Source organism: Rosa rugosa, chromosome 6 (genome assembly GCF_958449725.1).
Source record: "Rosa rugosa chromosome 6, drRosRugo1.1, whole genome shotgun sequence".
Lineage (NCBI taxonomy): Eukaryota > Viridiplantae > Streptophyta > Magnoliopsida > Rosales > Rosaceae > Rosa > Rosa rugosa.
Genome location: NC_084825.1, coordinates 25,459,172 through 25,529,564, shown reverse-complemented (window position 1 = coordinate 25,529,564; position 70,393 = coordinate 25,459,172). Strand labels below are relative to the sequence as shown.

Genomic DNA, 70,393 nt, shown 5'->3' with positions numbered 1-70,393 from the left:
TCGTCCGGTAAGCATATTTTCAGAACCTCCTTGGTTGCGACATCTAGATTAATTCGAATTGGAAATCCTACTTTGATAGAATGATAGTTTATTCTGGATTGTGGGAGGTTTGTGGGTTTCGGCGTTTAGAAGTTTTGGAGAACAGGAAGTCGTGGGGTTCAGTACAATTGATATCGAAAATTGATATTGAAGAAGGGTAAGGGCTGTATTGAGGTTGAGCACATAATTGATGACTTTGCTTCTAAAAATGCAAGAAAAAATCATTTTAGATAAGATTTAATTGATATAACGGAATGTAATCTTTATTTTTTGGGATATTGGTTTTATGTCTCTCCCTCTTGTATCATATTTTTTTTTATCAATATGAAACATTTATTATTATTTTTTTATATAAAGGGCCCAATTTTATTCTTCGCCCCGGGCCTTGAATTTCTCAGGGCCGGGCCTGCCTCCACGGTGTTAGTTAGGCTAGCTGACGAACAGGCCACGACTCACTGACAATTAGGGCTGTCAATGGGTCGTGTCGGGCTGGGTTCGTGTCGAGTCAAGGTATTTATCGTGTTGCAAGATACAAACCCAAACCCAACCCATTTAATAATCGTGTCAAAAATTTAAACTCAAACCCAACCTATTTATCCCGCTTAACCCATTTAACAAATATGTCGTGTCGTGTTAGACAAAATAACCCATTTCAGGGTTAACAATGCGATCCATTTAACTAAAAAATGCATAAATTGATTAAATCCACTAAAAACTCCACAAGACGAAGAATATAAATAATTATATATATTCATAAATAATTAAATCCAATAATTTTCAAGCAAAATATTTCAAATTGTCTAATCCTATGATCAAATACTCCCAACATCCAAAATTTCAAGAAGAAGTATAACATAATCGGGTTATACGGGTTCACTTCGTATTGGCGGGTTGACCCGTGGCCGATCCATTTATTAAATGGGTCATGGCGGGTTGACCCACGGCCAACCCGCTTTTTAATCGTGCGGGTTTAACCCGCTTTATTTCTTGCGAGTTTCGGGTCGTGTCGGAATTGACAACCCTACTGACAATACCAAACACCCTTGCAGTACTTTTTTCACTTTAACAGTTTTAAATATATGATTTACCAAAGACTACACTGAGGTTTTTGACAGCGGATTATTTCTACAACTAAGTTATTTTAAAGTTGAGTATTCCTACCGCAATACCAAACTAAGCCTATATTTAAGGAAATTCCAAATCAGATTGTTTTGAATTTACTTTTGTATTAAATGATGGATCATCTATAGAAATGATTATTTTTAGGGTTAAATACTGCTTACTCCCTATACTTATAGGGTTTCATCGTTTCAGTCCCTGACATTCGAATTTCATCTAAAAAGTCCCTGAACTCCCAATTGGTCCTTGCCGTCAACCATCCGTCAAAAACTCCATTATCTTCCTCTAAAAAGTCTATTATACCCTCATTTACTTAAAATATATATATATATATATATTTCTCTTCTTCTTTTTTTTTTTTTTTACCTCTTCTTCTTCCGGCTCTCTCGCCTCCTTCTGTTCATTTCCTCATCAAGATGGTTCCAATCCACAGTCCTTCAAGAGGTGAAATGAAAAAAATAAACAAAAAAGAGAGAGAAAAAATAAATTAAAAAAACAAAGTAAGTGAGGGCATAATAGACATTTTCGGCAACTTTAACAGAAAATTTTGACTGCAGGGACCAATTGGGAGGAAATTGAGAGTTCAGGGGCTTTTTAGGTGAAATTCGAAGGTCAAGGAGTGAAACGATGAAATCATATAAGTAAAGGGAGTAAACAGTATTTAATCCTTATTTTTACTTAATTGTTTTAGGTAAATCATAAAGGGTCCTTGACCCAAAGCACCAAAATGAGCCAAAATTAACTCACTTACCCCAGCAACAGATTTTTATTTCTACTAACCCAATTTGAACCGAAATGACTATTTTGCCCTTAATTTAATTATTGAATCACACTTTATGCCAATCATCTCTCTCAGCAGTCCGCACGACTCTCTCTCTCTCTCTCTCTCTCTCTCTACACCCCCTTTCTCTCTCTCTTGGCTGGGCTTGTGGGACTTCGTCCACATCAAGTTCGATCGGAGCATTTAGGGCTGATCTTCTCGCCTAATTGATTGTCAACTTCAACTCCCAGCAGCGGAGTAGCTACGTCAACGAGCTTAGGATTCTGGTCAACCGATCCGATCTGGGACGCGCCGTGGAAGATGCTGGCGAGGAGCAGACATCGGCGTGAAAGATGCCGGTGATGCTCAAATCCAAGAAGAGGGCCGTGGAAGATGCCGGCGAGGAGCAAACGTCAGTGTGGAAGATGCGGTGATTCTCAAACTCAAGAAGAGCTCCGTGGAAGATACCGGCGTGGAGGAGTCGAGAGCTTTTCTGAAGGATTTGTAGATTTGGTTTCGATTGGGTGCTTTTGCATAGGGATATGTGGATGATGCCCAGCCAGGTGTTTAGCTCTCCGATCTCCACCTCCGCAGAGAACTGAGAATAAAGAGAGACAGAGTTGGGCAACATAAGGAGTAAACATGGGTTTGGTTGGGCAGTAGAAACGCGATGACGGTGGGTTTGCTCTGATTTGGTGCCCAGAGCATTTTCTGGGTGCCCAAATCAATTTTTTTTTTTTGAAGTAATGGGACAGAAGGAAAGAAAAAAAGTTTTGAATGTCTATTGGGGGGCAATAGACGTCTATTGAAGGCAATAGATGTTTCTAAATTGGGGGGCAATAGACGTCTATTGGGAAGCAATACATAGCTGATAGTCGTGTATTGGGGGGTAATATATGGCTGATAGTCGTCTATTGGGGGGTAATACATGGCTGATAGTCGTCTATTGGGGGGCAATAGATGTTTCTATATTGGCGGGCAATAGACGTCTATTGGGGGGCAATACGTGGTTGATAGTCGTCTATTGGGGGGCAATACATGGCTGATATTCGTCTATTAGGGCGCAATAGATGTCTATTAGGGGCAAAAAAACCTTTCCGGTGAGATTTTCAGCAAATTTCGGTGGGCAGCAGCCGGTGACCGGAATCCAGCGAAAATTGGCCGGCGAAAGTCTCCGATGTTTTGGTATTAAAAAAAATTAAAAAACAAAAAAAAAATCTTAATAGGGTATTAGGGAAAACCTCCTTAGAATGTTTTGGGTAAGAGGGAATTTACAAAAAGGACTAAATACTGTTTAGTCCTTGAGCTTTTGACCATAAAACACTTCAGTTCCTGACATTCTAATTTCACACGTTTAGTCCCTGTACTTTAAAATTTCAGACCAATAGGTCCTTACCGTCTAAAAGTCGCAGCGAAATGTCTATTATGCCCTCAGTTTTTTTTTTAAAATAAATTTATTCATTTCTCTTATTTATTTATTATTTTTTCTTTATTTTATTTATTCTTTTTTTTTTTTAAAACAGAAAGAAAAAAAGGGGAAAAAAACAGAAAAAAATAAACAAAAAGAAAGAAAGGAAAAAAAAAATCCTTTTCCAAAAATAAAATAAAATAATTAATTAATTAAAAAAAAAGAACTGAGGGCATAATAGATATTTCGCCGCGACTTTTAGATGGCAAGGACCTATTGGTCTGAAATTTTGAAGTACAGGGACTAAACGTGTGAAATTAGAAGGTCAGGGACTGAAGTGTTTTATAGTCAAAAGCTCAAGGACTAAACAGTATTTAGTCCTTAAAAAAACTTAATGGGGTAAGTGGGAAAAAAACTCTAATAATGGGGTAAATGGACAAAAACCCAAATTATAAAGCTATATAAGGAAATTCTAAAGAAAAAAAAAACAATTTAATTGAATGTTATACTTGAAGAGGTAGGAAGAGTTTTTTTTTTTCCTTCATTTTTCTCTCTTTGTCCTGATTTATCTTTTCACATGACTTGACAAAATATATTAATAATTGAAAAAAGTTGAAGGTATTTGGATGTCTAACTAGAACCACCATTTTCCATTCTATGCTGGATTTCTTATCATGATAGTTAAGTTGGACCTTTATCTTTATTCACTTTATTTAGAACCATGACACCTAAATTTTTCTCATATAAGTTATTCTTATTATGTCCGTGAACTGTTGTCCTTTGATTTACTTAAATTAATTGATATTATGAATGTCACACATTCAAATATCAATGGAATTCTTTTTTTTTTTTTTTTTTGAAAGGAAGACGACAAGCTATATTAAATGATAACTGAAGGTTACATGGAGCGATGCAAAAGCATCGAACGAAAATAAGAAAGCATAACAAGATGCACAGACGCATCTATAATGAAGCAGAAATAAAACAGGATAATAAGATGCACAAACGCATCTAAAATGAAAGGTAACTAGGATGTGACTTGATGTCGAACGACATCGCTGCACTGCATATGTCACGAAAGCAGTGTAAATGTAGTAACCGTAACCGTAACCGGTGAAATAATCACCTAGGAGAGGTGATTCGCTCACCAGGAGTTTGAAAGTAATCGAGGGTGTCAGAAACTCGAAAATTAGCAAACGAACTCCTAAGAACCAGAACCAATACCATATCAAAATGAGCAATTGTCTCGGATTCAAGATCCGAATTTGGGTGCGACCCGGGTCCCAAATACGGATCCAAATCCGACCCGAATCCAAAGTCAAGTCTGCATAAACAAACATGACCAAGATCCAGGCCCAATTGCATAACCAAGATCCAGCCCATATGAAAACACTCTGGGCACCCGAGCGGCTGGGCACCCTTCTTGAATAAGTGGACTGAATAAAAAATTGATGTTTCTACTCAGAAAATGAGTTATTCTTATAGTATTATAGGGGCGTAATTAAGAATTAATACGAGGAGCTTCCTACAATGGCATGGCCAAGATCCGCATATAGATAAGGTCTAGTGGTTGGCATTGGTCGTCAGGAAGATTCTGGTGAACCGAAGGGTAGGCTTCTTTGCGTTTTACCTAGCTTACTCATTTGGATCTTCTTGGAAAACCTATTCAGATGGTTTATTCTATGTTGGTGGGATTTTCCCAAGGGTTAAGCTGGGGCAATTTGTTTGCTGATCCGGAATTGTTAGTTTCAGTTCTAGTTATATATTTTGAACTGCTTTTACTTTCTTGATTTGTGCAAGTTTAGGTTTTTTGGCTTAACTGTTATAGTTAGTCTAACCCTGCCTCATCGATTCCACCAAAGAAGAAGTACTTGTGTGTTTTACGATGCATGGCCTTTTTAGTATAACAAAGCAAAAAATAATAGACTATGAGTTCAAAGTTTTCTAATTGTAGGTTCCATGACATGTAGTTTTTTTTTTTGACAGAGTAATAGAGATTTTATTTAATCCCAAAGCCAGAACGGCACATACAAATAAACTTTATATGCTTGTACCCTAAATCAGTGGTCAAGCAGGTAAGGGAATACAGGTACCATCCACTAGTACAATGATGCTCCTTTGAATTTTACGAGCCTACACAACTACAAATCTCAGCGTACACTAAGAAAACTATTTCGAATCTCCCTTCGTCAATGCACTCAATTGTGGTACGTATACTCCAGGAGATTCATTAACTTGGTGTGAGAAGAAATCATAGCAATATAGACTAAAGCCCACGAATAAAGCAAGCCTAAACTGGGCCAAAACCCACTACTTTCCCCGAACAAACTAGGGAGTTATTGGAATTTAAAAAAAAAACCTTAAAAAAAACCCTAAAGCCCAAAAGAAAACCCTAACCCAAGGTCCACCCATGGCCCAGCCCATTCCAATCATCCCTTCCCTGTGCAGCACCGCTGTACACACCAAAACTCGCCGCCAACTTCATGCCGCCGCAAACAAGCCAGAGCCACGACGCCTGAAGGAACTATCACCAGAAAGCACAGATGAAGCCTGAGCAAGCCAACCAAACTTGGATAGCTGTCTCAAGCAGCTACCAGCTCCCCCCGAAGTAGCCATCCCCGCCGCCGAAACCCACCTCACGCTGTGAATTGCCTCCCTCGAGATGATGTCCATGGCCTCTATGGCGTAGAGAAGAAAGATCCCGAACTACGCCGCCACCACAGTCAAACCTCAGGCCAGAAATCCCTAAGCCAATAGGGTACTAGCCCAAAACCATTCCCGTCTGGCAAACGATACAACAACAGCGAGACAGAACCGCCAACGACATCGTCGACCGCCGCTGGACGAGAGGAAAAGATCACGGGAGTCCGCCTTGCCTCCTTATGACATGTACTTTATGAACTGATTGCATTAGAAAATATGTGAAATAACTCTTGTCATGTATCTTTCCGTTGTGTTCCAAAAAAAGTAGGACTTTATGTGTAATTTAATTATTTATTTTTTTTATACGACTTTATGTGTAATTTATTGCTACTAGAAAGTAAAATTCTCCCATAGATAAACGCATGAGAGGCGCGGTCATCACTGCAGGTATTACCACCGTAGCAGTACCAGCTATAGGCCCATCCAATCCAGAACATCCATAACCAACAATGTTAAGCCAAGCATCAACATGCCTTGATAGCGATTGAACAAAAACCGCATCATATACATATTGCAGTCAAAACCACCGTAGCAAAATGGCTATCAGCATAATGTAAAGATCAGAATAAACCAGGCCGCCAAGAAACCCAAGGAATCTAGTCAACCTCAACCTTAACAACATGACTAGATTTGGGTAACCCAAACCTAAACTATCACTAAGACGCACAACCGTGCTGATAATGGATCCCCAGACGGAGAGCAGTATCGAGAACTAAGGTCTCAGCACAACAGCTGAAGAGAAGAAGACATGGCCACTTCGAAAGCCAAAGGCCAGAGAAGAAGTCATAGCTGATAACATTCATGGTTTATTGAAATCGAAACACAAAGAAACAAGAAGAAGAAAAACGAAGAAGAAAGCGGAGATGAATTTAAGACTACATTGTTTTTGAGTTAATTCTAAACAGAAAGAAAACAACCCATTTATAGGCAACAATAACAAATTACAATACTACCCCTTTCATTCCTAACACCCCCCCTCAACCATATGCTTGGGTACCAAGCATGGTTGGAACCCATGAAATATCAGAACTTCTTCTTCAATGCTTGCATAACCTGATGTTAATATACTGTGTCAATTCTGCTTTGTTACTGGCCCACATTGGTGACGACCCATCCAAGAGCAAAGCTAGCAAAGTAACTGTCCTGCAAACCTCCTGTTTGGACCACAGGCTTGAGTGAATCATACAGTCCAAAGTACAAAACACAGTAAACAATGATACCAACACATGATATATTGAATCCACGGTATAGACTACCAATACCATCAGATTTCAATGTATTCTTGTAGACATCAATCAGACTATTGAATTGTCTTTCTCCTCCCTTCTTTGCAACCTTAGAATCATTAGCCAATCAGGTATGAGCATAGTCCAAAGAGTATACAAAGAAAAGAGAAGAAGCACCGTCCAATCCTTGTTCACAGGATTGCAAATGCATAAGCAGCTCTATTGAGTGAGACAAAAGAAGGATTTTCCCCAGGAAGTTGACAGAAAAGACTAGAGATGTTCAGAGGTAATCCACTCATTCCACTGTTTGCCAATGCTTCTGAACCTGCATAATGTTTTGGCAGGGAGGAATGGAAGAGCATACTCCATTGTAACATTATTGATGTCGATATTCTCATCGGCCTTTTTCTCTCCAGACAATTCAAAGCAATCTTCTCCACAAACATGACCAATTCTTTTACACGGATCTGTGAAACTCATTGGTAGCCACACGTCTTCCATTCCACAGTGATCCACCACAATCCAATATATCTTTATCAGAATCAGAACTGGAATAATCCACAAGCTTCTTCAACTAGTTTCTTCTCTCAAGAGACAGATCTTCATCAGAATCAGCACTTAGATAGTCGTCTTTACCCACAATGACATAGTTCTCGGAATCACTACCCAGCAGATGTGCCATCACTCAGAAGGACATAGCTACTATCAGAATCTGAATCCCCATCGACCACGATTAAGCTCTTCAGAAGTCTCCACTAATCTCGGTAACGGAGAGCGGCAGCCAGAGATTGAAGGCGAGAGAATCAGAAGTGAAGAAAGAGAGAGCAGTTAAGAGTAAAGCAGCAGTTGCAACTCCTGAGGCCAAGTTACCAGCAAACCACTTCAAATAACCAAGTTATATAATATGAAGCAGAGACACATTTGTTACCTCTTGCAAGCCATAGACAAACAAAGCAGATATTCAAGTTATTCACTGCAGCTATTGTCTTCCAAAATGAAAACTAAGAGTAGAACAACCACATTACTAAAAGCAGTGAACATTGTAATCCTCATCTTCAAAACCTGGTGCATAACAAACCCACAATTTTTCAACATGGCTATATTCACATGATATAATTTGGCCTCCAACTCTTTTGCATTACCCCAACATATACTGCATGCATAAGTTTCTAAGCTGCTGCCTAATGTGTTTCCATCCACTACCCAATTTGGATTATGACTCACTGCAAGAATTTCTTTTAGGAGAACAAGACATCATCAAAGTTTTGTTATACGGAGGACAGGACACCTCCAAAGTTATGTTATACCCCAAAGATTATGTTATACGGAGGATAGGACACCTCCAAAAGTTATGTTATACAAAATCCATCTCCAAAATTTTGTTATACGGAGGACAACACACCTCCAAGGTTTTTGTTTTGTTTCATAGCTCGTAAGTCAACACACTTAGCTGTAGGAAAAACACTAAACAACAGCATATCAGCCTTATGACACCAAAATATTCATCACTTAGCAGTATAATGTGGCAAGAATCACTATGCCAAAAAATGCTTCAGACGACAGACCATATCTGTCGTCTGATGAAGTAAAAATCTGTTGTCTAAGTGGCTGCCGTCTCTAAGCCATTCAGACGACAGATATTCTCCGTCGTTTATAAGCTACTCAGACGACAGATTCAGTTTAAGTTCTGTCGTCTGAAGTACATAATATTGAAGAATCGGAGTCTATCTGTCGTCTGAAACACCATACCACTACATATTAATGTTGTTGGAAATTCACTTCATCAACGGATTCAAAAAATAACTGTCGATGTAGTTAATGTAAGATGACGGAGTTTTTGTTGTTTCTGTCGTTTGATTGAACCAATATTAAGCTTAGTTGTTGTTTCTGTCGTCTGATTTGAAGAACGATGACAGTTATATGTTGACTGATTTCCTATGCAACAACATAATTCTGTTGTTTGAAGTTGGTAGAAACAACATATCAACCACCTACTTCTGTTGTCTGAGAGCTCTTTGAACTCTACTTTTCTGTTGTTTGAACGTGGTAGAAACAATATATCAACACCTACTTCTGTTGACTGAGAGCTATTTGAACTCTACTTTTCTGTTGTTTGAACGTGGTAGAAACAACATATCAATCACCTAATTCTATTGTCTGAGAACTCTTTGAACTCTACTTTTCTGTTGTTTGAACTTGGTAGAAACAACATATGATCATTTGTTTCTGTTGTTTCTATTTTCTTGATACAACATAAATTGTGCTGTATTTTCTTGATACAACATAAACCTGCATATATCTGTTGCCTTTCAACCATTTTAACATCAGTCATTTACAATCATCAAAATTAACCACAAAATTGGACTAAAATCAGCATTGAAAATGATGGCTAATTTTCATTAATTGCATCAACATCATCCAAAATACAATCCATAGTTCCAACTCTAAACCTAGCCAACAGTTACATTATGATCAAGAGAACCAAAAAACCATCTTATCTCGATCATTTACCTAGTGCACAAAGTCAAAAACCTATAAGGTAAAGAAAGAGTAGCTAGACAGAGCAACTGCATGCATAATTTAAGTTCATCAACACTTTCCATCAGTTATATATAAATGCACAAAAGCAGTTCCAAGTGCTACTCATCTACCTTAAACAGAACCAAAGTTAGAACTGCATAACATGATTTGCCCATTCAGCTCAAACCACATCAATATCCTTCTGTGTGTAAGCCAATCATCCGCTTCCAATGCTAGCCTAATGAGCCTAACTCCAAGCTTTCACTACACAGCACCAACAAAAAAAAAAAATATGATCAGCACATTGTAGCATACAACAAGTTCAGATTGCACAAATAGAACATAACAAAAAATGATGGATGTAACAGAATAGCTTAAGGGAAAGATATATTTCTATTTGGCTATCCGTATGAAAGGGAGAGCGAACTAGAAATTTTAGACATAGACCTTTGACCATGATTAAAAGACTCCAGTCTAGTGCATAGTAACGTAAAAGTAGATATATGCATATATTAAACAAGCATCAAAGGCACCTTAAAATAAGACCCACATGAAGCAAGAACTCCTTCCCCTATATCCTGCGAAATCATGTAATATATATACATATATTACTAGTGAAGTCTCAAAAATACAAACCAAACTTCAGTTGTAGAGTTAAACCTAAAAATGCTTACCAAACACCAAGTCTTGCACTTCCGAATTGCAGGTAATACAATTTGACTATTACTGAAGACTGATCATCTCTTTTTTTTTTTTTTTTTTCAAAACAATTTGTCTGACCATTCAATTAAAGTATTGGCTACAAAAGTTGATCTGAATATTCCAAAATATAATTTCTTACAATTGAAGACCTACATTACAGAGAAGAATACTTAACTTTGATTACAAGGAAAGCCAGAACCCACTAATGTTTCAAGGCTGCAGCTATTTTCTTCTGAACCATTTCCACTCCAAGACGAGGAGATAATCTAGGTAGAGTTTCCTGGACCAGACATTGACATTTGCATTAGATGAAACTACAAATGTGACCCAAGAAAACAATAAAATCTTAATTCTAGCCTATACTAAAAGAATGTTTTATAACATGCTAATAAAATTGCAGGGTCAGCAATGAGTGCAAGTACTATACTATCTATAATCTACAAAGAACTCCAGTCTTAATAAAGAGAACAAAAAGGATCAGAAAACTTGAAATGCTTCAAGTTGGCTGTTGATCTGAGTATGGAACTATAATTCCACCATCTAATGCAAAATGTTTTCTTGATACTTGGCAATGCAACGAAGCATTTTTTATTTTTTTTCTAAACAGACTAGCAACTAAATCCATATCCTTGCAATCATGCACAGGAAAAAAGAAAAGAAAAAAAAAGTAAACTCAATCAGAGATGTATGACTTGGAAAATTAATCATGGATATTATAAAACTAACAAATGACTGAAACATTAGATATATATGCAAAGAGGTTCTGCATCCATCAGCAAGCACTCAGGAGTAAGAATCATAAATCTACAGAAGATAGGTCACATCAGCAGGAAAAAAGCAAAACAAAAATTAATGAAGAACCATGGAATTCGAAAAGGATTCCATTAGAATTAATAAGAAAAGGTAATACATAGTCTGGGGCCTCCAACCATAACCAAGTTGGAAACGTGAAGGCATAAACGCATTGATTCAAACGTCAGCCAAATATCAGAGGATAATGGAACATTTATATTAGTCAGGTAATATTCCAATCAATCTCAACAATGGATAACTGGTTTCAGTATCTAATTAATCTTCTTTGATTGAATGCAATGATAACCAAACCAGTTAATTAGATCCATGTACCAGAACAAAAAGAAAGAATCGTAGGAAGCGTTTACATTTACCCACTACTCAGCCAAACATCAACAGACTCTCTAAAGCCCTTGCATCAATTATTAGAACTAGCTCAGTGTTCACAATCTTTTATTATGACACACTGTTGGACATTGTTTACCTAGTAACTTTACACTAAAATTTAATGGGATCTAGTGTTTACTGTGATTTCTAAAAATGCGCAAGTCCTAGGATACATAAGACCTATTTTATTTTGATTCATCACATCATAACCCATTGTTGAAATGAAAAAAAAAAACAGACCCAATTGCAATGAATTTTGTTGTCAAAACAGCTTGCTGTTATCATATTGCATCCAAACAAAAAAAATCCGAGCAAAGAGTCTTTGAAACTTTGGCTCTGCTGCTCTTCAAATCAAAATGAGCTCGGTGGTTTCTCTCAAAAAAGTGTCAAAGAAGAAAACCAAATGAGCTACAAGAGTGCAGTTCATAAAAAAATAAATAAAAGAAAAAGGGATGTGTGGCCTATCGTTCTCCATCAGTGAAGATGACAGAGCCACCTCTTGGAAAGTCACTTAATGGAGCATAATCACATGATCAAGTTTTCTCCAACACACCAAAGCACAAAGCAACATATATAAAAACAAAAATTAAAGTTCTGGTGGTGTTGCAGACCAAAGGGGCTAGTTTAATTAAGCTATGAATAAGACGAAAAGCTTGATTAACAAAGTGCTCCAGATGATTGCAGAAGATGACAAAGTGCAAAGCAAAAGCAAAAGAAGAAAAAATGAATGGTGGCGTTAGCAGACAATGGAATCATGCATGAGCCAAATATAATGCATTCTTGTCAAAATCTGCTGGACTCTTGTCATGAGGCAGTGGATTAATTAACAAGGATGAATGCAAAGGCTTATCAAAGGAAGAATAAAAGTCAAAGAAAGGGAAGAAGCAAAAGTCAATAAGACAAAGCTCACCAAGACTACCTCAATCAAATTCTGCAGAGATTGTCTTTGGCCTTTCATCGAACAGTTGGTGGGCATCACGTTGCTATTCTACAAATAAAAGAATGAGGGACAGCGACTCAAAACAGGTTCCCAATTCGTCGGCAACCAAGACAGCAACTGCACTCTGCCTTGTTCAGATTTGCCTCGACTAGAATCCAATACCATGAAGCAATTTCAAAATCCCAAAGTCTCTGACAAGCAAGACAAAATTTCACAATTTGATTTCTTTTGTTCACAAATCCAACGAAGGAGTAACGAAAGATAATCAAAATCCTCACCCGGCTTCGCATAGTGAAGTCAGTTGCAAGGTTCAGACAATGACATGTTCTCTTGCCATGAACAAAGGTGCAGAACCATCTCCCAGCACTATGAGCCTAGAATCCAAGAAATTAAGAAAGACGTAATAATCCATTCATGAAAATCAACTGCAAGCAATAAAGTCCAGCTAACAAAGTTAATAGAATGAAAAATTAATGTGGGGACAAGCACAACCTCAAATTGCAATTGAGAAGCAAGGAGTCTAAGCAATTGTGCCACCAGCTACGACTAAACATACTGAATAAACAAAATGAGATTCATATAAACCAAACTCGCAGGTATAATCCCAGACAATCAAACTGAATAAACAAGCTCACAGACTCACATGTATAATCCAAACAATCAAACAATCAGCAATTGTTTAAATAAACGTCAAACAACCATCATCACTCCATTAACAAAGCATCAATTCCAAACAATAAGCAATTGCAACAAGCCAGCAACCATCCAATCAATAAACCCAAACATGGATTTCATATACTCAAACATAGATTTCATATACCCAATGTCCCAATCAATAAGAAATGAAAATTTCAGAAAACCCAACAGAAAAAACGAGGAACTGAATCTCAGGCATCAGATATAGAGTCATGGAGGCTGAAGATTGAGAGGGAGGAGCACTATTAGAGAGGAGTCAGAGCCTTAGATTCTGAATAACCATAAACCATCCCAAATCGAAATGAACCATAAACCATCCCCAAATCCATAAACCAGAATAAAACCCAATTCTATTTCAATCACCCCATCTCTAAATCGTTATCCCAAATCTAATTTCAAAGGAAACTCCCAATTCGATATCCCAAAGAAACCCTAAAACCCCAAATCGATATCCCCAGGAAGCCCTAAAACCCAACACAAATCAAGGTCGAAACCCTAAGACGAAGAATAAGACTTACCGTGAAATCGTTTGTGCAATCAAAGAACTCCACCAACAGTGTCTTCTTGACCTAGATCGGGGAGAGGTTGATGATACTCTTCTGTGTAGAAAACCTAGATCAGGGAGAGAATAACCATAATTGGGAAAGGGAAAGAATGTCTCTGATCGGGGCAGAAGAACCAAAATGGCCGGGGAGCTGCAGTTGCTCGGGGTCTAGCTCAGGGAAAGGGAAAGAAGGTTTCTGTTTTTTTGACCAAGTGTTGAGAAAACTCGAGGTATAGGTATCTAGTTCACATTAAGTTTTAGTTCAGCCAAAAAACTATTTTTGTCCACATAAGGGTAAATAATTTTTTTCATTTACTCAGACAACAGATTCTGTTGTCTGAATTTTCTAAACTATAACAAACTTGAAAAAGTTGAATTGGTGTTGATTTTGATACCATTTAGACGACATAAATAGTTAAAACTGTTGTCTGAAGATGTTCAAAAAAATCAGACAACAGAAAAAACGTCTTCTGTCGTCTGAGGGGTATGGTATGAAGCATTTTTTGACATAGTGAATATAGGCTAATGAGACAATTCAAAATCGCCAAGAAGAGCACAAGATATAGGAAGCCGCATAACAGAGAATTAGACATCTTCCTTCTCAAATTTTCCATATCAGACCTTAGTGATATGAGAACCCCCCCCCCAGCCATATAACACCAAAGGTTGATTTGCACAGTTTTGAACATAAAGCTCAATCATCCATATTCATCATCTTCAACACACAACTTTCACCGAATAACTAGATAGCAACAATTATCATTACATGACAGTCAATTCCATCAATTTTTCTGTATCAACACAGGAATAACACCATGAATAATAAATCATATCCACTAAGTGCAGTGCAAACGATTTAGAATTACCGAATTCCATCAAGACTTAGATGAAAGAATGCCCACCAGGTATTTGATGAAATGTTCACTGAGATGAGAGAGTGATTTTGTATTACAGAGTGAATAACCAAAGCAACCTCAATTTAATCATAGCGAAAAGATAAATTTCTGGTGTCCGATGAGTGAACCAAGCAAATACTGGACTACCGACGAAGCAAACTGGAGCAAACGGTACACACTACAGTAATAAAACTTCGAATCATAGATAATGGATGATGAGATCATGCTCAAGCTTTGAGTGAGAATCCATGGCCAAGGCTTCAATTCAGGTGAAATTGAATTTTTGGGGTTAGGGTTTGAAAAAGGGGGATACATATCGAATTGAAATCTAATGAAGCTGATAAAAGCGGAGGTTAGAGGTAGAACGAAAGCATCTACAAGCATGAAATAGTCCACAGGATCAAGAGCCGTAGCTCTAATACCATGATAATATTCATGGTTTATTGAAATCGAAACACAAAGAAACAAGAATAAGAAAAATGATGAAGAAAGCGGATATGAATTTAAGACTACATTGTTACTGAGTTAATTCTAAACAAAAAGAAAATGATGCAAAAAAGGGAGAAAGATATGGGTTAATAACAAAGAAAACAGCCCTCGGAGACTCGAACCCAGGTCTGCACTTTAAAAAGAGTTAAAGTGCTTGTCACTTTTCCAACTAAACCAAAGTCAGAGCATTGTTCAAAAAGCACACTTATACTATGTAAAAGATTGGAAGAATTTTGGGTTGGGCCAGCCCATCACATGGCTACATCCCTGTTCACATGCTAATAAAGTCTAGTGTTGCTAATGGATTTGTTAGGATTTTTACCAAGTCGTCAAACCTCTTTCCAACTAAGAGATGGAGGAGGCCTCAGGCACCATCCATCTCCTCTACGTCCCTGTTGTTATGTGGACAATGCACATATTTATTGGTCGAATTTTCACTCGGCACCAGTTTATCTCACAAGGTTAATGATGATGTCAGCATTGCTTAGTGGGGGCGATTCTTCATCACTTTCTTTAGGTTAAATAAGCACTAGGGATCTACTGATTGGGATCATTCGAGGGCTTAATGGTCTAGTTTCGACCAGATATGATGCAGCTCTATTGCTCTGGGCTCTTGAAGGTGGACTACGGTGACCACCGAAAACAGAGGTTGAAGCAGTTAAATTCTCTGGTGGTGTGCAAACGAGTATCCTGGATCTGCAGTGGGTTGTTGAGCAAATCATGGCTATTGGGCTCGACTATTCACTTAGGGTTTGGAATCTTTGGCCTAGTGATTTGAATGGGCTTGGACTAACTAACAAAGCTACTTAGAGCAAGATTGGGCCGGGATGGGCATGGTATTCCTTTTGAGCTACAAGAAATTAAGAATGGGCTTGTCTGTGCAGTAGTTATTGGGTTTTCTCTAGGGCCTACACGTATAGTTGGGCTAGACCAGTTGATTGAGGACTTAATATTTACGGTTTTCAAGCTTATATTCTATGAAGTGTTGTTACACTTAGTTAAAGAGGTCCCCAAGTACCATGATTGAGTGCATTGACGAAGAGATTCTCACTTAATTTTAATTATGTGTAAGAGGATTAGCCATAGTCTTATAGGCTCAATGATGAATAAGTGAGTTTCAATATTACAGTGAGTTTCAATATTAAATATTTTGAAAAAGATGAATTGTTTTCCAAATGCATGCATTGGATACAGAATATTACTGACTATTCCTGTTACTGTTGCATCTGCAGAGAGAAGTTTTTCAAAACTAAAACTATTAAAATCTTATTTGAGGTCAACCATGTTGCAGAAGATATTAAATGGATTAGCTCTGATCTCAATTGAAAGTGCATTTTTAGATATCCTTGATTATGAAAGTCGTATTGATGACTTTTGCTGCAAAAAATGCAAGAAGATCAATGTTCAGAATTTAATATTGCATTGGCTGTGTCTCTCTATCTTTTTCTTTTGGTACAATTACTAAGAGTTTCAGTTCTTCAAATAAAAGGCAGGACGTATGGTAGCTTATTGGGTGGTGCAGCAAACAAGTGCTTACAGAGGAGAGGGATACATATGAAGTTTGTTATCGTCATGAATGAATTAGGAGTTATAGTCTTGTTTAACATTATTTGAACTTTCTTAGTTATTTTGATTAGTTGTTTAAGAATAATTTTTATATTTTTTTTATTGTACCCATTTTTTTTTTTTTTAAATCATTATGCAATGAACATAAGGCCTCTATCATTCGAAGAGAAAATGAAAGATCAAGAGGCTAGTATAGATTTTTAATCCAAAGCAGAGCCTTAGGGTTTCTGGGTAGAGGGTGGCGGCGGCTCGATTGCGGGCTGGGCAGCACCGGCGACTCATCGTCATGGGTTGTGAGGAGCAGATCTTAGCGTCTGCTATTTGGCGACGGTTGGATTGATCTGACCTGGTTGGAGACGAGGCAGGTTCTTGGCGGCGAAATCTATTGCGCTGTCGGATCGAGGTAGATCGGCGGCGGTTCAGGGAGGCAGAGCGTCAGGGAGGTCGTTCTGGTGGTTCGGGGTGTCGAGGAGGTTTCGTACCGGCTTGGGTTTCCTGGGTTCAAGCTTTGGCCGAGCGGTGCATCAAGTGTATCTTGCGTCGAGGTCGTGCAGCAAGTGGGAGGCTAGCTTTGATTGGATAAGCGCTTAGCTCCTTGCGGTGTCAAGGCAGCATAGTGGTTGAAGAGCAAGGTAGATCGGTAAATTTGGTGGGTCGTTGATTGACGACGAGATGGTTTGGTGGAAGGGTCGACCGCCGGAGACCCTGCTATCGGCGGCGGCGGTGGCGGTGATGGCTAGGCAGCATGACTGGGCTTCATTTCACTTAGCTCGGGCTTGGGCCTGGGCTGTTGGGCCTAGGTTCACTTCGAGAATGCAGATTTCCAAGAAAAGCGTGAAGACCAACCTGCTGCTGAGGTTGTTGGCTGCTGAAGAGCATGAGGCAAGTGCTAGCTCTAACCCTAAGGGGAAAGAGCAGGTGCTTGCTTAAGGTATCAAAATCTCAAGACATTCTGAACTTCAAGCCTTCTCGATTGGGAGTGATTTCTATATACTTTCTAAGATGTTTCTAGTTGATATGTGTACCACAATTGAGTGCTGGCAGATTAGACTAGATGAATGATTTTGCCTTAGGAAGTGAGATTATTCTTGCTTAGTTTGTTGGCTTGCTGTTTCAGCGAGCGACCATTTAGACTTTAATGAGTTTAGGTGTGACTTAGATAGGACGTCCGGTTTGTTCCGACTCTTCTCATGTAAGTTCTGTTAGACTCTGGCCTGTTAGTTCATGGCTTTGATATCTAATAAAATCAAATCCTTTAAAAAAAAAAATAAGGCCTCTGTCAAATTTTCGCACTAGGTCTCTGAATTCTTAGAACCAGTCCTGGTTGTGACAGTTTGTCAAACTATATGGGTTGATATACCTGCTACAAAATCAGATCAGTTGTGCAACTTATCGTATTGTTTTGGACTTCTATCTCAAAGAATTGTTCTGCACTTCTAGCTCAAAGAGTCAAAGAGTAGTAACTACTAAATGAAGCAAGTAAGATCGTAAATGCTACTTCCATTTCTGAAAACTACTACAATTTTTTTTTGTCAGAACCAGGAGCAGCTTGGTGGTAAGTTTAGCATCATGCTAATTCCTTGTTCGAGCATTCCGTAGGCCTCAATTGTCGTAGCTGCTAGGGAGACACTAATCTTGATACCTTGGGCCTACTTTTTCTGATGGCAAATTATAAAACAGAACACCCTATCGGGTGGCGTTGTTTGCTGAATTGGGTGTTGATTCATTAGACCCATTTCTATAGGAAGAAAATAGAATCCACTGCAAGTATATATGAGTGACTTTTTATGTTAAATGCTATTGAAGGGAAGGATCCCAACTGATCCTGTAATTATCTTGTATTGTTTAGGTGATCTTTTGTAATCTTCTGTAGTTATTATCTTTATTTGCTTACCTAGAATAGCCCCTAGATGCGAGGATATCAGAATGACAGTAGTAGTATATATATGCCTTGTAATCTTGTTTTGAGTAATATACAGAAATATTCAACACTTCAATTCTGTTTATGGTATCAGAGCACCGCTCTTGAGACCTTGGAACATAATACAACCATTACCTCATGGCCGGTGACGAAGATCGTTCGATCATCAAACAAGACAAGGGTTCGAACACTTCCAGGACCACAGAACCATGGGAAAATTCCAATCACCCGCTCTTTCTCCATCATTCGGATCAACCAGGGGCAGTTCTTGTCTCACAACCGTTGATGGAAGATAACTACACAACGTGGGCACAATCAATGAACATGGCGCTCACTATTAAGAACAAGAAGGGTTTTGTTGATGGAACCCTGAAATGACCGGTGCACAATGCCGATGAACAAAACCAATGGGATCGATGTAACACTCTTGTCAAAACTTGGCTTCTGGCAGCCATGTCAAAGGAGAATCAAAGTAGCGTTGTTCACCGCAAGGATGCTCGAGGTATGTGGCTAGAATTGCAAGAGAGATTCTCTCAGACTAATACAGTTTTGTTGTTCAATATAGAGAATGCTATACATGGGTGTGAACAAGGATCAAGCTCAGTCAATTCCTTTTACACGAAACTCAAAGGTCTTTGGGATGAAAAGGACGCTCTTTGTTCCTTTCCTCCTTGTACCTGTGAGGCTGCAACGGAGGTCAAGACTTTCATTGAAACTCAAAAGACCATGAAATTCCTTATGGGATTGAATGAGAGTTTCGCACAAACCCGCAGCACCATAATAGGAATGGACCCTCTTCCCAATCTCAACAAAGCTTATGCAATGGTGTTACGTCAAGAGAAGCAGGCGGAAACTGTCGCTAACAAATCCACACTTCCATCAGAATCTTCTGCCTTTGCGGTCAAGGGAGTGAACAGAGCCTACAATCCTAAAGAAGGAGAGAACCGCAACTTCAATCCTAGTGCGGGAACATCAAGATTTTGTGAGAAGTGTGGGATGAATAATCACACTGCTCGGTATTGCAGGGCACACTTGAAGTGCACATATTGCGAGGGCAAAGGGCACACCTACGCATATTATCGCAGAAGGAAGAATGATAATGCTGCTGCTGAAGGTGGACAAATTCGATCCAAGGCAAATCATGTTGAGGCACAAAATGATAACAAGGAAGCTGCTTCTGTCAATTTTCCATTCACAAAAGAGGAGTGTCAACATCTCCTCAACCAACTCATAACTCAAACAAAGCCTGCGTCTGCCAATTTGGTCGGTAACATCTCAAACTATGAGGAACTTTCAGGTAAAATCTACCATCTTGCACAAAACAGTAAAGAGCCAATTTGGATCCTAGATAGTGGGGCTAGCGATCATATTGTTTGCAGTCCTAGTTTGCTTACCTCATTTAAATCAATACCTAATCGAAAAGTTAAACTTCCCGATGGAACCACAACGCATGTCACTCATATTGGCACCGTTGTTTTCTCTCCCCATTTGGTTCTTCATAACGTCCTTTGTGTTCCGCTATTTTATCTTAATCTGATTTCAGTGAGCAAGCTTGCATTCGACTCTTTCTATATTACCATTTTTCTCAGACATCTTTGTTTCATACAGGATCGACGATCGGGGAGGATGATTGGGACGGGAACTGAGAAGGAGGGACTCTACCGCCTCAATCTGCAACGGGAAGGAACATGCAATGTGGTCCATGCAAACTCGGATGCCTTATGGCACCAACGACTTGGCCATCCTTCGAATAAAGTTTCATCATTATTTTCTTTTCTTACAAATAAAGCTTGTGATTCAAACTCTTGTTCTATTTGTCCTTTAGCCAAACTTACTAGGCAACCCTTTCCTTTGAGTGTCAATCGTAGTGCATCTTGTTTTGATTTAATTCATGTTGATATTTGGGGTGGTTATCGTGTTCCAACCTATTCGGGTGCAAAGTATTTTTTTGACCATTGTTGATGATCATTCACGTAGCACTTGGGTGTATTTGATGGCACAAAAATCGGAAGCACGCACTTTGCTCATCCATTTCATCCATTTAGCTGAAACTCAGTTTGGTAAAATTGTTAAGGTCGTTAGAAGTGATAATGGTCCCAAATTCAACATCCCTGATTTTTATTCTTCTAAAGGCATCATTCACCAAACTAGTTGCGTCAACACACCTCAACAAAATGGTGTGGCTGAGCGCAAACATCGACATTTGTTAAACGTTGCTAGGGCTCTCCTTTTCCAAGCACATTTACCAAAAACTTTTTGGGGGGATGCAATCCTCACTGCGACTTACTTGATCAATAGGACACCAACTCCAAATCTTCAAGGTAAGACACCATTTGAAAAGCTTTTTAACAAGGAGCCTAATTATTCTCATTTAAAGGTTTTTGGCTGTAAATGTTTTTTGTCCACCCATCCTACACGTCCTTCCAAATTTGATCCACGGTCAACTGAATGTGTTTTTGTTGGCTATCCCAATGGGAAAAAGGGATACAAGGTGTATGATTTGACAACCAAACAATCCCTAGTTTCAAGGGATGTGGTCTTCGTTGAACAAGAGTTTCCTTTCCAAACAAATTCTGTTTCTTCTTCACCTCAAAATAATTTGTTTCCTTCTTTGACTTATTCCCCTCATTATGATGTTTTTCACACTCCACCTCCTACAATCTCTCCTTCGAATCCCACACAAGAGTCTCTGCCGTCAGTTTCTCCTCCAAGTTCTCCCAGTTTTGCCGACCATAATTCTCTTCCTCCAAATTCCCAAACTTCCGCTGCAACTGATCTCCTCTCTTCTCCTTCTCCAACCGCCACAGATTATGCTTCTCCCATCCTTTCGGAACACCATCCCTCACCTTCTCCTCCCACTGTAGCTACACCACATCTCTGCAAGTCCACTCGTGCCACCAAAATCCCCACAGCATTGCAGGACTTCCACATTGCAGCGGCCCTTCCCTCACGACCCGCTCCGTCATCTTCTTCGGATGAGGTTCACTCTCCTAGTACGGCTCATAGTATCTCTCAGGTTCTTTCTTATGCCAACCTTTCTCCTTCTCACAGAACCTTTGCTACTAATCTTTCTCTGCAAAGAGAACCAACTTCCTTTTCTCAGGCAGTTAAAGATCCAAAATGGAGAGAAGCTATGAAACTTGAGATTCAAGCGCTACAAGCCAATCATACGTGGAGTCTAGTTCCTCCTCCAGCCCACAAACAACCAATTGGCTGTAAATGGGTGTACAAGATCAAGTATAATCCTGATGGCACCATTGAACGGTATAAAGCGCGGTTAGTTGCAAAAGGTTACAGCCAAGTCGAAGGTCTTGATTATCGAGAAACATTTGCGCCGGTTGCCAAACTCACCACAGTCCGGTTATTACTCAGTCTTGCAGCTCAACAGAATTGGCATCTCCACCAATTGGACGTGAACAATGCCTTTCTTAATGGGGATCTTCATGAAGATGTGTACATGCAACTTCCACCTGGTTTCGAACGAAAGGGGGAGTACAGAGTTTGCAAATTACACAAGTCGTTATACGGCTTGAAGCAAGCCTCCAGACAATGGTTCTTGAAGCTCTCCTCAGCCCTCAAGTTCGCTGGTTTTCGACAATCATGGTCTGACTATTCTTTGTTCGTCCGAAACCATGAAGGTATCTTTACAGCTTTGTTGGTTTATGTAGATGATGTGATTCTAGCAGGCAATAGTCTAGATGACATCACCAAAACCAAGAATTTTTTATCAAGTCGTTTTAAGTTAAAAGATATGGGGCAACTGAAGTACTTCCTCGGATTGGAAGTAGCAAGGTCTAAACAAGGCATTGTGTTGAGTCAAAGAAAATATGCACTGGAGATACTTGAAGACACAGGTTTTCTTGGCTCGAAATCCTCAAAGTTTCCAGTTGATCAGAATACCGTTCTCACGAAGGCAGAAGGGAAGTTGATAGAAGATGCATCTCAGTACAGGAGGCTTGTTGGACGCCTCATTTATCTAACCATCACACGGCCAGACCTTGTGTACGCAGTCCATATTCTCAGTCAGTTCATGGACCAACCAAGACAGCCTCATTTGGACGCAGCATACAAAGTGCTGCGATATCTCAAGCAAACCCCGGGTCAGGGGATTTTCCTACCCTCTACAGGACCATTGGAATTAAAGGCATATTGCGATGCGGATTGGGCGCATTGCAAGGACACAAGGAGGTCGACAACAGGCTATTGCATCTTTCTTGGAGATGCTCCCATTTCATGGAAGACTAAGAAGCAAACAACGGTTTCGCGTTCGAGTGCGGAAGCCGAGTATCGGTCTATGGCCACCACTTGTTGTGAGATTACTTGGTTGTTATACCTCTTGAATGATCTGAATGTTAAACAGGTGCAACCGGTCAAGTTGTTTTGTGACGACAAGGCAGCCATACACATAGCATCTAATCCTGTGTTTCATGAAAGGACCAAACACATTGAGATCGATTGCCATGTTGTACGAGAGAAGCTGCAAAGGGGATTGGTTCGAACAATGCATGTCAAGACGAAGGAGCAACCAGCAGATATCTTCACCAAGACCCTCAGTTCGAATCAGTTTACTGTGTTGCTGCGCAAGTTAGGAGTGATCAATATCTACACTCCTAACTTGAGGGGGAGTATTGAAGGGAAGGATCCCAACTGATCCTGTAATTATCTTGTATTGTTTAGGTGATCTTTTGTAATCTTCTGTAGTTATTATCTTTATTTGCTTACCTAGAATAGCCCCTAGATGCGAGGATATCAAAATGACAGTAGTTGTATATATATGCCTTGTAATCTTGTTTTGAGTAATATACAGAAATATTCAACACTTCAATTCTGTTTAAATGCCATAAAAGAACTGTACAAATTAATCACTCATTGATAAATTTTTTTTGAAATAGCACTCATTGATAAATTTAGCGTGCAGGAAAAGAGCTTAAATTCTATAATAATTTAATTATCATGCACCATTAACACACAGGGCCATATATCCTATTAATTAGCTTATTTAGTTCATTAGAGAACAAAACTTCTTATACAGTTTAAGAAGATTTGGCTGCATATTCATACAGGTAGCTTACAAGCTTAGTCTTGGCGGTAATTTCTTACTGTCATCTCTTTCTTGGTCTTACTATAGCTAGAGCCTAGAAAGCGAACAAGCAGTTCAACGACATTCAGATTAAACTATATTTAGGATCAATGGAAGAGTACGTTTAAAGTAGCTCCAGTTGTTCATTCCACGAGTTCGATATAACTGACTCCGTCCAAGCTTTAATTGGATCACATTAATTTCGCTGGAATTGGGCAGGATTATCATTCTCGATCACAAATATTTAATCTTCAGTGGTTGAGGATTGAGTCCATAAACTTCTTGCATTCCTGTCAGCAATTAAGAAGCAAAACCGAATGCCAAGTAATCATATGAGATTTAATTAAACTGGAATACCACATGAATATACCTCAGTACTAAAGACACAAGACACATATACTTCTAGATTTTATTAATTAAACTGAATATGGATACATGAACATACCTCATCTAAGGAGACATTATCTAGAATTGCTGTGGCATCCAATAGATCCAACCAGTCAAACTCGAGTTCTTCGTTGAGTTCTCTATTAAAATTCTGCTACATGCAACATCACATTTGGCGTCTTATTTAATAATAATCATAACATGCATCAACTAATATGTCATTCAGTGATAGATACATGCCTGGCCGTTGGATTCTTTGAGCAAGGAAGCATTTTCTTGAACCGCATTTGCATTAGTCTCATAAAAATTGACCACTTCTTTTCCTTCTTCCTATAAAACAAAGAAGTATCAAGTCAAAATGAGAGTATATATTAAAGTTCTCAGCACTATGAAGCTATTAAGCATGTACGTACATACATATATGATATATACCTGGTTGACAGATTCCAAATTGGTATCGTTGAATAAGATATCATGAAGTTCATCAAAGTACTCGCCGGTTTGATTCTGATTTGGTGATACGTCTACAACATTAGAGCTAGAAGCCGCAGCTTCCACAGTTGTAATACCACCAAAACCAACTGATGAAGCATCCTCCACGCCTGAAAAATTATTGTTACCGAACATCAAATTACCCGTTGGTGAAGTATTGTTCATTTCTTGATGAAGCTCACTTTGATCAATATCATTCAGAAACGATCCAAAAAAATTAGTATCGAGTCCACTAGTTGATGAAGCCCAGCCGTGGTTCGCCACCATCAAATTAGGGTTTTGATTCGAGTTAAATCCAGCTAGCCCTACAGAAGCAGCACCACTCATTGGGAGTCTACCATAGTAGTTGTTGGTGATGAGACTATTAGAATCATTCAGAAATCCCATGAATGGACATGAACCAAACTGAAACCCTGTACTCATGCCATAGTTATTGTAATTGCCATATAGGTGGTTGGTCAGTGGACTTGTTTGAGCTTGGAGTCCATTAGCACTTGACCAATTGCTTTGAACATTATTTGTCTGAAATCCACTCCCATTAACTGATGAGTAATTGGCTGGTTGGAAAGACCCTGGGTACCCCATGAAAGCAGGTTGCGGCATCTGAAAATGTGATAGAGAATTCGGTTGATATAAGTGTGATGTGTTTCCGAATGGAGGCACGGAAGTGGTTGATGCTTCGTGGTGATTGGCATGAAAAAGGGGACGTCCAAGGCTTGAAGCATTAAGATTTAATATGGAGAGATTCTGTCCACAAATGGGCTGCTGCTGGAATATCGAAGTTTGACTTTGCCCGAATGTAGAGCTTGACATCTGGGACTTGTTACCAATATCCGATTTACTTACTGAAATCTTTACTGCGACTCTCCTTAAAAATTGTCTATACTTCTGAAAAAACAAAATAATCAAAAGAAAAATCATTAATTATGTCTTATGTTATATCTCTTAATCAGGATGTATAAGTCATTTCGAAAGCCTGACCATAATATGAACACAAATTATCCAAGGACACTAGGATTTCTACAAACCTGCAAATGGCTCGCCACGTTTTCTCTAGTCAGGCCTTCAACGTTCATGACCTCAAGAATTGTTTTCGGAACAGCCCCTGATCAATTCGGAAATGAACAAAAGAACAAAGTGCTCTTCGAAATTAATTAATTCGTAAGAACAGGTGAATCAAAACAGAAAAGTAAGTTATTAAGTAGCAAGAAATCAATCAGTATATGACCAGTCTTATACTTACTTTCTAGGCCTATAAAATGAACGGATTCCAGAAACCGAGCCTGGAGCTCTTGCGTCCATATCAACTTTGCCTTTTTTGGAGCATTGCCTTCCTTTGTTGATTTTCTTCTCTTGGAATTCTTTTTCTCATGATCACCATTTGTATCCTCGTCAGATGTACTTGTCTCACTTGATTGTTCGCCACCACTTTCGATTTCCTCAACAAAAGAAATTTCTTTTGGTGATCTATCGGCATTGACAACAAATTTCCATAGGTTTTTCACATCATCAAAGCAAACTGGTTTGACTATATAATGTGCAGCACCAAGCTTGAGAGCCTTTAATATGACATGCTCTCTATCGTCGGCCGAAACCACTGCATGTTCAAACATGCATGAATCGGATTAGAGAGGTGATAACACACAATGTAGCAATTTTTTTTAATGACAGGAGAGGAAAGGAGAGGAGGGAGATGATTTGAACTCCAGACTTCTATCAACATTTCGAAGAAATTACATGAGATATAGTTAAAGATGACATTTGTGAACCAATCTAATTTGATCTTTACATTTGTTGGAGAGAAATGCGCGCCTTGTCAACTAAACTAAATGGTAGTTGGCTATACATGTAGCATACTAGTTAGAATAATTGTGTTTTTGAATAAAAGAAAAATTACATTACATACTCTCATAAATAACATTTTCGAACCAATCTAATTCGATTTTATCACATGAAATGAGTTTTTATTAGTTAAAAAACACCGCTAAACTTATGACATCATTAAGAAGTATCCAAGTAATTACTCTCTCTCTCTCTCTCTCACAACAGTTTTCACTTATGAGCAGTCTCTAAAACTTGGCTTGGGCAGCCGCCTAAGCGCTAGGCAGTGATAGTCCACCCCAAATAACCTCAAATCGGTACAATAATTGGGTTGAATTTTGTGCGGACGCCTAGGCGTCCTGGGCTTATAAAAAGTTTTTATTTTTTGCCTTTTATTTTTTTATTTTTTAAGATTTTCTATTTTATCTCTTTCTCTATCTCATCTCCAATTATCTCTTTCTAAGAACACAATGACGTTTGTATGCTTAATATTTTCTCCCTATTTTGAGTATTTATATGCTATAAAAATAAGATAACAAAAATTAAAAAAAAATTAGGCAGCACCCATCCAAGCCTATGGATGCTAGGCCCTTGGTTACCGCCCGACTAGCGGCTAGCGATTTTTAGAACATTGCTCATGAGTAGTTATGATTTTTCTTCTATTACTTGTTTATCTATGTGTCCTTATCTATACTATTATTAAGAGAAGAGGGTTTGTTAGCCAAAATTTAAAATTTTGACAGAATTAACCCTAGAATATTAATAAACTTTGAGAATTAATTAAATCACAAGGATAATTAAGACATTTACAAAATGTATTTTTCTTTAAAAAATTTGAAAAAAATTATCCACAACCCACTTTTCTCTCTCCCACTTTTTTTTCTCTACAATAACCAACTTTTTTCTTCTTCTTTTTTCTGAAAAAAAAAAAAATTAATAGCTTGCACATGCAGAGCATGTGTGGAAAAATGCTAGTATTATTTAATTTCTGAAAAGTCTTAATATTATTACAGGTTGAAAGAAAGAGAACTACAAGAAGTTAACGTTAGAGAAGTTTGTGTCGAAAAGTTTAGATAAAATAACCTGAAGGGAAAGCACTATCCCCATTATGTAAAAACCTAATTACCAAATAAAAACCCAGTTTATCATTACCTTTGGTAAAGAACCCAATAATGGTAGTGAAAGATGTAATATACGTAATGAGTATTTGAAGCTCGAAAATATACATAAAAGACAGACAATGTATTACGTATATCATACTCACAAACATGTAACACACACACACAGAATATATATAATTGTGTGTGTGTATATATAACTTAAAAAAAAAAAATTCATCAAAAAAAAAAAAAATTGACTCACTAATTAAGGGCAGCTTAAATTCTTCTCGAACCCTTTTCTGGACTTCAAATCCATCCATATCAGGTAGATAAAGGTCTGTCATAATGAGGTCATAAAAGTTTCTCCTAACCCGAAGAGCAGAGAAAGCAATGAATGGGTTCGTATATGTCCAAACTGTAATAAAACAAGACAAAATTATTATGTCAAAAATGTCAAAAATATGTATAATTGAAGTATATGTGTGACATTATTGTTAGAAGAAAAAAAAAAGTACCAAATTGGTATATACCTGCATTAATAAAGAAAAAATTAATAAGTTATACATCGGCATTTGATTGTCATGCAATACCTACAAAGTCTGTCTTATGTTTAACGATATGACTGAGGAATTAATTAGGACCTCAATATGCGAAAGAAGAGGATATAAGGGATCGATAATTGAAAATTTTAACATGGTCTTTGGTTACAAAGGAAACAGATCGAGAAATAAAAAGCAGGCTTGTGCTCTATGTTATGTACGTACCTTGATGGTTCAAGAGGCGAAGAAATTCAGAAACACTGGCCAGAAATGTAGGGTCATAACCTATAACAAGTACACGAAGTTTGACAGGATCAGATTGTCCTTGTAAAACCATGTCAACAGATATGTGCGCTTAGAAAACCCTCGATTGAGTCTGATCGATGGATTTTGCAAGATGGTACAGATCGAAGAAGAACGAAATACTAGTGAGAGAGAAAGGGAGTGTATATATCCATTTCTAACCGGGTTTAACCGTGCATATATAGTAGCAAAAGAGCAGATTTGTTATGAAAGCCATCAGAAATGGCGAAACCACCAACTTTTTAACAGCTAAAGGAAAAATATCCAGAAGAAAAATTGACATTTAATGCAACTCTCCATATAGAAGAAGTCCTTGCATGCATGGGATCCCAAAGAAGAAAATCAACTTTGCAGAGTTTCTGTGGGTTTAAGCTGATTACTTTCCTCTTCAAATCTATCTATATATGTCTGTGCAGCAAACACACTGTACAATGTGTCATGTAAGAACTTCAGAAATATTGAGAGAAAGAAACCAACCGCAATGTGTCACGTAATTTTAGTTTTTGTTTTTCTATATTTCTGAAATTTTATCTTCTTTGGTTCTTAGAAGTGTAAACTCTAGATGAACAGTAGCTTTGTAAAGAAAAAGGGAAAGAAAAAAAAAATTCCTTTATCATGCATAATAGTTGACTTGGAAAAATATCATTTCTTTAAAAATATCGAACGACTCTACCTGAGAATGGCATTAGAAAGCTTTACCAAAAGGGTGTTTCCTCGAGTACAAGTTGAAGGAGGGAAAGAAAACTTTTACACTTCTTTTTTTTCTCTCTGATTAGTAAGTTCATTCTAGCTGATTTGGTCTAAAAATGTCGACTTAAAACTAGGGAAATTGAAAAAATCTTCTATCAATGCACGAAAACACAAAGATTTGAAATTTACAGCAAATGAATATATAGGATAAGGTTGAAATCCTTACAATATTTTACTTTCCATATAGTTGACTCATTTTCAGATTTCAAATGAAATCTAAAAATTAACAATGCTGATTTATCACCACCTTTTTAGGTTATTTATGGATTCTGGAACCTAGCTAATAGCTAAAAGAGAAAGCTAGCTCCCAGGATTAATTACACTAGATCTTCTAGACCTGGAAATTTCGCAGAAGTCAACTAGGAAAGAATTAGCAGCTTGTGGAGGGGGTGACTCAAAGGAAATGACTTCATGCTTTTGATCTAGGGTACTTTTAGCAGAGAATCGCGTTCATATAGTATACACCAAGTCCCAAAGAACTAGAGGTTTCTTGGTATAGAATCCAAGGTATAATGTCCAAGCCTCCCAGTGCGAAAAAGATTCAATAACTTCAATTCGGCTTTATATTGAGTGTTCTTTTTGGATTCCAGAGGAAACTGAAAAACTCCTTGCAGGGCCTTGATCTGTTCCTCAATAAGCATTTCATCCTCCATGTCACCATTGAAAGATGATATGGTTTTGAAGAGAATCTGACGAACATCTTGCACTATGAAATCCTGCAGGAGAAACAAATGTCACATTAATTTTGAAAACTATTAATAGCCGTTTTTTTATCCTTGTCATACCATTGTTACTCCTGAGGTATTATAAGATATAAAAGACTCTTTTCCAACTGCAATAAAAGCAATTCTTATAACGTTTGAACAATTTAGACCATCTATCAGAATGGTGTGTCTTCATTTTTTTCGCATAGAAATAAGTGAAAGGTATTTAAAAGATTTTGTTTCACCGTGTTGGCAAGGGGACAGATTTATTAAACTACTGCACACCGCTACTAATGCACTATCAACAAGCCACAGCCCTACACAAAGTTATAAGATGCTTCTTACCCTAACATCATTTACAAATCAACTATGGGGATTTTAAAAAGAAAAATCAATTTAATCAATTATGAAAACAAGTGAGAATAGAAAACCATAGTTCTTGGGTGCAGACAATAAGCATGCAAACCTGTGTGTGATCTGCAGAGTATCTTCTTTTCCGTTTGATGTCTTTCGAGCTATTTGAGCATTCTATACTGTGGTCTATCAATGTTCTACCATTCTCACTGTTGGACAAATTTGCCCATTTCTTGTATTCGTCGCTTCTGTTCAAGATAGCCAGAAAACACTGAGCTAGTTCTTTTTCCCCAGCATAACAATCTATAATGGTTCCTGCATTCGAAAGTGAAAACATGAATATATGGTATCTCAAACGTTTCAGAATTCTCATTCATCTCAGTCATACCACATATAAGTCTGTGTAACTCACTCTGGGAAGCACAGATCTACTCTGTCAGACCAGCTACTTTACCCATTTGGACCCAAGGAACAGAAATAAAGTATCCATAATGATTGTACCTGTCAACGCTAATTTGGTGCAGACCTCTACATCATGAATCTCTGGAGGCAAAACACCTGGTGTGTCCAAAACATAAATATTGGGATGACTTCCAATCTGCAAATGATCATAAACATATGTAACTGGACTCAAGTCCTTAACATATATCAGGGATCTGGATTTAAAAATTCTTTCTTTTTTCTTTTTCTTTCTGGAACCATTATTCTTGTCAACACAGCTATGGGGTCTGCAGGAACTGAAAATTTTCAAGGAGAAAAATACTTGTATAAAATGCCTTTGATCTGAGAATAATAAAACCAAAATAAGTTTTTGTATGTTTATAGAAAATTTCGAATTGAAACATTTTTTGCAATATGCTGCCTAAATGATGCACCCATACCCTCTATTGTGCTTATCCCTAGTATCCACCCTCTTATTAACATATATAAGACAAGCTTCCCACAACATATGTGTCAAAAGGCAAAGTCTACAAACCTTCAAACTGCTTATATCTTTTGTTTCACCAGGCTGTGGACTCACTGTAGCATGCTTCAACTTTCCCTTTTCTATTCCAATTTTCTGGAATGAATTAGAGTACATAACAGAGGAGGATATTCCCCCACATAATCCAAGTCTCAAGAATAAAAGAAGCTTAAAAAAATATGATTTAAAGTGGTACCTGCTGCACTAATCCTCCCAAATCGATGTAAGGAGTTGGCAAGGGCTGACTTACCAACATTAGGAATTCCAAGTAGCAATATCGTTGCAGTATAACTAGAATTATCATTGTTATTCAATTCTCTGACACGAGCTTGCAAAAAGTTCAAAAACTGTACGAAGTACACCATTTGGAATGAATGAACTAAAAGAGCAATAACTTAAAAGAGTAAGAACCAAAAGAACATGAGAGATACTGAATCGATGCATTCTTCAGGAAAAGAGAACAGAACAAGACGTTGCTTGAATTAAGTTTGAGTCCAAAAATAATTGAAGGGAAATTTGAATTTTATAACTATATCACACAGAGAGATCCAAAATACCACATACATGACTCATACATATGGCTAAAAATTATCCATACACTATTATCATCATGATGATAAGTTTTCCATCTACAATCAAACCGTGCCTTTGTTTATGACTAAGATATGCATTTAACAAAGTTAATGAAAAAAAAAACAAATAATACAGTTACCTGCTTAATGCTCTCTTTATTATGGGCATTGACTCCGTATGAAATGCAATTATTTTGCTCAAAATACTTCATCCATTCCTATAAATGGCAGAAATACAAAACTATTATAGAAGGAAAAATACGAGTGATTTGCGTCATAAATACTAATTGGCTATAAGTTTCACTATGCTTAAATTACACAAGTTTAATTTGCCTATAAGGGGAAGACGTAAATAGGATCTACGTTAGGGACATCTATCATTCACTCCACCCTACCCCAATCGTCTTAATGGGAACCAAGGCGTTATGTAATTTTCCCAGTGTAATAGGTGGTTCAAGTAACTTATCCACAACTCAAATTAAAGAAAAGAAAAAGCATCACATATTTCACTATCTACGAGCTCACTCACCACTGTAAAACAGATTCAAATGATAGATCACAGAACTTTGATCAGATTTTTAAAAGTTCATGCTTGAACATTGTCGTTGTTGTTTTTTTTTTTTTTTTTTTGTCAAGTATATCTAACGTGGAAAGAAAATTAAATTGCTGAACAATGCACACCTTCAACTGGGAACGATTCGCAAGGTCCACCTTGTTCATTACTATGATTCGCTTGGAGGAGGATGTGTAGTTCTCCAATTGCTTGTACGCTGATGACAATGGAATCTGAAAGTAGTATAAAGTAAATCAGTAATGATCCTTCAGAACATAGTTTGTAACCACGCCTGAAAATTTTGCATTTAAGATTTCAAGCAATGCTTTTCCCTTGGGAGCATAGTTAACAAGTTTTTTCTTAAACGCAACGAGAATTACCTTCAAAATGGAAATGCATTACAAGATACTTTTGGTCTCAATAGCAAGCAATGGGAATCTACGTAATCAAATAACTATGGGAAACAAGAATGCAGTTATAGGTCATTTTGATGGGATTGCGAGTGAATGCCCAAGACAGATAGGCAAAACCCAAAACCGAGATACCAAGTTGCACCATTTTCTACAAGTTAAGGACCAAACCTCACAAACCCAGATCTTAAAACTTGAAAATTTTCATATTCAAAGAAAGAAGAAAGAGAAAACAGCTAGTGAATGTGAGTGAGGCATTTCATCAAACACATGGAGTGCATAAGTATACATATTGAACGGAAGTAGCAGAGTATGTACCCTTGCGTCTCTGACTTCAAGAACGAGATCAACCAATGGGATACGTTCAGCGATGGCACGAGAAGCAGCAGCCATGTGAGGGCTGAACCAGCCGTTCCCAGAGCTTGTGTTGTTGGTGGCTTTTACAATAGCCATGCCTATTCGTCTTGCTAAACTAGCCGTTGCCATTTTGCCTTTGAGTTGAAGATAACACTGGGCTGTTTTGCGTTTTGGGACTTTTCTCTGGGCCAATTTTTGCCTCTGGCTTTAGTCTTGAAAGATTAATAACGTGAGGAGTCTAAAACTTCATAACAAAACTAAACCCAAAAGCCTTTTGCAATTTTTTTTAAATTTTTTTTTTTTTTCTTTCCATACTAACTATATCACACACCAGACCGTTGAATTAAGGTATTAGGTTGTGCAAAAAGTTTCTCGACTTATAAGTTAAGTAGCAAAAGGTGTTTGGTAAACTTTAATAAAGCAGTTTATTTTAAAAGTTACACTATTAAGCTGCTGCTCGTAACATTCTAAATATAAAAAAAATTTAAAAAAAATAAAAAAACTGCTGCTTATAAAATTTAGTAAAAAACAGCTTTCATTAGTTAAAAATTACAGCTGCGTACGATTTAAGCTAAGCTATCTCAATTTGGGACTCAGTTGTGAAGGAGCTAAGGAGGGAGTATGTTAGTATTAGCCTATTAGGCCAAGTCGAGGATTCGATCTCCTCCAATGTAACAGAAAACAGGAGAACTATAACACCCATGTCATCCGCTTTTAATCTTGATGGGTGTGGAAGTGGAAGACAAATTCAGTGTTTATTGGTGAGTATTTGTGTTTTTGAAAATGCACTTCTTGACCTTTGGGTTTGTGTGAGACTTGGGAGGCGTTCTTTCCTGAATCTGTCAATCCATTTCACCTTGGTTCTTCCCAATATCTGAATACTCCATGCCTTTAAAGAAGAGAATGAGCAGTGTTCGCATATGGTTAAAGTTGCTCCTTCAGCAAAATTTACCAACGAGGCCAAGAGATAGAGATTTTGGTGCAAATGAGGACATACATAGAGGTGGCAAACAAAAATCAACAATGAAGGTAACGCACCAATATACTACAAAGACAAGGCACAAAAGATTACTCGTAAAACTATGAAACATTGGTGGTGGTAGGATTAATTGCAAAAGACTACTCGTAAATAAAAAGTCTAGATTACACACAACATTCTTGCAAACACACAATTCCCATCTCTCATAGGTTTGCTTTTTCTTGCAGAAACTAACCCCTTAATCACTAAACCTAAACCGCTAATTCAAACTTGCTGCCACACTGTTGGAAGCATACTGGCTCCTGGAATGCTAACAAATGGGCAGATATCCAAGTTCAAAGCTTGCAAAACATAGAACATAATATGAGGCAGCCGAAACCGCTGCATTTTAAGACCTGTTGGAAATTGAATTTGGTTCTATGCACGTGAACGTGCACATTTCTTGATTCTTGCCAAGCAGTTGTCTTTTGGCCTAGGATGAGGCAAGTGGATCATTGGGCACTGAGGATTAATTCGCTCCACCCTACATCACCAATTTAATTACAGTAAATAAGAGAACATTACAATATTGGATGTGGAGAGAAATGGTTGTAAGGTGACTCTTACTCATAACCAAGAAGAAAATGGTGTAGGAAAATAGCAATTTCCAGCTTAGCAAGATCATTTCCCGGGCACAGCCTGCTTCCAGCTCCGAAGGGAAGAAAAGTTGCTGGTTTCGGTGTATAGTTCTATGCCAGCCAAAGCAGTTAAATGTATATATCAGATCTAAGACATCAATGACTATATGATTGTCATAATCATCAGTATTTAAAGTGACTTACATCCCATCTAGAAGGGTTAAATTCTTTTGGATTTGGATATATTTCAGAATCCCAGTGAACGCTCCTAAACCAGGCCAAAGCTTTCCATCCCTTTGGAATGATATAACCTGAAATTAATGCCATCAAGTTAAGTTTTATGGTATCACTAGGGTGTCCCAATGTCCCAATATTTGGCTCAAAATCAACCGGTAGTAGATAAACAGAAAAATGAATCCTCAAGTCTGTGCATGATAGGGAGAATCAGTGAATATGATGAAGAGTACACGTGCTATGCATCTCAGGAGTCAGGACCCATCTGCAATAGAGAGGTACATAAGAAAATCTTAACTAACCATTTATGTTGACATCTTTATTCGCCTCTCGAAACACCACAAGTGAGAATGATACAAACCGAAGAGTTTCATCGATCACCTATGAGTTTGAAATGGTTAGTTGGAATCACTTGGTCGAGGCTGAATATAAACAAAAGTGAAATCACTTTGAAGTCACCTTAGAAAGATATTCCATTTCTCGATATTCCTTAAGTGTCAGTCCCTTCTGTGTTGGTGGCCGCCTCTTTAAAATCTCTTCTTGCTCTGCCTGCAGTTAACAATGATGATTATGAATTCCAATTTTTAAGTTTTCAGGACACACCAAATCAGAAGATATTAAACAAGATCAGAGAAACACAATTCTACAAAATTTATTGCAAACGATGAACTCAATCCAAATGGAGCTTCAAAGCAGCACACATTACACTGTACACAGGGATACAAACATTCATATTCTACCAGTGTAAGACTCGCATATTAGGATGTAAAATTTAAAAATTCAGTGTTGTTTACTGACTCTCTCTCATTAGATAGGCTCGACAATTTCTCAATTAGGGAATCAACCAATGTGGATCGAGTCTGGATGCAAAAAGTGAAATAAATGAATCAGAAAATAATAACACATAATAAATGAACTTGAACTAGATTGACTTTCCAAAACTTTGTAAATTGAAGTACCTTAGCTTTCTGGAACACTTCCGGATGTTCTTGTAGCAAAACAGTCGCCCACATGATGGTATGGCCAGAAGACTCATGGCCAGCATTCAAGTACATTAGCAGAATGTCAATGACTTCTTCATCTGTAAGTTTCCTTCCATCTTCATCTTCAACATCCAGCAGAGCATCCATCATATCTTTCTTCTTTCTGAAGAAATTGCCAGCCTTCTTTTGGGCTCTGCGCTCATCTACACTAGACTGAAAAATAGCAACAAGATTTTTCCGAGCCTGTAATTAAAATGAATCGAGTGAGTGCTGACACAAAATACAATAATTTAATTTGTAGAATACCAAAAGACTTCAACTTAATTGTCTGTCACCTTAAGTGCCTTATGGTAAGCAAATCCCGGGATATTGATTGCCATGGCTCTAACTCCATAGTTCAGTTCTGTATATTCCCTCTCTAGAGCCTCCATCACAGACTCAGTCTCTGTGCTAAGAAAGATGAACATAATAATTCTGAAAGTAATCTTTCTGAGTTGAGTTAAAAACTTTATCTGTCCCATGGTGGCCAATTTTTCCAAAGAAGATATAACAATCTCCTCAATATATGGTATGTACATAGACAATGCTTCATGACCATTGACCGGAGCTGCTGTTAGTCTTCTCAGACGCTTGTGCTCTTCAAAGGGTATGGAAACGAATGATTTCTTTCCAATGAGTTCAACGGTGGAAGCAGGCCAACCGGGCTTAAATGCATCATCATCTGTCAAAACTCTTCTACATGTTTCTGGCACCGTACAAATGATACTGGGACTCCCAAACATGAAAGCCTTGTATATTCCAATTTTTCCAAATCTGCGTTTGTTCCGAGAATGCAAGTAAACCAAGTACATAGCGTTGTAAATGACATAACAGTTCAAACCTGCTTAAACTAATCTGAAGTTAAATGATTAATCAAAACATTATTCGTCTATCTGATTTATTACCGAGTATAAAGGACTAAACGAATGGTTTGTTATTAGCCCGAAATTTCATATAACCTTTTTGAGTGACTTCCCACAAGAATGGTTTCATTTGTGATATAAGTCCAGCTTTGCAAGCTGTGGCCTTCCTGAGCCTGTGACTCATTCAGGTGGATCAGGACAGCTAAGAGCTGAAGAATCTTTTTCTTGTTTTGAAACTTTTGGCCCTAAGCTGAAGAATTAGAAATGACCGTTCGCAAATTTGACTGACAAAACTTTGTGCAGTTCATAGCAGAAAAAGTCCTGTAAAAGATTGGAAGTATTTGCATGAGACTCTGGGGGGCACTCAGACAGATTGTGTGTAATAGCTCTCCTTTACAAGTGTCAAGCATGCATAGATGTGACAGGGAAAAAATGACAAAATTGGGCCATTTTATGCTAGATAAACCCAAAACCCAATTATGCTAGGCTGTTCACTACAAGTGTCCTCCATGCATATAAATTAAGGGCGGTGATGATTATGTACCTATGAATACGACAGGCAAAATGACATGAACGGCCATTTCTGCAGTAAATTACCAAAATGCCCTAGTACGTTCCTGGTTTGCATCAGTCACTGAACACATGATGAATGAAAAGAAAGAAGAAGAGGGCATCCAATGATCCAAACTCTAGCAATCGATATAGGTTAACAGTCACTACTAGAGAGAAAGGTGGTATTTACCTGGAAACAAAGGAGTCGATGAAGGTTTCAGGTTTAGTGGACTTGTAGGCTTTGAGGAAGGACCACATGTTGCCAATGAAAGGCAAACCCAAGTCACCAGGTGGGAGACGGTACTGCTTTTCGCCCAACGGGGTTTCATAGACCCACCGGTTTACATTCATCAGAAGCCATTTCAGGGTCAGAAAAACACCAACAAAGCTAGTACTGCACAAAAGAACCATCCACATTGAACCCAACTCCATTGATCCCACTCCTAAAACCATCACCACTTGTGATTCTATGCCCTTCACTCTTGAGTAGAGAGACCGGCGAGCAGTACTAACCACCACGCACCAAACTCTTCACTTTGTGATCACTCGACTGGAAAAAGAGAGAAAACAGTGTCAAACAGAAACACTCTCAGACATATCCCTCTGTTTGTTCTACATCTCTGTGTTTGCATTTATATATATGCAGTGGGAGAGAAGTTGGCTGTTTTGGTGAAATTTTGTAATTCCCAAAAGACCCTTTGCTATAGAAAACCATGACACGAATAAAATGCTTGTTTTTAGGTAGAGCCATACTTCTTCCAATATGCTTTCCTATGTAACGCTCATTTTTTTCTTCTTCATTGTTTCTATTTCCATACATATTCACACCATTCATGACTATCAAGAGCCATAACTGACAATAAATAAGAGAACAATCCATACGTTCTCGGCCAATTCGCCCTTCGAACATTTGACCCATACTTCTGAGGTGCTCGCTGTAGCATTAAATGCCTGCAATGAAATACATAATACAATGGACAGGATTGGTTAACGATAAACAATTTTAACACATAAAGGCAATAAACAATTTTAACACATAAAGACTTAAGAAAAATACATGGAAATGACAGGTTCAAAAGGGGAGGGGTCATAGCTATTATAGGTGGACATCAGTTGATGCATCTGGAGTTGTTTATAGATTATCCTACCAGTGAGTTCTTGAAGAAGTATACTAGAAGCCTAATCATACACTCGAACATTGTCATGAGACTTGAGTAAAACACCAGTTCCCAAGCTCCTATTAGTACCCCATTTTCTAGGACCTGAGATTGATAATCAATTCTGAACTTTCTTTTGACATTCATTATAATTCCACAGAAGGTAGCAATAATAAGCATCTGCAGAGAAAGTGGAAGATGATTTTGAGTGAAGCAGCATCCACTTTTAAAACCTCCAGTCACCACAAGTACTATTCTAAAACCAAGAAAGATAAAGAAAACAGTAATCTAAGATGAGAAAAAGGAAATATAAAAATCACTCTTCCTTAGTTTACAAACATTTTTCATTCATGGATGCCGATTATCTTATTCACCACCATCTTTGCTCCGTCAGATGCATAGATTAAAAGTTGTTTACGACCAATTTACAAAAGATTGAACGAGACATAGACATACGTTTGACCTGCACTAGTAACACCCAAAACTTATCATTGCACTGGAAAACACTAGCCAAGACAGTATTGCAATTTGTAAACCAGGTATGCTGGAAGGCTTTACTATACCATATCAGTATTTTCAAAAATTTCTTATCCTAGAACAAATTTAAGCTCTCATATCAGTACCCGGATGTACACACCTCATAGGGAGCCTGCCATTCTAATAACTTGTAGTCTTGTACAATTGTTTTGATGGGTATATACAATCTCCTCTATTCTCTTAACATTTCAATCAATCCAGAAATATCTTTCAGCTCAACATAGGGAGCTTACATTCCTAAAGATAAACCCATCATCATCATTAGCTCCAATTGCTCAAAATTCAAAACCCCATTATACATACCACCTATTTTGAGTTAATTCCGGGACCCTAATGCACCCATTATTAAAAAACCAACACCCACCATGAAAATTAAACCCAAATTTCCCACTCAATAGCGAAATAGCGACAGGAATATACTTCCATAGCGAAATAGCTTAATATTGGGTAATGAGCAAAAACAAAAACAACATAAACCAAAATGGCTATGCTTACTTATTTGTCATCCTTGTTCAATTTTAAGAGCAACAAGAACTCACTTTTTTTTGTCGTCTCTGCAAATGAGCCTGAGAAGTGTCAGGGAAACGACAACGTCTTGGAGGTTGGTGGGTTCGCCTAAGACAACGGTTTGGTCCATTACACTCCTCTTCATTGCCCGTGTGACGCGCCCTCTGCTCTCTCACACACGGGGCTGGGAGGGAAATGGACAACAATTCTCAGGCCTAAACTTTTTTCGCGGGTAATTCAATCGTCGCTTGCCGAACTTTTAACCTAGTCGTTTGACATCCAACGGTGTATAATACTTGGATGCACTATCCAACAGTTTATAATAACCTCTGACGTGGCTATTTTTCTTTTCATTCCTCCGTCTATTTTTTGTCACTTCTCTGTTATTACTTGATTTCTTACAAATTTAGTCTAAACTTTCTTAGCCAAAGGAAAAAGAAAATCAGATCTCGTGGGTTGGTTCACCCGGCCGGCCGTAGCCGGCAAACCTGCCGCTGCGTCTCGGTCCAGGAGGGGCTCTTTTCTTTCTTAGTTTTTCTAGAGTGATTCGCCGGCATTCAGATCAGTGGAGCGTGGTCAGAGTATGCTGGATCGTGCTAGGTTCGTGGTGGCGTGGCTCGAAGATCGTACGTTTCCATGGCAAGCCAAGGATGGAAGGATGATGCTTGGGGGTATCGTGGTTATGGCGGAGCGGATCTGTTCTATCCAGATCAGTCCAATCTAGATTGGGTCTCGTCGAACTGATCTGGGAATGGGTTTGTTAGGCTGGGTTGGCGTGCTTCAATGGTTCGGACGGGAGGATGGCATGATGATGGCGGCGGTCCGTCAAGGATGATCGATGGCTGTTGGATTTCTGGGTGGGCAGATCGATCTCGATCAGTTCCTCCCGGATTTTGGGTGAACATAGATGAGGCGTAACGATGGGGTGATACTGGCCGGCGGCAATCGATGTCAATGAAGCACCGAAAATTTGGGCTGTGGATTGAGCGTCATTCTGCTGCTTGTTGGGACGGGGTTGTGTTGTTGGTGGGCCGCTGTTACTAGTGTTTTAGGACTTGGTTTTATTTAATTGTTTTTGTTTTGTTGGTAATAAGACACTACAGAATGTGGCAGTGACAATCTTCTCTTTGGCCTTCTAGTGGGGCATTCCTTTCTGGTTTTGGGTCAGCGAAAAAGTCTGGTTGTGCCATAGACGATCATTATTGGCCTTCTAGTGGGTCGTTCCTGTTTGGTTTTGGGTCGGAGGTGATGGCTATTTGGAGTAGTGGTGAATTGAAGGTGTTGACAATAGGGTGGTGACGGTGTTGGGTTCACTTTAGTCCCAGGTCTGAATGTCTGGCAATCCTTTTGGTTGGTTTTAGGTCACAATGAGTGTTGGCTTGGTCGATCAAAAGCTGGTCAGGTGGACTCTGGGTGGCGAGTTAGTGTTGACACAAGTGAGTTGTCTAGTTTCAAGGTTCTTATTGGCTGGACGAGAGGTAAGATGTCAAGGATTCACTGCTCCTGCGCTTGTTGTCATTGTCATATAGTTGTAGTGCAAGTTTTGAGTCAGTCATTATAGAGTTCCAGTGTGAAGTCTAGTGACCATTTCCGTGTTAGAGATGTTGCCTAAAACTCGTTGTAAGCAGTTCATTATTAATGAAATTCTTGATAAAAAAAAAAATCTAAATTTTCTTACATCAGACAGAATATAACCCAACTTTTTAATAGTGATCAAAAAAATATCTAGACTTTCAAATCATAACAAGTTGATACCTCAGTATATATTTAATTCCTTCTTTCTTAAATTTTAATTTAAGAAAGAGGAAAAACCCTAAAGAGATGTTCTCTCTCTACCCAACCCGTCATCTGCACAACCTCCAATGGTGAACTCTCTCGCCAATTACTACTCTAATCAGTGCTCTTGTGCCTTGTGAAGCAAGGATTTCACCTTGCCCAACTAGCACTAAGGATATGTGGACAGTCGGCCTCTGGCGTTGGAAGGCCGTTATGGATAGTCTAGCCCTCCGATGTAAGCTAGAGTGGTTGGAAGATTTTGATGATGTGGGACGGATCAGACCTCGCAGATCCCGTCTTAAACCCTTTAGCGATCAGAGGAGATGGCTGGGTGGGTAGTTTGTGTCCAATTCGACTGAGATATGGTTGGCTGCGCAATCATGGCGGCAGTATGTGTCCTGCACCCAGACAAAGGGGATGATGACAATGGTGCCCCCATTTGCAGAAGAGGTGATCAGTGGCTATGTGCCCCGGATTGCGGTGGCTCGATTCCTGAGGCACCGAGCTACAACACAAACGGGCAAGAGTAGAAGGTGGTAAATCTAGCAGGATAAGGTGCTACGATGTGTTTCTTCTCATCCGGAATTCAATCATGGATCTGGGTATGAGATGAGATGGCTTGCATCTCGTATGTGCAGTGGTGGCAGAAACACAAGCGGAACTCGGCGTGGAAACTGCTGGAAAGCAGTTGACGGCGACGGTATTAGTGGAGACCAGATTAGTTGGGAGGCCCATCTCCAATCGGGTGCCCAATCCAATTCTGAGGCCCAAATCAATTCTAAGGCCCAATAGGGTGTTCAAATTTTTTAAGAATGTTGCTTGGATTTGGGCCCATCCATAGACCAAAATAATGGGCTCTAGTTCTCTAGGGTATCGTATTTGAGATCCCGGCGGCTTGATCCAACAAACTGTTGGTTGCATCACGGGTATGAAAAATATGTGCAAATTTGTGTGATGTTACCTACTTCCAAGATTAGGAGGTCAAGTTTTAATAAAGGGGAAAAGTAAGAGTATCGTACCCAAGGGATTGAATAACTCTACCCTAAGCTAGATTACCGCGAAAATAAACCTAGAAAACACATACAAAGTCTACATTTTTACAAGTTCACAATCTTAGCCCTTTGGAAGCTAAAGATCATGAGGATGGTATTTACAATTGTGGTAGTGAATGGCTTGGTTGATTTTAATTTTTATAAGGGATAAAGTTTGTTTAGTCCCTGTACTATGCCTCTCTCATCGTTTCAGTCCCTGACATTCCAATTTAATCTGAAAAGTCCCTGAGGTCTCAATTTCCGTCTAATAGGTCATTTCCGCGGGAAATTAGGAATTTACCTTGGGTGAAATATCCAATATACCCCTCAGTTATTTCTTTTTTTTTCCTTTTTAATTTATTTTTTTTCTTTTTAATTTATTTTTTCTTTTTCCTTTTTAATTTCATTTTTCCTTTTTTTATTTTTATTTTTTTCCTTTTTCCATTTTACTTTTCTTTTTCTTTTTCCTTTTTAATTTCTTTTTTTTCCTTTTTTCTTTTTTCTTTTTCATTTCTTTTTTGCTTTTTAATTTCTTTTTTTCCTTTTTTATTTTTCCTTTTTAATTTCTTTTTTGCTATTTCTTCTTTTTTTCTTGTTCCTTTTTAATTTTTTTTCCTTTTTAAGTTCTTTTTTCTTTTTCGTTTTGCCTACTTTCTACTTCCTCAACCCACCAATCCCATTCCGATCAAACTCCACAACCCATCTGTTTCCCAATCAGCTCGGAAATTCGCCGCTAAACCACTCCCTTCTTGTTTTCACAGCCTACTCTCTCTCCCACTCAAATCCCACTTTCTCTTTTCACATCAAGCCTCAATTTGGAAACTTTTCACTGAAAATTAACATTTTTTAATTTTTCACTAAAAACTACCATTTTTTCAAACTCTGAGGTTTTTGGGTCTTGCTCAAAATGGTGATTTGGATTTTGGGTTTGGTTGAAATGGTGGTTTTTGATGGCCAAGTTGACAAAAACCAGAAGTGAAGAAGAAGAATAGTGATGGAAAAGAAAAATGGCCGCTGGCGTGGAGAACAAGAATTGGGGTTTCAGGTCGATCTGGATTGGTTCGCCGACGTGGCGCTACTGATGCAGCAGAATACGATGGTCATTAAAAAAGAAAAAGAAAAAAGAAAAAAAAAAGGAAAAAAGAAATGAAAAAGGAAAAAAGAAAAATAAAAAAAGGAAAAAATAAATTAAAAAGAAAATAGAAAAAAGAAATTAAAATGGAAAAAGGAAAAATAAAAGGAAAAAGAAAAAAAAGAAATTAAAAAGGAAAAAGAAAAAAATTAAAATGGAAAAAAAGAAAAATAAAAGGAAAAAGAGAAAAAAAAAGAAATTAAAAAGGAAAAAGAAAAAAGAAACAAGAAAAAAAAGAAATTAAAAAGGAAAAAGAAAAAAGAAAAAAAAAAAGAAATTAAAATGGAAAAAGGAAAAAAATAAAAATAAAAAAAGGAAAAAGAAAAAAGAAAAAAGAAAAAAAAGAAATTAAAAAGGAAAAAAAAAAAGAAAAAAAAATTAAAAAGGAAAAAAAAGAAAAAAGAAATAACTGAGGGGTATATTGGACATTTCATCCAAGGCCAATTCCTAATTTCCCGCGGAAAGGACCTATTAGATGGAAATTGAGACCTCAGGGACTTTTCAGATTAAATTGGAATGTCAAGGACTGAAACGATGAGAGAGGCATAGTACAGGGACTAAACAGACTTTAGCCCTTTTTATAATGTAAACTAAGTTGCACAAAAAATAAACTAAGCTAATAAAAATAAAATAAAATAGAGACTTTGATCAATGAAATAAATAAACTTTTTGACCCTAAACCCTAGACTCTTCTCGAGCCGGCCGGCCTCACCACCGGCATGGCCACATCCCTCCCTCCCAACCAATCCTTTGCCTCAATCCTATCAAATGAGCCTCCACTAAACTTCTCCATTGATGATCTTCTGGCCCCGATTTTTGAGAATGGTTTCGTATCGGTTCAAATATCGGAAGATTCTTATCTCCGCGGACTCGGAAAATGCAAAACCAACCTTGTTGGCCGACTGGTTCTTCCCCCCAAAGCCTCACCCCTGAAATCCCATGAACTATCTTTGCAGCTCAGAAGCCATTGGCCAACCCTCCCAAATTGGACGGTCTCTCCACTGGGTAAGGGTTTCTTCATGCTTCACTTTCAGTCATTGGATGATATGCAGAAAGTATGGTCATTGGGCATTGTTCGTCTCAATCAAGGTTTCCTCATATTAATCAAATGGAAGCCCGGCTTCTCCCCTTCGTCCTATAAAAATTCTTTCTCACAGGTTTGGGTCCGATTTTGGGACCTTGGTTTCGACTATTGGGAGCAGCAAACACTCTTCGAAATTGCTCGAAGGGTCGGAATGCCTCTAAAGATTGATCCAAGGACTGTGGATCGTTCAGTAGGTCTCTATGCGAGAATTCTTATTGATGTGGATTTCTCCCAGCAATTGTTAACTACTCTCCGTGTAACCCGTGTAAATGGTTCTCAATCTTTTGTTGGGGTTGAATATGAAAATGTACTAGTTGTTTGTGCAAAGCGTAATATAGTGGGTTATCAGGCTTCAAATTGTAGAGTGGTTGACCCCCAGGTTGTGCGGCAAGATGGTTCACGACGGGGAAGATCATGCTCCTCAAGAAGATCCAATCGATCAAGAAAGAATGCGAGTTTGCCGGCGACGCATGATATAGTGGTGGATGCGGCACATGCTGCTTTGCCCGGTTCCTCAGAGATGCCACTGCAACATGCCTCTAAGCAACCATTGCAGCAGGCGGCTGCAGAGCCACTCCAGCAGTTACATGCGCAACCCACCAAGCCCCCTCCAGCTTTGACAACGCATGCAAAAGACGTGCAGACTGCGCAAACACAGGTCACACAGTCGCAGCCCCTGGTGCTTCAGCCCATGCAGGAGCAGCCAGTGTTATTGCTCATGGAGTTAGCGAAGCCTCAATGCTCAGACCACGAATCATCAATAGAAAGTGTGCCCCCTGGTTTTCAGAAAGCTCCCTTGAATGGTGAAGGGTTAAGCCAACGTGCACCCACAACTTCATTTAACTCCGAGAGTGTTCCCACTGTTCATGAGTTAATGGAGGTAAACTCAACCCAAGCTGACTATGCAGAGATGTCCTTCAGTAAGGAAGAAGGGGAATTCACCCCAGTTCTTTCAAAAAAAGCAAAGAAGCAGCTTAAACAGGTTGATAAAGCTGAGAAGTCCAAAGGTAAACCTCAAGTGAAAGTGCCTGTGCGTGCCCTGGTTCAAAAAGGGGCAAAGCACCTACGGTTTTAATGTCAGTCCTCTACTGGAATGCCTGTGGCATCGCAAATGATGACACACAGAGGGCTCTTAAGAACATGGTGCGTATTCATAAGCCACTTATTGTTTGTTTATCAGAACCTTTTGTATCTCTCTCTTCTATTCCTCCTGCACTTTGGCTCTCTTTGGGGCTATTTCCTTTTGTTGCTAATGATCGGGGCAACTTGGACCCTAATTTGTGGTTAATTTGTCACCCTGATATCAAGCTTAATCTAATGTCCTCTACAACCCAGCAGATAACAGTCTCTTGCTCTTTAGATGGTGTTGATTGCATTCTTACCTCCGTCTATGCAAAAACTACTATAGCTGGCAGAAGATTATTGTGGCAGGATTTAAGGCTAATAGCAGCAACTATGGTTCATGGCCCATGGCTGGCTTTTGGTGACTTCAATTGTGTAATGGGGGCACATGAAAAGCGTGGGGGTAATCCTCCAAGTCACATTTATTGCCTTGACTTTCAAGATATGTGTTCAGATTGTGCTCTGATTGATATCCCTACACGTGGTCTATCCTACACTTGGACGGATAAAAGAATTTATGTGAGGCTGGACCGAGCTTTAGGTAATGTTGCATGGTTGGAAGCATGGGAATTCTTGGAATGCCGTACGCTGGCCAAAGCCTTCTCTGACCATTGTCCATTATTGATTACTTGCTCTCGACTTACCTTTATTCCGAGGTCTCCTTTCAAGTTTAGAAGCATGTGGCTGCAGCATGAAGGGTTCGTGGCTATGATAAAAGACTTTTGGGATGGCCTGCAGGTTGTTGGTTGTCCAATGTTTGTACTCGCTTCAAAGTTGAGGGCGCTTAAGACAATGTTCAAAGTATGGAACAAGTCCACTTTTGGTGTTATTGATGTCAGAGTAGAGAAAACCAAGAATGATCTTGAAGAAGTACAACAAGTAATTTCTGTCCAAGGCCCTTCGGTGGAGAGATTGAGTCAGGAATCTACAGCCCATGCGCGCTATCAGGAAGCTCTTAATTTTCAAGATATCTTCTGGAAGGAAAAGACAAGACTACGCTGGTTAGTTGATGGTGATCGTAACACCGCCTTTCTGCACAACATGGTCAGGATAAGAAGACTTAAAAGGTCTATTTCCTCTTTACGTGTTGGTCCCCAAATTCTTCGGCAACAGTTAGACATTGAAAATCATGCAGTGCAATTTTTTTCTTCCGCCTTCTCTCATGACAACAGCATCATTGACATGGGGCTGGTAGAACGTGTAATTCCAAGGATGGTAACAAATGACGAAAATGCGGCGTTGTTAGCATTGCCTTCAGGGGAGGTAGTGTTAACAAATGACGAAAGCAATGGTTTTCTTAATGGATGGTTCAAGTGCCCCGGGCCGGATGGTTTTAGTGGTGCTTTCTATCAGTCTTGCTGGGAGGTAGTTTCTTCTGATGTGATATCTATGGTTAAAAGCTTCTTTGAACCAGGTTCTATTATGCCTTATTTCAACTCTAGCTTGATCACTCTCATTCCCAAGAAACAAGAAGCTGATATGCTCTCAGATTTCCGTCCCATAGCCTTGGCCAACTTTGGGTTCAAAATCATTACCAAGATTTTGGCAGACCGTCTTGGAGTGGTAGCCTCTAGAATAATATCTTCAAATCAGAGTGCCTTCATCAAAGGGAGGTCAATTGTGGATCCCATTTCGCTCACTTCAGAATGCATAAATCTCCTAGACCGTAAGTGTAAAGGTGGGAATATTGCTGTTAAGTTGGATATAAAGAAGGCATTTGACACCCTTGAGTGACCTTTTCTTTTCCGGGTTTTACATTCTTTTGGTTTTGCTACCGGTTTTACCGACTGGATTTATACTATTTTAACGTCAGCCTATCTATCGGTGCTAATAAATGGTCAATCTGCGGGTTTTTTCACTTGTTCGAGGGGTGTCCGACTGGGTGACCCGTTGTCCCCTCTTCTTTTTTGCTTGGCAGAAGAGGTGTTGAATAGGGGGATCACAAGGTTAGCTGTTACTGGAAAATTGACTACTCTTGCAGCCCCACGATCAGTCAAGCCTCCCACTCATGTCCTTTTTGCAGATGACGTAATGGTTTTCTTGCAAGGAAATTCTAGGAGTATTCGAGCTTTAATGAAGTTCATGGAGGAATATGCACGCAATTCCGGACAAGTGGTTAACAAAGCTAAATCTTCAGTTTACTTGGGGACATTTGCGAGACCTAGAGCAACTGTTATTCAACACCTTCTTGGCATAAGGGAGGGGAAGTTGCCTTTCACTTATCTTGGGGTGCCAATTTTTCAAGGGAGACCAAAGCAGTGGCACTTCCAGAATATTGTTGACAAAATTAGATGCAAACTAACTTCATGGAAAGGTAATTTACTATCTCAGGCAGCAAGGTTGCAACTTATCTCTTCAGTACTCCAAAGTCTTCTAATTTACAGTTTCCAGATTTATGAATGGCCGCGTGCTTTACTGACAAAACTGCAAATCTGATACGTAATTTTTTTTGGTCAGGGGATTCTCTAAAGAAAGGATCCACTTTAGTGTCTTGGTCTCAATGTTGTCTTCCAAAAAATGAAGGTGGTCTAGGGGTGAAAAATATTTTCTCTCTTAATCAGGCTATGCTTTTGAAGAGGTGTTGGGAGGTGGGGGAGGGCTCTTCTCCTTCCACCCTTTTCCTTAAAGATAGGTTTCTAAAGGCAGATCTAATTCCCAAGCGCTCTTACCAACAATCTTCTATTTGGTCTGGGCTTAAGAAGCAGTGGATTGTAATTTTGCAAGAGGCGAGATGGTTAATTGGCAATGGGTTGAAAGTGAATTTTTGGACAGACAATTGGATGGGAAGGCCTCTCGTTGATCTCTGCGGCATTGATGCCTCCCTATGGCCAACACTTAGGGAAAAGGTTAGCGATTTCATTGTGGATAATCAATGGGTGCTGCCTCAAATTTTCTCACTATTATTTCCGTTAATGGCACATCAAATTAGAGACATCATCTTACCTATTGAGCCACTTGAGGATCAACTAGTTTGGCCGGAGGTATCTTCAGGACAATTGACTGCCAGGGATTCTTATGAGGTTCTTAGACTGCACCATCCTCCCTCAGAGTGGGGCATGCGCATATGGGACAAAGCCATCCAACCACGGAAAAGTATTCTCACTTGGAAGGTACTTCGTGGGCGTGTGTTGGTGGATGTGCAGCGACAAAAAATAGGTACTTATCTTTGTTCTAGATGCTCTTTTTGTGGTTCAAGTGTAGAGACAGTAGAGCATCTTTTTCTTTTTTGTCCTGTTGCCATGACTTTATGGACTTGGTGCCTAAACATGTTTAGACTACAAGCTCCACCACAATTGACTTTGCATGTTCTGATAAGCTCAGTTTACACTCGTACCCTTACAAGTTCTGGTAAGTTGCTTTGGAGATTGGTGTTCTGTAATTTGCTATGGTGCTTATGGGTGGAAAGAAACAAGTTGAGATTTGATGGGACAAGTTTTAATTTCCAAAGACTAAAGCAGTTCTTCATCTTGACTTTAGGAGATTCTGTTGCTCTTTGTTTTAAGCCTGGGATTTCATCCCAGTCTACTCTTCCCATTTTTACAGTTCTTGGGTTGTCTCCTTTAAGTGCTCGGGCTCCCACTTACATTCCAGTACATTGGAAACGTCCCCCAGCTCCTTGGTTAAAGGTTAACACTGATGGGTCTTTTCAAGATGAAGATCACGCAGGCTTTGGTGGTGTTTTTAGGGATTGCAATGGTTATTTTAAGGGTGCTTATGCTTCAAAGTCGCTAGCCAAGAGTGCTATTGAGGAAGAGTTGCTGGCTGTCATTGAAGCCATACAGATTGCCAAAGCTCGCCAATGGGATAATATATGGCTGGAGACGGACTCTGCACTTGTAATCCATTATTTTAATTCACCTCATTTGATCCCTTGGAAGTTACGCGTGCCTTGGTTAAATTGCTTGCACACTGCAAAGCAATTCAACTTTAGGATTTCGCATGTCTTCAGGGAAGGAAATTGCGTAGCAGACAGGCTGGCACCGTATGGAGCAAGTCACATAGGTAATAGTTGGTGGGAGGCTCTCCCAGACTTTATTGCTGCTATTTATGGTGGGGATCTTATTTCTTCAGTTTTCTATCGTGTTTCTTAGTTTCATTGTACCTTTGTATTGTGTTCTGTGGCTGTATTGTTGGTTCTTTTTTTTCTTTGTTGCTGGATGTTTCAGGGTGTGGATTTGGCCTAGTCCTCCCTCCCTCTGTACTTTCTTTTCCATATTAATAAAATTTCGGCTAAGGGCAAGGAGTTAGCTCTTATGTCGCTTCTATAAAATAAAAAAAATAATAAATAAATATAAGATCAATGAAATAAATAGGAGCATAGGTTTTGCACCTAGCCTCCCTCATGCATATAATGTAACCCATTTTCAAATGACAACATGCTTCGATAAATTCCCCCTCGGTTTTCACTAGAGAAACCGAGATACCAACTAATCATGCAACCTAACCATGTCACTAGAGCAGAGCTAGATCACACGACCTTAGTCCCATTTACATTCGCTAAAACATAAAAGGGCTTTGATGCCGTAAAGCCTAAGGCCTCTCGACTCTTAAACTCATGGCACCAAGCATTAATTTTAAGGTAAGGAACCCAAGCAATCTAGTTCTTCCTGTAAGAATAAGCTAGACCACCACCCTATTAGCTACACATGCTTCTCGGTTACAAAAGATTGTCAAGCTTAAGTTTCCGATTTCATTAATTCCTACAACATGCTTCTAGGTGACAAATCCAAAAACACATGTAAGAAAGCATTAAAGTAAAGTAGCTAAAGGATTCAAAACATGCATACTCATCAAAAACATGGCATCACATTGTTTTATACATGAGTTTGGCTAGAGCTAAACCCTAGCCCCAAATTTATTCTACTCACAACCCATAGTTACATAAATCAAACCCATAAACATAATAACATCAAGCAAAAGAGAAGAATAGTGGAGAAAGTGGTTGGTTACCAAACTAGCTCCCCTTGATGCAAAACTAGTGAGAGATGTTTCAAAGTATAGAAATTTTGGTTTCCTCAAACCCAAATTGCCATACAAATCCACAAAGCTCTTAGAAACTTGAAGAACAAAGGCTTGAAATGATGAAACTAAGGTGTGATTGATCAAAGATGTAAAGGATCTTCGGTTTTTGGTAAAAACCCAAGACACTTTACACTTTTCTCTGCACAAAAGCTAAACTAAACTACATGATGAAGAACTATGGAAAATGGAGAGGAAATGGAGAGAGAAAGGAGATGAAATGGATGAAGGAATACATCCCCAAAACGTCCAAATGAGAGGAGGGTATTTTTATAGGCCAAAAGTGATGAATGGAGGGTGGAGATCAAAGGAAATAAAGGGCTAGATGTGATTGACAAATGTGTAAGCACAAAATATGGATCTAGTCTTTAACTCCACATAGAAAGGACCTACAAAGCCCATAGATATTTTGGTGGAGGAGACAAAGTAAGGGTAGAAGGGTCATTATGTAAGGAAATATGGTAATAAATGTGAGACAAAGGTGTAAGGTGTAAGAATAGGACCACTTGTCATCTTTCAAATTTTGAATTTCAAAATAACCTAGACCTAAAGTCTTCCCACCTAAAGTCTCTAACCCTAGTCAGCTCTTCCTTGTCCTCCACACATGTTCTTGGCCGGAAATGTCCAGAATCCTGCATTGACCTCCGTTGACTTCTTTTTCGTCTGTTTGCGCACTTTCTTCTCCTTTCTTCCTTCAATTAGATCTATACCAAGACTTCAGAATTGGCCTTTGACTTATTCATCAAATTTTCCTCCATGAGTGTAGATCATCCTGGTAAAATTTCAGAGCTTAGTTCACAGTGATTTGGCCAGAAATGCTGCCGGAATCCTTACAGGTCCGGTTTTGCAGTTTTCATCTTTTAGTCAGAAACTTGAACCAATCTTTTGAAGGTCTTCCACTCCAAACGAGCTCTTTAACTCTTCATAAGAAATGATCCTTAGGATGTCTATAATGTATCTGGAAATTTTCAACTCATTCGGAGCTCATTTGGTCAGTCTGTCGCTCCTCCTTCCTTGCCTAGCTTGGTTTCTCCTAGCTAGAGTAGGAAAATGTGCTAAAGTTGAGTTTTTAGGGCATTTCCATGCTTCTCCATCGTTTCCTAGCATGATAAGGAAAACATAATAAATATATATAAATAAACACAAAGGTTAAGCAAAAGTGCAAGATTAGGGGAATAATTACTAGGTAATTATGGACCTAACACAAACTATGGCTATATTTGAAATTGGTGGTTCTTGCGAATCTTCTGGAGTATACTGAAGGAGGATTCGAGCTATTTTGTAATGGTGGAGCATGACATGTCTAATGAGTTGACCTATCTCTATGTAGCACCGTGGGTACTACCATATCTTTTTGTTCTATCTGTAGATGGCAGCGGAAGGGTATGTAATAGTCACTCTGGCTTTAGACTAACACAAATTTCTAGTAATTTGATAACACTCCATGAATGCTATCTGGAGGTATTACAATATGCTTGTAACCAACTCTTTTTGAGTTTCTATTTATAAAGTTATTTCATTGATTCAAAAAAGTTCATACCTCAGTCTAGTTTTTGTCACTTCTTTGTTAGGATTCAGTTTACCCCCTTGAACTTTGGGCCTAAAATCAGACTGGTCCTTAATTTTTTTTTTTAATCAGACTGGTCCTTATACTTCAAGATCGCATCAACCAAGTCCAAATTTCAAATTATCCCCTAAATGTGACGTCACATGCTGAGTTGGAGCCGACGACAGGGGGCCCCACTCTTCAGTTTTTCAATCCCCAAATAGGCTAAATTCCCAAACTAACCTTTGGGCCTAAATTCAACAAAAAAAAAAAAGAGGCTGCCCAACGACGTCGTATCCATCGTTCTCCGCCTCGACCTCTGCTTCCTTCAAAGGCTGCTACTGCTGCCTCTTCTCCTTCCTTCCCCTACTGGTCCTCGTCGTCGTCCTCGCCGTGAAACCCAAGAACCCCCAGTTTGATCCACAACAGGTAGGCGTCCAGTACATGGGCATCAACTCACCCAATCCCTCAACATTCGCATGCTCTTCTCGGCTAAGAACCCGACTCCTTAAACTCTTCTTCAAACCACCCAAACCCATTTCTCTCTTCTTCCCCATCATGGCCTCCTGCAACTCCCCTTTACTAATCCCGTTCTTTTTCTTCGCGTTGGTAGCTTTCGAGTCTTTAATCGATCAATTCGACTCTAACCCGTCTAGCTCTTCCCCAATTTCATCTAAACACTTCTCATTCTCCTTAACCTCGTCATTCCCACCACCAGACCCTCCCGACCCGACGCGGGTCCCACCGGATCGTCAATCCTCGTATTCCTCTCCTCCCCGGCCTCAAACCTAGCCGGTCCAGAACCCGACCCGGAGCCACCCGAACAACCCGAACCATCAGCTAGGGCTGTAGATCTCCCCAATGTTCCAATTACCTGGAGCTCAATCAAGCTCAAACTTCGATTCTGCCGAAGAAAAAGAAGCACCACCTGACAATTTGGCCCAGAAGATTGAAGAACAGAAAAAATTGAAAGAGACCCAGATGAGGAAATTGAGCAACTTGAACAACCCAGAAGAGAATGGCTAGAGATGAGTGTGGTGAAGAATCAAGGCAGCTCCGTCGTCGATGCGTACTCTCTCTCCTTCCTCCGTCACTTCTCGCTACGCCAATCAGCGTTCCGCCGCTAGCTCTTCCGCAGGTTTCGTCGCCGGCAGCTGCTGCATGGCTTGGAGGAGGACGCCGGACTGGTGGAGGGTTTCATTGGGCGTCGTTAGAGTGGTCGCCGATAGAGAGAGAGAGAGAGAGAAAGAGAGAGGGGGGAGAGAGAGAGGGAGAATGTATAGAGAAATAAAAATAAAAAAAATTAGAAATTATATTAAATTGGAAATGACAATTATGTCCTCCTTCAGGGTTTAAAAAGCTGAAAAATGGGGCCCCATGTCGGCTCCAACTCAGCATGTGACGTCACATTTTGGGGATAATTTGAAATTTAGACTTGGCTGATGCGTTTTGGAAGTACAGGGACCAGTCTGATTAAAAAAAAATTTAAGGACCAGTCTGATTTTAGGCCTAAAGTTCAAGGAGGTAAACTGAATTTTTTCCTCTTTGTTATTACTTGGTTTCCAACAAATCTAATCTAAAGCGTTCAAATAAATAGGGTAAGGATCTTCTTGACTTTAGCGAATACGGAAAATGTTAATCGGTTATCGTTGAAGTCAATCGGGTGGGCTTTTTTTAGTAATTGGACCGGATGTACGTCCCCGTCATTTTTCTTTAACCAAAAGATAAATTAAGTCATCCTCCTTCTAAAATTGACAAAATAAATAAATAAATAAATAAATAAATAAATAAAACCTCTATTTTACACTACTAGAATTATGCTCATAGACATCACGACAATTACATCGGTGAGAAATACACGCGATGTAAAACAATGTCATTAACATCGATTCCTCAAAAACCGATTTCTATGAATATAACTAACATCGCTTTTTACTGTTGACCGATGTCTATATTTTGAATCAAAAATTTTCAAAAACGCGGAAAGACTAAGTTAAAACATTTAGTACAAGCGGGAGCAAAATTTTCATTCCCCCCACACTTCGTCAGTTTTTCCACTTTTATCTTCACTCACTTTATCTTCCAATTTCACATTCTCCCTCTTCCACGAAGCCCTAGCCCCATCCTCCTCCTCTCCCGCTATCTTTCCACGACCACCACCGCCTCCCTCTACTTTCTCTTTCTCATTAATGGCCTCCTCCTTCTCGCTGCTCTCTCTCTCTCTCTCACTTACTCTCTGTAAAACCGTCTGTCTCTCTCTGGAATTGACGAAGATGAAGTCTATGCAACCGCGCCACAATTTCTTACGGGAGACAATGAAGCCAAGCCTCCCCAGTCGCTAAACCGTAGCTCCGGCAAGCCTCCAAGGAGAATGCGCCTCTGCCTTTAGATCTAACTCGTCATCCTTTTGATTCTCATAGACGGAGATTCCCAAATCCTCCCTCTTTCTATCAAGAATCGATTCACGACGATCCCTTTTTATCCCGATTCAATTTCCCCAGGTAGTGTTTGTTTGATTTTTGGTATATGGAGATGAATTCTGTTCCATTTTGCGTGGTTTCAGTTGTAGATTTTCAATTTTGAATTTTTTTTGTTTGGGGTTTCATTTCAGGGCGATGGCTCTGATGGTGCAGTAGATGGCTATGATAGTGGCCTTTTTTGGTGTACTATCTTTCATCTTCGGAATTATTGCGGAAAACAAGAAGGTATTGTGTGTTATGGGTCAAATTGGTGATTGTTATGTTGGAAAGACTGACTATTTTCCTTGTGTTACTTTGTGCATCCTGAAATTTGATCCATGATATTCTTCAGTTGTTATTTGTGGATGGTGGTTTGTTTTTATTAGGGATTAGTTATTTACCATGATTTATACAGCATCAAATATTGAATTTTGAGTGTGTTCTATCTCTGTGAGGCTGGATTTTGTGTAATTTAATGATTGTAGATTGGAGGAATTAGTATTATACTTTGTAAGTCTTTTTCCTTTCAGGTACTGTTAGTATTGCATCAATCATTGATGCCTTGAATCTAAAGAATACTGGTGCCTGGATAATTTCTGGTTAACAGTCGGTGACTGAGTATTGCCTGCATATCCTTTTGCTAGAATTATCTATTAGTGCGTCTCATGGTGCATAATACACCCCTTCAATGGTGTTCATTAATTGGGGGATGAATTTTTGAAAGAGGATAACATATCTCGCTTTGCAGTAGAGATTTTGGGAATGGAAAGGACATTAGAGTCAGATAATTTGTCGTCTTTTTTGGTGGTCTCAATCTAGTGATAAACAGAACCATCAAGTTTTCTTATTCCTATCTGAATGGACCCTTTTCTTTCTTTGGCACTTTACAGAAGGTTTCCGGGAGCTTTGACTACCAATTGGACTACAATGAGATCAATTCATGGAACTGGTATCCCTCACATCCCCATAACTTTTCATTTTGATTTATTTGTTCATGTGTATAACTGTTCTAGTAATTTCTGTTTATCGGCAGCATTCTACTCATGTGAAATCCTCACTGTTTTTTATATAACATGAAACTCTGGGTGTCTTTGTCTCATCATTTTTTTTTTGGGTTGAGAAAACTTGGGTATAAATACTATTTTTAAGGAGAGAATTGGAGCTCAAGATTTTATTTATATGTATTACACAGTTTCTTATGTTGTCACACCATTATTTGTTGTTACTTTGTTATATGTAAGTGAGACTGAATTTCTTTATGCGGCTTGTTTTTCTTCTGTACGTGTACCAGCATCTATGGCTGCAAGAGATTACTATGAGACAGTTGGGGTTAGCATGAATGAAAGTGCATTAGAAATAAAGAAAGCTTATTATGGGGTAGGTTCTGCCTCACTTCTGTTTTTCTTAATTTGCATATGTATGCACAGAGTCAAGTATTATAGCATGTAGAAATTTCACTTCTAAGAGACATTTCACTATAATTATATGAAATTTTAGGTATATTACAGATGGAGGTTCAAGGTTAGTGCAGCTTTAAACCTATTAGTTCAAGGTTAGCTATGTGTCCTGATATAGTGCAGTGTGGTCTATTCTTATTGGAAATAATGCAAATCAGTCATGCATGTTTAGTGGAGTTCTATTCGGACCTAGCTAAAATATTTTGAGATGGCTGTACCTATTCCATATGCAATGAATTATGAAGTAGGCTGGCTAGTCCCAATAGAGAGGGTATATATCCACACATTTCATTGTCATGAGTCTGGTCTTCTACTGTAGGAAGTTGAATCAAGTTATAGAGGAAGAGCAATAGGAATTTAGACCTATATCTCCTTCATGTTAAGTCATGCTTTTGTGCCTTTGTTTTGCAGCTCAAGTAAGTTTAGTACCTGTAGTTGATGACAATGACTCTTTGTTGGATATATATTGGAGGTTAGTGGTAATTCTATTTGTATTTGTTTGCCTTTAATTTCTTGCACGTTATTCATCACATATTGAATTGTAGCAACAGTGAGTGATTTTTTTTTTTTTTAACTACATTTCTTTACAATGACATTACAGCTCTGGCTAAAGATAAAGCAGATGCACATATTAATCTCAATGAAATGACAATTCAGCAGGTGACTGCTCTAATTTCTCCCTCGTCTTTGAACATTATTGTTTTCTGTAATGAATTACTTGCACATTGCTGTGTACAGGTTAACTAGATACAGGTTTTCAATCAGTTATTTATTTTTGGGACAGAAGAGGTTTAGGGTTCTTGTTGCTTTGGGGGTTTATATTGGGGTGTTATCTGAAATTTGAGGTGGATTTGGTTTCAAATTTTCAATGTCAAGGTGCTTTGATGTAAAAGAAGCTTCAGGCTATCGTCTTAGTTCTTTGTCTTTGTATCTCCAGGCATTGCAGTTGGGACAAGACTCGGAACTTCTTCGGTTGTCTTTGAAAATCTGGAATTAGTGTGCAGTAAGAAGGTGTGTGATCTAGGAATGGGTTTTCAGTTTTTTGCCTTTGTTTTTGTTCTAAGTTAATGTTTTTGTGATTCTTTCTTCTCAATCTCTTTGAAATCGGATTGGGGTTTGCAGAAAACAGAAGGAAGCTTGGTGTTGTTGAGTTTATTCTTTTGAGGTATAGTTCGTAAACCTGGAATTTTTTTTTATTGGGATTTATTTTCTTTGTTTTTGTCTGTTGATTATCTGCTCTAAGATGAGGTGAGAGGGTTGGATTTTATTTGATCTTGAGTATCAGAGCTTTTTCCAATTTTCGATCTATTGATAAAAGGTAGTCATGAAATATCAGTAGTTCATAGAATTTTCTTTTTCACTTGGGTATATGTGAGTTGGAAGCTAGATAAAAAAAAAAAAATTAACAACTATATGAAATGTATCAGTTTGATTTGGTTTGTAAATTTTTTTTTTTTTTTTTTTTTGCGCAGGAACCATCTGAGAATTTCAAAGGCAAGAACATCTAGGTATGGTTTCTGCAATTTTGTTGCTTTATATTAGTTTGTTATGTGAAATTGGAACTGTACTTTTTGAATTAGCAACTATCTAGGAAATGTTTCTGTTATCTTTGTTCTGGTGAGTGAAAGAGAGTATTTAATTATACGTAAGTTGCATATAAATGGTTAAACTTGAAATGAACAATTGAGTGAAGGCTGAATTGGGTAATAATTAAAGCATGAAGCGTGGGAACTTTGGTTTCTAAATTCTGATGTTACTAGTATGGCTGCAATTTGAGTATTCCAATTGATCATTTGATTCTACAATGATTTGTGATTAATTATGTATTGTTTGCGTATGTGTTGATATTTGAACAGCTTTTGTAACAATCTTAGATTAAAGTATTTTTAAATGGGTGGATAACCGTGCAAAGCTAGGAACATCGTCCACCAATAGAGGAGGAACGATTAGAAATGGAGGTTTCTTTCACTGGTTTGGTGGTCTATATGAAAGAACTCGTATACTCGATTAGATTGGGGGACTATAACAAAATTGAAGAAAGGGTCTGGTCTGATGTATCTTGGTCTTACTTAATGGTAGGTTGAATTGGTTTTTTTTTTTTTTTTTTTTCAAGCTGGAGCAAGTCAGTGCCTCGATGAATCCTGAATACTTTATGCTGAATATGAATGAAGTATATAGGCAATGCATAGGATGAAGAAGAAGATTAATGATTCTGTAGCTTTCCTCTCTCTCTCTCACTTCATATTGTTTATCATTGTGTACCAAACGTTGTGTTGTGTCTTTGTGAGAAAGAAAACAGAAGATAGCATGCCATTTACTCACTCACTCTCAAAGCTGAGTTTCTAATGTTTATAAAGTTCTTGACTAACTAGCGCTCAGGTTTATCTCGTCTTGGCGGTAGAACCACTAGCTATAGCATATCAGTTGGTCTTATAACTATGAATTTGTTATGATGAAAGGGACATCCTTGTTGTGGAAACTTTTTGGGGGGTTTGTGATTTTTTCAAATACTTTGATGGTGGTGTTTTGTGAATCAGAAAAAAACATTTGTGATGTGGGAGGACCATCGAGTACTCGTGTTTTCTTTGCACTGCTTAATCATGTTTTCTACAATCATTTCTTGCAGGTTGCTCTCCTAAAGATGCAAAAATGTATATGCGCGGGGATCATGTGGCATTAGGACAGGGGGGTGCCAATCCAGTTTCTCAACTCAACTTCTAGGCAATACTTCTTTCTGTTACTAAATTCATGATTTCAGTTTGATTGAGTTAATTTATATCATTGTCTATCATCTGTTCAGAATGTTAAAGTGTTGCATAGAGACACCATATTGGCTTTTCAAATCTCTTAATTATATTTCGGCATAATTTTTGTTATTATTTTGATTCATCCTTCAATATTGATTTCAGCTGAGCTTTGTTTTCTTTACAATTGGACATCCCAAGACTTTCTCCAACTTGACATTTCAGTTGAGCTTTGTTTTCTTTAGAATTGGACATTCCAACTTGACGAGGTGCGCATTGAGGTGATTGACTGTTTGCAGACTTTGCTATTGATGCTGACTAGCAAAGTGATTTTGAGTAAGGCTAGCTAGATTTTTTGTGAACCATTTGGGAGTAGTTGTACTGTTGCAGCAACTGTGAACAAAACTTCATGTACACTTATTGCAGTGGTATGTTTTAGGCTAGCCTTGAAGTAGGTTGGGGTATTTTTGCCTATTTTGTGAACTATTAACATCTTTGATGTTGGATACAAATTAATGCAATGCCTCATATTCAAATTATTTGAGATTTCATGTTGTCAAATGTGGATTAGATAGATGCATTGTAGCAGCAATTACAAAGTTAGTGGACATCATGCTCATGTAAAGGACATGATGTATATACGTTTATTTCAAATCAGTATTAAACTACAAAAACGATGTCATTAAAGAGATGATACATCAGATTGGAAACAAAAATCGATGTCTCTTTATTCAGTGCACATCTAGTTATTAAGTAAGAAATGATGTAAAACAACGCAATGGACATTCACTTTTTAAGTAAGAAACGATGTAAAACAATACAATGGACATTAACTTATTAAGTAAGAAACGATGTAAACCAACGCAATGGACATCGATTTATTAAATGAAAAACGATGTCTAGTACAAGTATGAACATCGGTGTCAACCTCAAAAACTGATGTTTAATATAAGCTTGTACATCACTTCATAAAAGGAAACGATGTTTAACATGATAATGAACATCGGTCGAGTAATACAAAAGAATGTAGATTCAATCTTAAATAGTTAGATATATGGCAAGTACCCGTAAAACTTATAAACAGCAGGCAAATTTCTTTTGCACCGATGTGTAAGAATATATTATACATCGTTTCTAGAATGACTAACGATGTTAAAAAGAATACTAGTGCTATTGGAGCTATATTTCGTTAAACATTAAATGCATAAATATGAAGGTTTAACAATATCTAAAAACACCAATTTGTGATCATAATAGCAGATAAACATCGATTCTAGAATCTAATCCGATGTTTATTGTAGTATGGGACATCGGTTTTTAACCGATGTCTATTTTTTGCCGATCTTTTACATCACCCACTAACACATGTGCACAATTTTTTTTTTTACATCGGTTTCTGGCCGATGTATATGAGAAAAATTCTAGTAGTGTTAGCAGCATTTGGTGAAAGAAGTTGAAATATTTGAGTTACAAGAACATTTTTTTGGTATTAAAGAAATATTTGGCATCTACTAAAGCATTTAAAAGCTTGATAAAAATTTTATGTGCCTTCTAACAAGACCACTATATATGTAACAAAATCAACTTCTAGATAAACAATCCCAAAAAGAGTACAAAAAGATTATGAAAAGGCACATATTTGTATATAAAAAGCAAATAAAAAAATTCCCAATAGGAAATATGACCAAAAAATAATTTACGAGGGAAATACCGTTTTATCTTGTATCGCTTCCAAGTTAAACTAAAACTCTAACCCTAGTTCCCTCTTTTCAAGTTTCTTCCCATGACAACCATCGATTCCATCACTGCCAGATTCGCTGTTTCCTTGACTTTGGCTTGGGATGGTGACGCAGTAGATTTGATTAGGATTGGAGGCAGCGCGGCTCAAAAGTCTCAATCCTATTTGTTGGGCAAACCTCTAATCTACAATAAGTTTGTTGTGGCTGATGCACATTTTCACGTACTTTCAATGAATATGGTTGGTTAACAAACCATCTCAAATCCAAAAGAAGTCAAGTGATCTATTTCTCATATCCTTCAACAAGGTCCTTGTTTATTTGGAGCACTACGGCAGGATTGGTCTCACGACTTACCCTGCTAATAATGACTTGGCTTGCACAAGATTTAATTTTGTCTAGTTTTTTTTTTTTTCCTACAGAAAATGATATATATATATTATTGAATTACTTGATTCTATGGTTTACAATTGCACCACAATTGAGTGCCTAGGCTTTTGTAAACTATCTAGTTTGGAGTTAGGTTTTTCAGATCGATGTTTATCACAGTTTGTATACTCGCTTTGAATAAGTGAGCCACTAGGTTTTAATGAGCGGTGTTTGTCAGGTTTGGTTTTTGCTTAGCCCCCAGATACATGAGTTGAATCTGAAAATTTGATGCATGTGCCCTTTTGGCTTTATCAATAAAAAAGATAACTTTGATTCTCCAAAAAAAAAAATGACTAAATCAAAAGCAAGTTCTAGTACCTTGGAGTGTGTGTGTTTAATGAGCACTTTGACTTAATGTCCAGTTATAATGGACCTCGTACTCTACCAATTTGGATATGAGTTTCGCTTTCCGAGATTAGTTAGTTAATTACAGACTCCGCTTTTCTAGGAGGAACTTTGCTCCTCTAGTGGTCCTTATATGGTCATGTTGGAAGGAGATCATAAAAGAGAACTTTGGCACTACGCCGTTTTTAGTGTATGAGGTTTATTTTCATGTGTGTGGTTTGTGGAATATACAATGGTTCGTAAGCTTAGAAAGGATCCTAAGTGACCGCAACCTCCTCCTAGATTAACAATCTTCGCCAAATGGATGGCTAAAGATAAATATTGATGGTGCATTCATAACTACTACATAAACAAGGGTTATCGGAATTGTGGTTTCTGATGACTCTGAATCTCTTATTGGTTTATCCATAAATATTGTAAATGGTTTCGACGTTGAACATGCACATGGAAGCTCTTGAAAAAGTTTGCTTGTTTAATCACTAGTCAACAACACTTATTTGGTTACTTTGGAGACTAGCTCTCTTCTTTTGGTCCAACAATCTCTTTCTTTTGTGGTTTCACATATGTGTGTTATCACACATGTGCATGACAACATTCTAGATGCCCTTGAGCATATTCTAGCTAGTTTCTCCCTTTTTCATGTTAGGCGTAAAGTTAATAGTGTGGCTCATAATGTAGCTAAATTCTTTAAGTCACATTTACCCATGTATTTCTAATTTCATCATTGGTGCCCTTGTACTTGCTAATTTCAATCAATCTTATCTAAGTCTTAGCTTTTTTGCTAACTATTTTGTGTCATATTTTGAAATTCTAGTTACTTACGATATAATTATACATACCATATTTGTGAATCATAATTATACACTAGAGTCACATTTTCAATTTACAAAGTACTTGACAGAAAAAGTAATCATTTGAAAAGATTGATTAAAATTGTAGAGCATAGAGGTACATGCATGTATGAAATTAAAAGTGTTGGGCCCAATGATTTAAGGTGTAAAGCTCAAGGAGATTAAATGAAATTACCACATCCTTTAAATTCCAATCTTTCTACAACAATATGGTTTGTTGACCCTCCTACAGAGCTCTCTCTAGCTGAAACCTCATTTTGCATTTTTCTTTTGATAAATTTCCTAAAAGATCGACCTTTTGAGAACTTATGATAAGCTTGATTGATCTATTTTGGAAAAGGTGTTACTTGAAGTCATCTCCCATAATGTGTGTCATTCATGCGTCATATCTCCCTACCCAAAACTGTTTTTTTTTCTTATTTTATATTTTCGCTGATATCCAACACTTTCAACCCTAGCCCCAAAAAGTTCACTACTTACTCATAACTAAATAAACAAGCTTCAACATACTACAATACATCAACTAATTAAAGAGAAAAAGAGTGAGAAGTTATTATTGATGATGGTGGAAATGGTGGTGGAGATGTGTCTCCCATGTCATGGTGTTGTGGTGGTTGTCTCATCTTCCTTGCTCCTCAAACTCCTTAATGTTGTAGAGAGGATGAAACCTATAGTACCTAATGACGGTTTGTGATGTTGAGGGGGTTGGGAAATTGATGGGCGGTGGAAGTATAGTGGAGATGGTGTTTGAATTTAAGGGAAGTGGAGTTGTAGACAAAAGATGGAGCCAAAATGAAGGGAGAATGGGTGAATAGGTAGGAGACAAAATGGGAGAAGAAATCTCTTACAATATGGACAAAAAAATGGGTCAAGTTGCATGTTAGAGTCCAATGGAAATTAATTTGGGGGGGGGGGTAGGAATTTGAATTTCAAATGGTGGAAATGGTCCTCCTTGGTTGGATTACGGATCGTCTCCATAGGTGGCGGCTTGCCGAAAACTCACTGGAGAAGTTACTAGAAAATCTGACTTGCATGTTTTTGCCCAAATTCCATGTCTTCTTCTGCTAGCTTCAATTCTTCACATTTCAAGCCTCAATTTTCTTCTCCTTGCATGGTTTTCTAGAAGAAAAAGAAAAAGGGTTAATATAGGTAAACAATAATCGAAAAAAAGAAGAAGTTAAACTTCAAGGGTTCGAGGCACAATTGCAAAGGAAATTGTGACTAAACAAGGCTCAATCACTTAAGGTAGAGTTGGTTCGCCCTCCTAAGCTTGATCGAATTCTCAAGGGAGTGGCTACACTGGTTCTTACGATGTCTGATTTGGCCAAGTCTTTAGTTAGGAAGAAGAACAGAGATCGTTCTTTTGGAGTCTCACCAAAATGAACAATGCTTCAAGTTCCAAGTAGAGCTAGTTCGCTTGCCTAGGCTTGATGGAATACTTGAGAGAGCGGCTACCCTAGTTCTTACATTGTCTAATTTGACTGAATCTTTAGCTAGGAATAAGAAGAGAGGCCGTTCTTTTGGAGTCTCACCAAAATGAAGAATGGTTCGAGTTCCAAGTTGAAACCTAAGAGCCCTTCTAAGGGGAAGAAATTATCCCACTCACCCTGGGTAAGAAGACTACTCCAACGGTGATAAGTTTTGTCCTGAAAAATGTGTTGCTTGATAGAGTGGATGAGAACACTCATTCAAAGGTTCGGTACAAACACACATGGATTGAGTGCGGAGGTTGATTGATTCTACTTTATATAGTTTTACTCTGTACTTTATAATTTTTTTGGGTAACTTGCAGCCTGACATATATAAGTGTAGTGTTATTATGAACTTATTTTCTCACTGCCACACCGTGGCAGGTTCTTTTGCAATGTCGTGTTCCCATTTCTACTAAAAAAATAAATGTAAAGGAACATTGCATCAGCATATATTGTAAGCAGTCCATTTCTTGAGATCAACTTAGACATTCTAATATGATTAGTGCTTTGGCTCATATATCAGGGGAATGGCAATTGGAATACAAACAGTGTTCGGTCAGATATTCAAATGTGCAAGCTGCACCAAATGAGGATGTAGTCTGGAAGCCTCCATGACAAGATTGTCTGGAGATGAATTTTGACGGAGTAGGGGATGCAAAAAATGGAGTTTGCATGTTGGTTAGGTGTGGAGTTCAGGGATGAAAGAAGCAGTTTAAAAGGTGTCATGGCTGTCCCACAGATTGGAATCTTTCTCCAAGATCTTTCGAAGCTCTAGCCCTTCTACATGGGCTCAGATTTGCTCTTCATGTTGGGTTAAGAAACTTGGAGGTTGAAGATAATGCTTTAAATGTTATTAGTGTTTTGCAAGTTGAAAGTGATGATTTTAGTCTTGAGGGTCATATCTTAGATGAAGTGAAGTTTTTAGTTAAGTATTTTTCGGTTTGCAGTTGGCATTTTATAAGGCGTGACGACAATAAAGTTGCCAATCATCTTGCAAAAAAAGCTTTGAAACTTAGTCAGCCTTTACTTTGTTTGGAGTCGGATTCTTTGTGGCTCCATCAGTCTGTCAGTATAGACTTTTAGTCAGAAGTCTAAGGTGGACAAGGATGTTTCTACCTCTATCATATTGAAGGTTTGGTAGTACTCCTTTACACTTTACTCATTGTAATCATTCATCATGAATCAAGTTATCTTTTGATATAAAAAATATAAAAAAATAAAATAAAAAAACTTCACATTCTAATCATATTCATTCCAGGCCAGGCAGCACTTGAAAATAAAAAGTAAACAAGCAGCAGCTTTGTGTCAGAGGGCACAGAACACAGCTGAAAACAACTAATTCCAACAGTTGCTCTTTTTTTATTTATTTATTTATTTTATTTTATTGAGGAGAAACGTAAGCACTTTTCCAACAGTACTTTAATTTATTGAGATCGAGATAACATTAACCATGGCTACACGCCTACACATAACCTGCCTGCAAACGCACATTACCACTAACTCTTATAGAGCAGGTTTGCATGCTAGGCCTCAGTTCCTGCTAAAAAAATTGATGGTTGCAGAAAAGAAAAGATAGGCTCCTGATTTGGTAATAGATGAGCAGATGTAGTTAAAAACTTGCCAAGCAAAAGGAGAAACACTGTGGTTTATGACATACTCTGTCTAAGCTAAACATATAAGTTACGGAAAAACAAGAGCTTATTCCCTTCTATGCATTTGCTTCTCTAATTTCCTCTCATGTCGTTTTCGTGACTCTTGCCAAGCAATTGTCTTTTGGCCTCGTATGTGGCAAGTACATCAATGGGCACTCGGGATTAAGCCGTTCTAGCCTGCAGCACCAATTTTATACAGAAGATTAGAAAAGAATGAAAACTTTCACAATTTTGGTTATGGGAAGGAATTGGTTACAAGATGACTCACTTGTAGTTAAGCAGAAAATGGTGAAGGAAAATTCCAACTTCCATCTTAGCAAGATCATTTCCCGGGCACAGCCTGCTTCCAGCTCCGAAGGGAAGAAAAGTTGCTGGTTTTGGTGTATAGTTCTATGCCAGAAAAGCAATTAAACATAAATATCAAATCCAAGACATGTATTACTTACTTTAGTTATCATATTGTCAGTAAATTCACACGACTTACTTGCCATCTTTCAGGGTTGAATTCCAATGGATTTTCATATATTTCAGAATCCAAGTGAATGCTCCGGAACCAGGTCAAAACTTTCCACCCCTTGGGAATGATATAACCTGGTATTGAAGCCATTAAGTAAATTAAATATTTTGCTCAAGTGCAAATGTGCAGTTCATGAAAGAAAAATGTATTCTTAATTGGATGCATATATTAGAAATAAAATCTTAAACTGACCATTCACATTGACATCTTTTTTTGCCTCTCGAAAAACCACAAGTGAGAAAGATACCACGCGAAGAGTTTCATCAATCACCTGTACAGTTTAAAAGGATTAGTTGAAATGACTTGGTACTCTAAATAAAAGAGAAAGGGAAGTCACTTTTATGTACATTGGAAAGGTACTCCATTTCTCTGTATTCCTTAAGGTTCAATCCCTTCTGTGTTGGTGGCCTCCTCTTCAAGATTGCTTCTTGCTCTGCCTGCAGTTGGCCAAGCATGATTAGGAAGTGGAATTTAAAGTTCAGGATCAATGGAGAAATTTTTTAACTATCACTATTCACTAGTTCAAGTGACTAAATCCAATTTTACTGAATCTACTGAAACAAAATAAGTCAAGCCAGTGGAACTTTTTAAACAGAAGACAATATAAACACACACACAGACATAATATCCTACAACATATTAAACCTCAAATATCATGCGTCTGTGTGTGTGTGTAATGGGTTATGATTTATTTTTATCAAATAGGCTCTATAGTTTCTCACATATGGACTGAATGGTTTGAGTATGGATGCAAAATAAAGTTTTTTTTTTTTTTTTTTTTTTTTTTTTGGAATTAGGATGCAAAATAAAGTTAACAAGCAGTGAATATATTGAAGTGCGCAAGGTAGATAAATCTCTGTCCCCCAACATTCAGGACAAGAAAGAAAGCAAAAAAAGGCAGAAGCAAAGAACTTGTCAGCATAGTAATTAAGCCCAGAAGATTCAGAAAAAAAAAAGAAAAAAATGTAATTTCAATTTTCAAGTACCTTGGCTTTCTGGAAATATTCTGGGTGTCGTTGCAGATAAGTGGTAGCCCACATTATGGTATGGCCAGAAGATTCATGACCGGCATTCAAGTACATGACCAGAATATCTATGATGTCCTCATCAGTAAGTTTATTTCCTTCTTCATCCTCAACATCCAGTAGAGCATCCATCATATCTTTCTTCTTTTTCAAGAAATTCCCGGCCTTCTGTTGAGCTCTTCGTTCATTCACAATAGATTGAAAAACAGCAACAAGATTTTTCCGAGCCTGAAATTTAATGATGAAGTTAAAAAAGACACAATGGCTTAATAAAATAAGAATCAACTCGTTAGTCCCCTACCTTAAGCGCCTTATGGTACGCAAATCCAGGAATGTTGATTGCCATGGCTCTAACTCCATAGTTAAGTGCTGTATATTCCCTCTCTAGAGCCTCCATTGCAGACTCACTCTCTGAGCTGAGGAAGATATGCATAATGATCCTAAAAGTAAGCTTCCTGACTTGAGTTAAAAACTCTATGTCTCCCATGGTGGACCACTTTTCCAAAGATGATATAACAATCTCTTCGATATACTTCATGTACACAGACAATGCTTCATGACCATTGACCGGAGCTGCTGTTATTTTTCTCAGACGCTTGTGCTCTTCAAAAGAGATGCCAATGAATGATTTCCTTCCAATCAGTTCCACAGCGGAAACAGGCCACCCGGGCTTAAATGCGTCATCATCTGTCAAAACTCTTTTACATGTTTCTGGCACTGTGCAAATGATACTGGGAAACCCGAACATGTAGGCCTTGTAGATTCCGATTTTACCAAATCTACATTGTTCAGTGATGTGATTTAGATTAAAATGAATCAATACAACAGCCTGCTTTCGATAATGCAAGTTCAAATCATCAACTAAAGGTCACTAAAGAAGTGGGGCATAAAGAAAGCAGGCCAAGATTGAGTGTGACCAAAACCCCATCAACTATAGTGGTAGTCAGCACACATTCAACCTATTAATTATTCACACATTTCCTCTAATGAAAATCATATATAGTTTCTCCCAAACAGATACTGTGTATTGTTTAACTTTTCCTATTTATTCTTCTTTGCATTTGCATAAAAATACAAAGAAGAATATGAAAAGTGGAACTAAAGTCTACAGAGAATAACAAATTGCTGTGCTATCAAAACGGTTAGCCAATGAACCCAGCACGTTGAAAACTTTATTCCCATGGTTGCCACTTGACTTCCATTTCCTCGAAGTGTCAACTTTCCTCTGCTGCTTAACAATGCGACTCAGTTATCAATTATGCCCACTAGAACTAGTTGCTAGTACTTCAAGGCATCAGCTTTTGCACTAGAAGACACAAGACTAGAACCTTTTCCATTGAAAAAAAAAGGTCAAACTACTTTTAGAACAAAGAAAGTAGGCACGCTCCAAAGGAATGCACTCCTTTGTCCTTTGTGGTGGAGGCCATTAACACCCTAAAAATATCAACAACATTATCGTTTCTGTGTACACATAAATAGAGATTCTCATCCGATCAAAATCTAATAGTCTTAAATCTCAAAAAATTATATTATCTATTCTAAAAATGTCATTCTACGCTCTAAAATCAATAATGTGTGATTTCAAATCAAACAGAGAACCGTGAAAATAACAAATTCCTAATTATCTCTAAAATTTATGGTTCAAGTGGAGGGAGTTTCAAAACAATGCTTTCGGTGCAATTCATATTGTAGACGACAAAACAAAAGGCACAGTAAAAGATTGCATGAGAAATATGGATATAATAATATAAATGTCATTCTACGCTTCAAAATCAATAATGCGTCATTTCAAATCAGACAGAGAACCGTGAAAATAAGAAGTTCCTAATTATCTCGAAAATTTATGGTTCAAGTAGAGGGAGTTTCAAAACAATGTTTTTGGTGCAGTTCATATTGTAGACGACAAGACAAAAGGCACAGTGAAAGGTTGCATGAGAAATATGGATATAATAATATAAATGTCATCCTACGCTCCAAAATCAATAATGCGTTATTTCAAATCAGACACAAAACAGTGAAAATTACAAGTTCCCAATTATCTCGAAAATTTATGATTTGAGGGAGTTTCAAAACAGTGTTTTTGGTGCAGTTCATATTGTAGATGACAAGACAAAATGCATAGTGAAAGATTGCATGAGAAATATGGATATAATAATATAAATAATTGGAATTAGAATCCTCAGACAAAGCGAGGTTAATGAATGTGACAGTCGAAATGACAAAAATGGCCAACTCAACCGTTTGGGCTGACGTCCTCTTACACTATCGGATATTTCCCATGTAAAGGAGAAAACAGTAGTTTCAGACACACAGAACAAACTCCAAATTACAAAAATAGCCCGATATTATTATTTTCGGTGCTATTCACACCTTCCGTTAATCGTACAGAATCGTACAGAACTAAACTGAGAGTGTCGATGACATTATATTTGTTTCGCAACAGTTAGCAGGTAAATAATAGTATCTAGCGACTGGTAATTTACCTGGAAACGAAGGAGTTGATGAAGGAATCGGGGTGGTCGGACTTGAAGGCTCTGAGGAAAGACCACATGTTTCCGATGAAAGGCAAACCCAAGTCACCAGGTGGGAGAGAGTACTGTTTCTCACCCAACTCGGTTTCATAGAGCCACCAATTTGCATTCTCCAGAACCCATTTCAGGGCCACCAAAACACCCACAAAGCTTGCAGTGCCCAAAATTACAGTCCACATAGAACCCAAGTTACCCAACACTAACCCCACTCCCAAAAGCACCATGATTCTGTTTTGTGATCACTCTCAGAAAATTGAGAAAGATTATCAGTAAGGAACTCAGAGACCTTCTGGATATCTTTACCTCTGTCTGGTTCTGTAAGTTTGCTACTTTACTAGTACATATATATATATCCTACGGAGATGGAGATGGAGATAACTACAAAAATGGTATAAATTTTAAAAAATCAATATGAGCCTCTGATTTGTCATATGCCAGATTTATTTTTAGTCCGAGTCATTTGCCAGACTAAAAAAATGAAAAAAGATGGGATCTTTTTTTCTGTGAACATAAAAAAAGGGGAGGGGTAAGGAATTGGTGGTATAATGGGGTGTACCATTTTGCAATATGATAGAGACATAAAGCTGGCCGGCAGTTTTTATCTATGAGCTAGCCTGAAATACGTTGCATTTTTTCGTTTTATTCATTGTTTGATTCACATTTTTATTGCTTTGGCCTGTCAAGCAGTTGGGATACATTGATGTCATATGTATTTGAAATTTGACCGGAAACATAAATTAAGATTCTGAGGAAGATCTTTAGAAAGGAAAATAATCAATTACCATTTTTTTTAGGGAAAGTGTGATGAAGGGTTTTCTAAAGGTATTTAGACCTCCAAATCTTATATTTAGAAGAAAAAATAAATAAATAAATAAAGTACCATTTTTCAAGGATAAGAATAAT

General features: G+C 38.2%; 6 protein-coding genes and 1 long non-coding RNA gene across 12 annotated transcripts; 2 read left to right on the top strand and 5 right to left on the bottom strand.

Annotated features, from left to right (window-relative positions):
* Positions 1-9,812: 9,812 nt before the first annotated feature.
* On the bottom strand, positions 9,813-14,016 carry LOC133715914 (uncharacterized). 4 transcript variants are annotated; one of them, XR_009849267.1, is made up of 7 exons: positions 13,811-14,016; positions 13,089-13,142; positions 12,875-12,970; positions 12,576-12,787; positions 10,450-10,757; positions 10,309-10,353; positions 9,813-10,039 (listed from the first exon to the last, which is right to left on the bottom strand). It is a non-coding gene; the product is annotated as an uncharacterized LOC133715914 (long non-coding RNA). The 4 variants fall into 4 exon arrangements; XR_009849269.1 differs by lacking the exon at positions 13,089-13,142 and having other exon boundaries at positions 12,567-12,787; positions 12,875-13,021; XR_009849268.1 differs by lacking the exon at positions 13,089-13,142 and having other exon boundaries at positions 12,875-13,021.
* Positions 14,017-19,161: 5,145 nt separating this feature from the next.
* Positions 19,162-20,354, top strand: LOC133716476 (uncharacterized). Its single transcript, XM_062143183.1, has 2 exons — positions 19,162-20,005; positions 20,317-20,354. Exons 1-2 carry the CDS (start codon positions 19,162-19,164, stop codon positions 20,352-20,354), a joined length of 882 nt encoding a protein of 293 aa, XP_061999167.1.
* A 3,685-nt stretch (positions 20,355-24,039) lies between these two features.
* LOC133716474 (two-component response regulator ARR2-like) lies at positions 24,040-28,464 on the bottom strand. Its single transcript, XM_062143182.1, has 9 exons — positions 28,353-28,464; positions 28,104-28,118; positions 27,851-28,003; positions 25,911-26,264; positions 25,696-25,772; positions 24,608-25,555; positions 24,416-24,505; positions 24,234-24,329; positions 24,040-24,078 (listed from the first exon to the last, which is right to left on the bottom strand). Exons 1-9 carry the CDS (start codon positions 28,462-28,464, stop codon positions 24,040-24,042), a joined length of 1,884 nt encoding a protein of 627 aa, XP_061999166.1.
* Positions 28,465-29,285: 821 nt separating this feature from the next.
* Positions 29,286-33,440, bottom strand: LOC133715961 (DAR GTPase 2, mitochondrial). Its single transcript, XM_062142674.1, has 8 exons — positions 33,056-33,440; positions 32,456-32,560; positions 31,915-31,992; positions 31,399-31,549; positions 31,215-31,285; positions 30,740-30,836; positions 30,351-30,553; positions 29,286-29,896 (listed from the first exon to the last, which is right to left on the bottom strand). The coding sequence occupies exons 1-8, from the start codon at positions 33,221-33,223 to the stop codon at positions 29,660-29,662; spliced, it is 1,110 nt and encodes a 369-aa protein (XP_061998658.1). The 5' UTR covers positions 33,224-33,440; the 3' UTR covers positions 29,286-29,659.
* A 780-nt stretch (positions 33,441-34,220) lies between these two features.
* LOC133715391 (ent-kaurenoic acid oxidase 1-like) lies at positions 34,221-39,751 on the bottom strand. Of its 3 annotated transcripts, none has more exons than XM_062141878.1 (9): positions 39,595-39,751; positions 37,552-37,911; positions 36,243-36,720; positions 35,884-36,150; positions 35,384-35,473; positions 35,227-35,305; positions 34,895-35,001; positions 34,680-34,801; positions 34,221-34,596 (listed from the first exon to the last, which is right to left on the bottom strand). In XM_062141878.1, the coding sequence occupies exons 2-9, from the start codon at positions 37,812-37,814 to the stop codon at positions 34,491-34,493; spliced, it is 1,512 nt and encodes a 503-aa protein (XP_061997862.1). In that variant the 5' UTR covers positions 37,815-37,911; positions 39,595-39,751; the 3' UTR covers positions 34,221-34,490. The 3 variants fall into 3 exon arrangements, with proteins under 3 accessions (XP_061997862.1, XP_061997863.1, XP_061997864.1); XM_062141879.1 differs by lacking the exon at positions 39,595-39,751 and adding an exon at positions 38,244-38,295; XM_062141880.1 differs by lacking the exon at positions 39,595-39,751 and having other exon boundaries at positions 36,243-36,787; positions 37,552-37,834.
* Positions 39,752-44,220: 4,469 nt separating this feature from the next.
* LOC133716473 (uncharacterized) lies at positions 44,221-45,660 on the top strand. The gene has a single exon (XM_062143181.1). It carries the CDS (start codon positions 44,221-44,223, stop codon positions 45,658-45,660), a length of 1,440 nt encoding a protein of 479 aa, XP_061999165.1.
* Positions 45,661-65,371: 19,711 nt separating this feature from the next.
* Positions 65,372-69,911, bottom strand: LOC133718130 (ent-kaurenoic acid oxidase 1-like). Its single transcript, XM_062144945.1, has 8 exons — positions 69,443-69,911; positions 67,261-67,738; positions 66,921-67,187; positions 66,282-66,371; positions 66,127-66,205; positions 65,902-66,008; positions 65,686-65,807; positions 65,372-65,594 (listed from the first exon to the last, which is right to left on the bottom strand). The coding sequence occupies exons 1-8, from the start codon at positions 69,712-69,714 to the stop codon at positions 65,501-65,503; spliced, it is 1,509 nt and encodes a 502-aa protein (XP_062000929.1). The 5' UTR covers positions 69,715-69,911; the 3' UTR covers positions 65,372-65,500.
* Between the last annotated feature and the right edge of the window lie 482 nt (positions 69,912-70,393).

Excerpts from the sequence above, each read along its gene's own strand:
- LOC133716476 (XM_062143183.1), top strand. The coding sequence starts at position 19,162 with ATGTCAAAGGAGAATCAAAGTAGCGTTGTTCACCGCAAGGATGCTCGA. Across the intron at positions 20,006-20,316 it reads AAACTATGAGGAACTTTCAG|GATCGACGATCGGGGAGGAT; the intron begins GTAAAATCTACC and ends TGTTTCATACAG.
- LOC133716474 (XM_062143182.1), bottom strand. The coding sequence starts at position 28,464 with ATGGTTTTACAAGGACAATCTGATCCTGTCAAACTTCGTGTACTTGTT. Across the intron at positions 25,773-25,910 it reads TCATTTTATAGGCCTAGAAA|GGGCTGTTCCGAAAACAATT; the intron begins GTAAGTATAAGA and ends CGAATTGATCAG. Across the intron at positions 25,556-25,695 it reads ACGTGGCGAGCCATTTGCAG|AAGTATAGACAATTTTTAAG; the intron begins GTTTGTAGAAAT and ends TTGTTTTTTCAG.
- LOC133715961 (XM_062142674.1), bottom strand. The coding sequence starts at position 33,223 with ATGGCAACGGCTAGTTTAGCAAGACGAATAGGCATGGCTATTGTAAAA. Across the intron at positions 31,993-32,455 it reads CGAATCGTTCCCAGTTGAAG|GAATGGATGAAGTATTTTGA; the intron begins GTGTGCATTGTT and ends TGCCATTTATAG. Across the intron at positions 29,897-30,350 it reads ACTCTGCAGATCACACACAG|GATTTCATAGTGCAAGATGT; the intron begins GTTTGCATGCTT and ends TTTCTCCTGCAG.
- LOC133715391 (XM_062141878.1), bottom strand. The coding sequence starts at position 37,814 with ATGGTTTTAGGAGTGGGATCAATGGAGTTGGGTTCAATGTGGATGGTT. Across the intron at positions 35,306-35,383 it reads AAATGGAATATCTTTCTAAG|GTGATCGATGAAACTCTTCG; the intron begins GTGACTTCAAAG and ends TCAAACTCATAG. Across the intron at positions 35,002-35,226 it reads TAAAGATGTCAACATAAATG|GTTATATCATTCCAAAGGGA; the intron begins GTTAGTTAAGAT and ends CATTAATTTCAG.
- LOC133716473 (XM_062143181.1), top strand. The coding sequence starts at position 44,221 with ATGGCCACATCCCTCCCTCCCAACCAATCCTTTGCCTCAATCCTATCA.
- LOC133718130 (XM_062144945.1), bottom strand. The coding sequence starts at position 69,714 with ATGGTGCTTTTGGGAGTGGGGTTAGTGTTGGGTAACTTGGGTTCTATG. Across the intron at positions 66,372-66,920 it reads AATATTTCCAGAAAGCCAAG|GCAGAGCAAGAAGCAATCTT; the intron begins GTACTTGAAAAT and ends GGCCAACTGCAG. Across the intron at positions 65,808-65,901 it reads TCAACCCTGAAAGATGGCAA|AACTATACACCAAAACCAGC; the intron begins GTAAGTCGTGTG and ends TTTCTGGCATAG.